The sequence below is a fragment of the Platichthys flesus genome, chromosome 21 (genome assembly GCF_949316205.1).
Source record: "Platichthys flesus chromosome 21, fPlaFle2.1, whole genome shotgun sequence".
Classification (NCBI taxonomy): Eukaryota; Metazoa; Chordata; class Actinopteri; order Pleuronectiformes; family Pleuronectidae; genus Platichthys; species Platichthys flesus.
The window spans coordinates 4,029,978-4,101,095 of record NC_084965.1 but is presented as its reverse complement, the minus strand read 5'-3'; the positions used below and the strand labels follow the sequence as shown (position 1 = coordinate 4,101,095).

The 71,118-nt window shown below is 42.8% G+C and overlaps 4 protein-coding genes across 5 annotated transcripts; 2 read left to right on the top strand and 2 right to left on the bottom strand.

The window, feature by feature from the left end:
- Nucleotides 1-43,362: 43,362 nt before the first annotated feature.
- On the bottom strand, nt 43,363-47,057 carry LOC133932734 (inositol monophosphatase 1-like). The gene is made up of 9 exons (XM_062379547.1): nt 46,966-47,057; nt 45,920-46,006; nt 45,639-45,778; nt 45,433-45,537; nt 45,038-45,083; nt 44,842-44,950; nt 44,648-44,756; nt 43,648-43,799; nt 43,363-43,562 (listed from the first exon to the last, which is right to left on the bottom strand). Exons 2-9 carry the CDS (start codon nt 45,980-45,982, stop codon nt 43,435-43,437), a joined length of 852 nt encoding a protein of 283 aa, XP_062235531.1. The 5' UTR covers nt 45,983-46,006; nt 46,966-47,057; the 3' UTR covers nt 43,363-43,434.
- Nucleotides 46,966-57,380, bottom strand: LOC133932735 (inositol monophosphatase 1-like). 2 transcript variants are annotated; one of them, XM_062379549.1, is made up of 10 exons: nt 57,308-57,380; nt 56,913-57,016; nt 55,757-55,890; nt 54,904-55,008; nt 54,590-54,635; nt 54,349-54,457; nt 54,060-54,168; nt 53,297-53,448; nt 51,288-51,446; nt 46,966-47,057 (listed from the first exon to the last, which is right to left on the bottom strand). In XM_062379549.1, exons 2-9 carry the CDS (start codon nt 56,973-56,975, stop codon nt 51,328-51,330), a joined length of 837 nt encoding a protein of 278 aa, XP_062235533.1. In that variant the 5' UTR covers nt 56,976-57,016; nt 57,308-57,380; the 3' UTR covers nt 46,966-47,057; nt 51,288-51,327. The 2 variants fall into 2 exon arrangements, with proteins under 2 accessions (XP_062235533.1, XP_062235532.1); XM_062379548.1 differs by lacking the exon at nt 46,966-47,057 and having other exon boundaries at nt 50,573-51,446.
- A 3,335-nt stretch (nt 57,381-60,715) lies between these two features.
- On the top strand, nt 60,716-64,768 carry LOC133932964 (ADP-ribosyl cyclase/cyclic ADP-ribose hydrolase 1-like). The gene is made up of 9 exons (XM_062379883.1): nt 60,716-60,811; nt 60,941-61,064; nt 61,712-61,844; nt 62,018-62,219; nt 62,485-62,567; nt 62,677-62,750; nt 62,835-62,927; nt 63,557-63,643; nt 63,929-64,768. Exons 1-9 carry the CDS (start codon nt 60,775-60,777, stop codon nt 64,041-64,043), a joined length of 948 nt encoding a protein of 315 aa, XP_062235867.1. The 5' UTR covers nt 60,716-60,774; the 3' UTR covers nt 64,044-64,768.
- A 794-nt stretch (nt 64,769-65,562) lies between these two features.
- Nucleotides 65,563-70,054, top strand: LOC133932963 (ADP-ribosyl cyclase/cyclic ADP-ribose hydrolase 1-like). The gene is made up of 8 exons (XM_062379882.1): nt 65,563-65,802; nt 66,514-66,640; nt 66,760-66,895; nt 67,775-67,857; nt 68,360-68,433; nt 68,717-68,803; nt 68,948-69,031; nt 69,288-70,054. The coding sequence occupies exons 1-8, from the start codon at nt 65,615-65,617 to the stop codon at nt 69,343-69,345; spliced, it is 837 nt and encodes a 278-aa protein (XP_062235866.1). The 5' UTR covers nt 65,563-65,614; the 3' UTR covers nt 69,346-70,054.
- The last annotated feature ends 1,064 nt before the right edge of the window (nt 70,055-71,118 follow it).

Genomic DNA, 71,118 nt, shown 5'->3' with positions numbered 1-71,118 from the left:
GTGGATTAAAGGGGAGGAGGGCTTCTTTTGGAGGAGGCAGAGGGACAGGCAGCTAAAGAGGAGGCCCTGGTGATATCAAGATAAACGGGAGGAGAGCATGTAAAGCTGGACTGTACCCAAGAAGTCAACTTAAAGGATGTGGTGGAGACAGAGTGGCTGTGTGATGATAGAGGGAGAGGTGAGAGGGAGGAGGAGGGGGCGGTTTATCGAAGGAGAAGAGGGGGAGTGAGGATGGGAGGTGGGGGGGGGGTGAGGGGGGTGGGGAGAGTTATTTAATTGGAGAGTGACATTGGGAGCTCGGCTCGTCAGCTCTTCCCCCCCATCAATCAGGCGCGGTCAGGAGATGCCCGAGGTGATGGGGCCCGCATCCCGCTCCCTCCGGGATCCACCACGGCCCCGGCATTTAACCGCCGGCGCCTCCATTACACCTCCTTACCACCGGCCCCATCAGGAGGCTGTGACCTCCGCTCACCTCAGCCCACAGAGTTATCTGCTCCCCTGCAACACGCCACTCGACGCAGCCTTTTGTTCACAAACACACAAGAAGAAAAATAAATAGTGCGTGGATAGTGGAGCAGCTCATTAATGAAATATGTCCTCCAGGACCAATCGGACTCCTGCCAGCGCCTGCTGCAGCTCAGCTCCTGCTCACGCTCCTCCTGGTCGGGCTCTGCTGCTGGAACAAAAAGACACAGACAAACGTGGACTGATGCTCATAACAGAAACATAAGTGGACGCATTGATCACTGGTGTTAATGGCCGGTCGGTCTCTAACCTGCTACCAGACAGTTGACATTATAATTCCAGTTACTGCCTCTCACTGTAATTGGAAACAGATGATTGTAACATTGACTGGCCAATTTCAGGCCCAAACAAGGTATCGATTTCCCCGGTGGACGTTTAAAGAAAACCCGTTTGCTGTGCTCGCAGCTGAAGAGCCACCAGAACACACGCCAGGGTTTGGGAACATCACGGCTCAGACCGGGCGCTAAGCGGAGTCTGGCACCGCTTCACAACCACACGGCGAGGAGAATGATGATGAAACAGCCACGGCACACGTTCTCCTCATCACGTGCATGCAGAGGAGAACATCCACGGTGAAACACAAGAATATCATCGCACTTTAATTTGCTCTGTTTTTTTTAAGGTTTATGAAAATAGGATTCACTGTACACCGAGTCGGGCTTCGGCTCTTTATTGCTGGTGGAGCAATGACTCAAAGCGAGTGACCTTCTTTACACCCTGGTCTTGATTCATCCTCAAACTGAATTCCATTTGGTGGATGTTCTAACTCTTCTTTGAGTCCTTCTCCACTCCGTAACTCTACAAAGACATTTGCACACGAGTGAAAATGCCTTATGCCATGATTGTCTTATTTAATTTTAATTTTAAACCTTGTTGTTGATTGATTTTTGTTGTGTCCAGACACATCAGACGCAGTGTTTGTGTAAGCCAGGCTCAGCCTGTGTGGGTTTCACATTGCACACAGAGTGTGAACATGCATTTCACTACATGGAGTTCATAGGGCTGCAGAGAGCCGGGGATCAGAGGCAGCGGAGGGGCCTTGATGTTCAAGGGACAAGGCCGGGGAGTTGACGTCACCCCCCCGACTCCGCCACCATGACCAAAATACAAAAGCCCCGGCCTATTTGCATTCGCTGCATCAAAACATTCCCTCTCTTCCACTTTGAGAGCAGGGATTTGGACTAATCATCCGGCAAGTATTGAGTGATTACATTTTCATCAGATGCAATGTAAGAGGGTCGGAAGATCAAGTGAACTAATGGATGACCTAATCACGGTGGATTGGCTGTATCGATTCAGATGGTCATATCCTCATTGTCCACCGGGCCACGGAGGAGGAAACAATCCCTCATCGCTTGGATCCACCATATTCCAGAAACCCCTCGTCCAGATTACACTAATTCCCCCCCGCACCTCCCGTGTTCCCCAGGGGGTTAAATAGATTACAGGGGAGGAAATGCAATGTTGCTGAGTTGCAGCTTAGAACTTGTCTTCCAGAGGGTTCGACTTGCAAATAATTTACTGTAACAGATTTGATCAACTCTACTTCCCTTTTTATTTAGGTATTTAATTTTTTCCCGTTTACGAGGAGATACTGCAGAGCACGGTGCTGCTGCATATTCACCCTCCATACATAAACTGCCTTAATCCTCATTGATATACGGTGTGTTGGGAATGTTGACATGCTTGCGGCTGCAATTTTGCACACAGGCACAAATTATGACTTGGTGGTCGGTGACACCGGCTGCCAACGCTGCAGAGACAGTCATTCTTCAAGGGCAGTCTTCTGCATGCGTGTGAATAATCAATGTTGCTGAGAGTTTATCATGAAGTCGTGGCGTCTTTCAAACACACGTCAGTAATATCACCTCTGCATTCTGCAAGCAGGAGTGAGGCTGTGTTTGTTCCTCCTCAAGAAGGAGGAGACAGAGGAGCCCAGAGAGGAAAAGAGATCTGGGTAAATACTTGAGATGGAGAATAGGTGCGGGTAACCGACAAGTACAGAGGTCACTCTCAGCAATTTCCCTCCAGACGTGTCACAGCAGGTCCTGAAAGAGAAAACGTCTCACTGCAGACAGTCGTGTTCATTCACCTCAGTTTGTGTCGACTGAGACGGCGTCCTGATCCGAATCCTAATGACACACCAACTCGCCAGCATTCAGCGGTCTGTGTGTCACAGAGCAGGAGAGAGGGAGGGAGAGAGAGAGGGAAAGAGAGAGAGAGAGAGGGAAAGAGAGAGAGAGAGACAGAGAGAGAGAGCGGCGACAGCTCGGGCTGAATCACCTACAAAAGGGAAATGAGGCAGCCAGAAGAGTTCCTCCTCGTCAATACAGCCACCATCACGCTGCACGATGCAACACAAACAGCCTGGAGGGGAAGGATCTCCTCTCTCACTCATCCAACATAATATGACATATTTGAAGCATCTAAAACTTGACCTGAGAAGTCATCTTTTAATTTGTTTTAGCTCACTGCCACAAATCCAGCTCTGGTAAACTTGACAACAGCAGACAGACACTGTTAGTAAACTACTGGTGAACACAGTGAAGCATTAAACAGAAGAAGAGTTAGACGGGTTTTATTTGCAAATTTAGGGAATGAAAACATTATATTGGTCTCAGGTGGACGGAGACTGTGAAGTGGATGCTAACGTTGCCGGATGCACAAATAGCCAACTGACTGCTAAGGTTAGCGAAAGTAACTTGAGTTTAAAAAAGTATTTTCAACTTTTCTAAAGCTTTTTACCATGATAATATGATAATATAAGCAATATTTTGCATGACAACGAAGTTATCAAAGTTATTAACTTTGAGTGAACACCTCTGCTTTACGCTACTTTAGACAGATTTTCAGCTTGTTTAGCATTTTGTCCCAAACTTGACAGTTTCAGTAAATTCTCACTCCTCTGATAATGTAGTTTTTTGTTTGGCAGACATCTCTAAAAATCCTCCCTACTTTACCGACTGAGTAAGATAAATTTTTGCATAGGGCAGATGCCTAAAAACAGATTATATTCAAAGTAAATAATAAAAGTATTAGGGTTACATTCATCTGGTGCCTGGTGATAAGAGAACATATCTGCTTCATGTGTGAATAAGAAAAAACTGTTATTAAATGTTATTACATTACTAGGTGTGAACTGTGAGTTTGACCTTATACACTATGTAAGAGCTGTTGGGTTTCTCAATAGCTTTCACTAGATAAATTGCCTTGAGCTGATGTTATGATTTGGCGCCACACAAATGTTGCTACAGCACTGAGCTGCGTTTCTCAATGAAAATGTCTGACCTGGCAAAACGAAGTGCTCGTTGGAAAACGCCGACAGGACAGGAAACATCACGGCTACACCTGTGTAGCTTAATCTGTAAACACTAACAACGCACAAAGACAACTCTCTATTAAAGGTCACAGCCTTTTCCTTGTTGAAAAGAATGTGGCGACAACTTCCTTTGAAAGAGAAAGAAAAATCCCCATTGTCTGTTATAACTGCTGTAGATCCAAGTCGACAAAAAACGCTACACAATCTAGTGTTGAATTTACAAAAGATTAATTGCAATGGAAAATTACAATACAAATTCCGAGTTTGTTCTTCAGTGTTATAAGGAATCTGGTTTCACACGGGATCACATCTGTATTCATGTATTCACCTTTATGTGTTGTACCTGGAGAGTCAGGCTTTTCAATTAGGACTTCCTTGAGAAGGTGGCACATATTCCGAGCCTCGACAGCCATGACAACATATCACCCGGATACTTTTCTTTCCATTTTGAAAAAAAAAAGAGGGGGAAATAATGTCACCTTGTGTTACATACACCGGGAGAGAAATAACGAAAGAGCCGAGCGGAGAGCGAGCACCAACACGACAGAAATGAGGACGGGAGGAGACAGAGACACAGATGAGGAGGGACAGTAAAGAGACAGTGAAAGAAGAAAAGGAGGAGAAGGCACTGGCTTTGTCATGACAGCCCCCCCTGCACCCCCCATGGTGGAGAAGATGTGTGTTCACCTGCTCCAGTAGTCAGGCTGAAAAACACAGGCCTGTTGCATTCACTCCAGCAGAGCAATAGCACTCATGGTTGCCTGGCTGGCAAAGAGCTTGTTATCCGACATCCCTTCATCTGCTTTTCGCTGCTTCTTTCCAACATCCCATTTTCATCCCCACACCACAAGCATCTGCATTCTGTTTGCTCCAACAAGCCCCCGTGTCTCCTGGCCACCGAGTAACAAGGAAACACGAGGCGCATTCTTTATTTTCATTTGCAAGACACAGGTGAACACAAACAGCTCACCCCAGAAAGCCCAGATGGCGTCTGCATCGAGCGAAGCGCCCTGATCCCGAAAATCAAATACGGTCCCGTCGAGCCAACTCGGCTGCGCCCATTGTGCCAGAGCCGTCCTGCTGGTGACAGGAGTGACTTCCCAGTCTCAAGGAAAGGAAATGAACAGAGATAATCTAATGGGCTCAATCAACCGACGAGTGTCAGATGTGGATACACAGGCCCGGGGTGACTGAGTCTATACACTGTGCTGTGAAAGCCCTGAAAAACAGAGCAGGTCTTCTTCTTGTCTCATTAAATCCACGAATTTCTAGCCTCCCCATTAAATCTGCTTTGGGTCTCTATGTGAATGGGATTTGCAGGAGCCAAGAACACTTGCTGAGTCAATGGGTGGAGGGCAAACAGAACAGGACACGTAAAACAAATCATCTCCTGAACACGGGAAGGGAATTTAAAGTCAGGTATTGTTTCAGGAAGACACACAAAGGTAATGGCTCGGTGGGAGCTGTGAAATACTTTGTTAGGATGAGGCTTCTTTTTCTAATGTCATCTCATAACGGGATGAACTTTTCAGAAAAGGAAAAGCAGGAGATGTTGTTTTTGTGTTGCCCGGAAATCGAAGATGAAAATGTCAAAACTTTTCAAACTGTTGGTTTCCCCAGTGGTTACTGGTTTTGAGTGACTGTTTGCTTAACACCTCGACCTAATGGTTTTTGACTAACTGAAATGTGAGAATCCCAGTCATCCCATTCTCATCCCATCTACATTAAACTTTGCCGATGTGTTGCTGTTAAGGTAACTGGTTTTTACCCATTGTAGCATATTTACTGCCGGTCACATTTGCTGTTCAAGAAAGACGCAACCAGCATTACCAGCATCACCACCCACCAGGCAAGTGGCCGACTTCACCAGTAGCCTTAACTTGGGAATCACAACCTTTGGTTATCTCCCAGGGTATTTTCCGAAAATAAACGAAAAAGTGCAAAAGTGTATGAGAAAGAATTAACGTTGTGTTTATCTAACATTAACGTTGGTGGCAAATAAGTGACCAAGTGTTTTATTAATTCAAAGGATGAATTAAGTAATTATGATCTTGTCTATTTTGGAAAGTGAAACCTCACATTCACATTCATCCAATCAAGTTTGATGATTAGCGAGTTTCCTCTCTTTAGCCTCCAGCTAACCTCAACACTCATGTGCTGCAGAATCAAAGGCTTCATATTGTCAGTCTGAGAATGACGACAAATGTCCGCGTCGAAATGAGATTCCACTCGCACAGAGGGAAATAAAAAAATAAAAAGGAGGAGGATGACAAATGGTGATTAAATCCATTGTCTGAAAAATGGCTGCAATCAGTGTGTGAAATAAAGATTAAGCAACAACGAGCTCTGTTGATTATCAATGTGACTGGAGAGAAAGTCTCACAAGTTCCCCGAACAGCTCTGCGTCAGTTCATTGTTTCTCTCTTAAATTTCATTCTCCTCTCCTTCGAACACTTTGATTTCTCATGTGAGGACAAGGCTGCATTCCAAATGAGAAAAGTTCTCCACTGGTGCGGCAGCAGAGCTCCGGACAGAGCGGCACGAGTTGATTGAGCCGGTGGTGTGAGCGTCTGAAGCCCTGTAAGCCCTCTTTCAAGAAGGGTCCCTCAGGGGTTTTCCATGGTTCATGGTGTGCAAGGGCCACACTGGCTGCAGCTGACAGGACCCCCCCCAGGCCCCGGCTGCTGCCAGGATGAAGAGACCGCTCGGTGGACACATGGTGACAGGAGCTGATGTGGTCGTCCGCGTCCGTCACAGCTTTCATTTCCGACTCGGTGCCATCGATCCCCTCGCCGGGTGACATCAGTGACACTGTCTTTTAATCTGTTGCAAAGAGCTTGACCCGCGGAGCACGTCTTCTGAGGACGAGAACAAACCCTCGGCTGCTGGCGCCCAAATGGAAACTATCGCCCCCCCGCCAGTTCCAAGGAGAGCCTCAACGCGGTGACACTTCTGATCTGAAAGTTGTTTTGCAAAGAGAGAAATCCCGAGGGGGGGGGGGGATAAGAAAAGCTGGGGTCCATGGGAAAAGGTGGGAAAAGTGGGAGAGATGGTTTAAAGGGGAGGTTGTGAGGGATGAGTTAGTAACATGAGGAAGAAAGAACATGTTGGAGACCATTAGGCTACAGGGAGGTGTTGACATATCATTTTCTCATGTGGAATCCCAGAATCACGCTCGGCTTCTTCCACGTGTTGTCAAAACGTTTTGACATATTGTCCCAGCGTCGGAGGACGGGGGGAGGGGGGGGGGGTGCCGGTGGAGATACAAGCCTGCATTTGGCACGCGAAAATTAAAGGTCATTTTGAGAAAGTGAAAATTAATGTGAGCAATCAATTTCAGCTTTGAAAAAAAAAAGAAAAGTGACATATTTCAGCCTGACACATTTTAATTAGGCCATCAATAGTATGGCAACAGCAGCTAATGGTGCAGAAGACACAACCAGGATAAGTTGCCTTCCCACTAACTGCTGGGGACACACGTTTCACACTGGATCTGAAGCAGCGGTTTGACACAAATGGTTCGTTTTTCTTTGAAATGAGGGAAAACTCTGATACATGATGAATACCTATAGCCGCCTATAGCAATATCAACAATGGCGACTTGCGCTGTGATCTCCCTTTTGAGATTTTCCGCTCTCTAAGTGATTGTGTGAGCAAATTGGTGCCGTGTGCGCGGGTCTGGCAAAGTGGAGGTGATTTAATTAACTTTTCTCTCCCCGAGAAAAAAGCAAAAACAATCTTCTGCGGGCGAATTTCCGAAAAGAGGAATCTTCTTCATTAGCGGCGCACTCTTTAAACTCTTCCCTGCTTTTGTCACCACCACCACCACCACCAGCGCCCCCCCCCACCCCCCAGCACCGCCGCTCCCCCCCCACACACATACACTCCCTTCCATCCCAGAGAATAAATAAGATAAAGGAGAGCAATGAACGCGTCCATCATTCAAAGTGGAAAAGGGTAATTTAGCTTGGCCCTCCTGACAGCTTTACAACTTTGCACGCTATTCTATTTTAATTGGCAATCATGAATTAACTGAACGAGAGCCCTGTTGCCGATGTCTTTCTCATTGCGGCTTTTAATTGGGTTGACTTGATGAGTTCCTGAGATAAAACCAGACAATATATTCTCATGATTGGCAACTCGTTTGTTGCCACATAATTAGGCTGCAGACAAATCCAGAACATAACCGTTTCCTTCTCAGCCGCCCCCCCCCAACCCCCCCCCCCCCCATCCTTCAATCAGACACATCTCCTCGGAGTGAAGGGGCGCTACCTGCGTTCTGTGTGACATAATGAATGTTTAGTGCGTGTTGCTTTAAACTCGGCTCTGTCATGTTTTCATTTGTCTGGAGCAAAGTATTGATTCTCCCGTCACCCGGTCAAACGATCCGGCTCCTCAGCAGCCTGGACACAATTTTATAAAAAGGTAAAAAAAAAGGGGAAACAGTCGAACGCAGCAACAATCTGATCTGAATGAAATGGCAGCTTGTTCCCGACAGAGCACTGAGCCAGTTCTTGTTTTTTTCTTTCTTCCTGCTGGTTCCTAATGATTAAGACAATCCCCGCGGCGCCTCAGACTCACACCCTACACTTTTACATATAAGGTCAAATGTTCAAAGCTTTTTCCTTCGCTCTCACTCCATTTTAAAAATAGGACGGAGAAAAAAAAAAAGGAATTAAATATTAATGGGCTGATGAATAAATATTTTGTGTCTCCAGGACTCAGCACTTTCGCCCCTTTCCCGCAGCCGCCTTAATTAACTCTTCCTCAAGCCTTTTGTGAATTAACACATCTCTCTCAGTGTCCTTCGACATTGTTTTTCTTTTTTTTAAATCCAGAATTAGGGAGAAGCGTGCACATCGATGTGCCGCGCGGAGGGACGCTTAATTATTCGACCTCAGAGTCACAGTTTTAACTTACAGTGCAGATTTCTCCCTTTAGATGTAAGTCAGACTGTTTGCTGGAGGCGAAGCCGCACTTGGGATGTTTTTGTTCTCACTAAATAGTATGTAAAATCATTTCAAGATACAAAGTAGAAGACTTTCATTTCTGGTATTCAGAAGAAGAAGACTGCAGGCCGGGAACAAAAGCTGCAGTTTTTTGGACAGTTCCGCCTGTCTTCTATCCTGCGACTATTTCTGCTGTTTACTTTTAACCACCTTACACAGCGACACGGACATCATCTTTAGCAGAGCTCTCTAAGATCTATTATTGAATATCTTCTCCTTTACTATTTCTGTAGACAGCAGAGAAGTGGGCTGTTAATACTGTCATGCCTGGTCCTGAGCTGTCAAAACAGTGAAAAACTCATTTTAAAAATGTATAACTTTGACCTGAAATCACCGACCACTAAATACAATCCTTTATTGTTGATTGTTTTTGTCCATCAAAAATAAAGTTATGGTGATGATTGCAGATCTACAGTAGAGAGAAAATGAGACAACGGACACCGAATATTCATTTGACAAAATACAGGTGTCCCTATTACAAATTGACAAATGTTGATTTTGCTGGTTAAACAAATCTGACACATCCCCACTTCCTCCCACTATCCAGATATGAAGCCAAAGTAAAAGGGATACAAACTCCGCCATCTTGTTCATTTGGACATTTTGAGTTTGAGCTGTAGCAAAAACATACGCTGGACCAAACCGATTATTCAAGACATTCACCTCATATACTTTTGCTAAACTATGACTGGACAATTGTCCCTGGGAGGTGTTTGGTGAGAGGTCAATGGATGCTGTGTGTCAGCAGGACACAAATCAATCAATAAAGTCTAACCATAGAGTTTAAGAAATGTTTCCAGTACCTGGCCTTGACCTTTCCCCCATTAAAGGCGACTCCTGCCCGCCCTGGTGGATGTGTCCTGTTTGTGGTGCCTGCAGAAGACATTTCCCCTCAGTCATTTCAGGACTTAATCCTGCATTACTTCCACTGTCAGTCAGAGTGCACTTCCTCTTCCTGGATTACATTGTTTATATATATATTTGCCTCAGCCCATACTTGCCCCTCACATTCCGCCCGTCACATCTGCTGGCAGGTGATAAATGTGACATCACTCCATCAGAGGATCATTAAATGTCGGGTCCTGCTGTGACAGCGGCACGTCATGGCGGTGAGTCGATGGCGTGAGTCGATCTAACCCTAGATCCTGCTGGGGAGGATCAATGGCTCATCTAACACCCGCATGGCCACTGCTGAACCGGGCAGGACCACTCACACCAGTCACACACTCCCTGCCTGGAGATGAGGCGGTCTGGCGGCTCGGAGATGAGTGTGCACAGCCAGTTGCAGCCACTTGTGGGGATTTGTTGATGTATTACGAGAGGGCTGGGGACAGGATGAGGAAAGTTGACTCTCTCACGCTTCGGCACTTGCACCAATCAGCCGCAACAAGAAACAGTTGTTTCCACTTCCTCCAATTGTCCAGAAAGTGACAAGAAAATATACGATGGATATTTGTGTCGCCATTTTGTGCAGTTGATGTTATTTAGTGCCACAGTATCAAGGTCCCACCAATACATGGATCCATCACAGGTCAGTGTAAACTGTCAATCATCATGTTTTGTCTTGTTTGTATAGCATCAAATTGCTAAAAAACTAATTTACAGGTATATTTCCACTTATTGGTTTGCTCCTGTTCCATGTCCCCTCCACTAACAGCCAGGATATCATCCGTCTCCAGATTCAGTCTAAGACTGAGACGTGGCATCAGGTTAAAGTGAAACAGCTGTGTCTGCCTCGTTTGACAGGAAAAACAAATACCAGACTTTAGATTTCCTAAGTCTCCCATTTCTCTTGGATCCTTTCTTACCATGCAATAACGTGTTGACACCAACGCTCATCTACAGAAACTGATGTTCAAGTTTTCACACCATGCCAGCACAAATCAGGTGGCGCTTTATTTATCTCACTGCATCTGACTCACTTAGCACCACAGTGGTGGAATAAACCGTGTGTTTACTTAAAGATGCCGGATTCTTCAAGGGCGGCAGAAGATGCACAGTCTGTCTTATATTTACAAAGAGAAACTGGCAGAAAATGGTTCTCACGGCTTTTCACTGCTCAGGTGTTCAAAGGGCATCGAGGGCGGTGAGAGGCAACGGTTCAACAAGATGCCAAATTACTTTTCAAACAGAATTCAAATCTGTAAGCATGTTGGGTTTGACCTTTCAACGTGGATGTTTAATCATTCTTATCAGCTAATGTTGTTCTGCCACAGGAATCTTTCAAAAACAAGGCCGACGCTTATTTTTCTTTTCCTCCGTCATGCTCCTGTATTCCACACACACACACACACACACACACACACACACACACACACACACAGACACACACACACACACACACACACACACACACACACACACACACACACACTCCCCTCCATACAGCAACTGTGAGGTTGTGCAGATAGTAGAAAAAGACGGGAGATTGAGTAATTACTCGAGGGAACAATTCAACATTTTTGGAGAATACGCTCGCTTGGTGAGTTGGATGAGGAGATCAATACCACTCTCTATGTCTGTGGGGTAAGTATAGAGCTCGCCGGGCCAACAAGAATACATGGAACAAAATGACAGATTCATTTTACATAATTCTGTAATTGAAGAGCTGCTGGTACATGGGTATATTTCTAAAAGCAAGGCTACTTGTTTCCCCTTGCAACTGCTCCTATATTCTAAACTATAGGCTAATTGTAGCTGCGTTAGTATAAAGACTATGGAGCTAACCTAGCATTATACAAAAGTACACAATTAACTGTCGTTTCCAACTCATTTTAGTAGTTTGGAACTAAATTTAGTGGTGAGAGCAGGTTCATCTTTATACGTTTGGAGAGAGCCTGACTATAGCAGAGCTGTTTCCACCAGAAAAATATCTGGACTACACTAAGATAATTGACGGCTGGCTTCGTTCAAAGAACAGAAACAGGTCTAAACCGGCAAAATCTGGATTTTGTACAGTTAACGAGAAAAAATATAATTACTGTGCTGATGCTAAACTAAGCTAGCAATTTCCTGTGTGAAGATTTATGTATGGAAACAGGAATAAGAGTGAAATCTTCTCGTATAAGCACGGAAACAAATAAGCCCTTTTTCATTCATACGGTTTATAAATAGATATGAAGAGAAGATCTGGATATATAATTCAGCTTAATGCATTAAGGTAAAATAATGGAATGATATAATACACTCTTCAGGTTTCTACCTTTAATATGGGGATGGAACACGTGAACACAACTCACTCAGATCTCGAGTGCACACTGTTATTGTTACCATGGAATCCCACACTGGACACAAAGGACCCTGCTCGAGGGGGGGGGGGGGGGGGGGACACAGCAGCAGTTTCTCATGTGGTAATAGTCCACAGGCTATTGAAACAGTGATGTAGCTCGCCTGGGGGAGTGCAAACAGACAAGCAGTGCGGCGATGGGGATTCATCAGGTCTGCTGCCTCTAAAGCCCCCCCCCCCCCCCCCCCCCAATCGGGATAGAGTTAAATGAATTGGTCTATCAGCGCGACACCTGAGAGACAGTTGTTGGGAGTCTGTCAAGATAAACTCTTAAGGATCTTGCGGAGGGCGGGGAGGCGGGGGGGGTGCACCGCAGCAAGGTCATCGTCACATTGCATCAAACAGGGTGCTGGGGGGGGGGGGAGCTTTTTGTTCTCGCGTGTGAAGTCCCGTTTGCCAGAGGTAACAATTAAGCCTCGTCTGTCAGCACCTGCTAATGTGTTCATTTGTGATTCCACACTGGAAGTCCTCACTCGCTCATTTGTGCTTTCATGGCCGTCGTTAAACTCCAGGGTGTTCCAGAGAATGTTGTGGCCAGATTGTCAGAGGTGCTCATGTCCTTACTGCAGCTATGATATTGTTAAAGTTTGCTGCCTTCCAAGGTGTGACATCTTTTTTTTTGTTGTATTTTTCGCCTCCAGAGTGAAAGGTGTATTTCAGTGTCACAGGAGGTCGGCTCAAACCAATCTCCCAGTCTCCCCCCGATGTACCAGGGTCGCCCACTTGGTTACACTGAGCTTTATCAGATGTGACAGCTTTGGTCCAATAAAGTGAGAGGTCTTTAACAAGTGTTCTTTTTAGTTGAGTTTGTGCAGAGGGGCAAATGTAAGATTGTATCTCGCCATCTTGAAGCAATTTCTTTCTCAGATTCCCGAGGCTGTTCCATCACGGCTGAAGGTCAAAGATGTCTGTCAAAGGTTCTCATAAAGTTCAATTTACACGCTCTTTATTGCTGCAGACACAGATTGCCACGGCGCTATGTAAACAGAATTATGATGCAAGAGACACATAAGCAATATATTCTCCAGTCCCAGCATAATTCAGGCGGTAATGAAGTTGCACTTGAACGAGAGGGAGCTGTTTGCGATTCAGGCTTTCGGGGAATAACAGACTGCGAGTGAATTCCAGCAGGTCGGTCGGAGAGTGCGGCGGCGAGATAAAGGCGAGGCGACATTGTTTAAGTCCTGATCCTGATGCAGCGCTCCTCTGCAGGGGGATTGCACTCTAATACATTTACAATGTAGAAATCAGCCTCGTCCATTGTCCTCTTACCCCGCTCAGCAAACGCAGAGAGAATCCAAACATTTTGCCTCCATCTCAAGATTACACGTCGGCTGTTCCCTCGACCTGCCTGTCCTCCCCTCTCCTCGCCTCCTCTCTCCGAAAACTCTTTCCTTTCACAAACATCTGTTGGCAAAGGGGAATCCCTAATCTCTCAAGGGCTTTCTTTCACATTTCATTATTGAGACTAAATGCAGATTTGAGTCACTGCAGATGCTCCCAGTTTTTTTTATTATATATTTATGTTTTCATTTTTCACTCTATTTTAATGGATTTATGAAAAAAAATATAAAACATAAACCAGTGCCCAACATACACTCAATTACTTAGGTTTCGATTCTGCACTCACAAACAAACTCTGATGGCCTCTGTGATAATTTCACATGATTGTTGTCTGCCCGGGCTGCCTGACCCCAAAATCTTTTTCCTTTTTTTTTGGGGGGGGGGGGGGATATGGGATTAGCCAATAGCAACAGCAATGCAAAGCACAGATATCATAAAGTCTTAAAGGATTAGTTAGATATCCTGTGTGTATCCTTGCTTTCTCGCTATAGAAGCTTCGTGGTAGGTTACAAGTTAGCTTAGCATTGAGATAAGAAATCCCATTCCAGCCGGCAACAATGCACGAAATCACAACTTTATCATTTTACATTTCAGTTCTCGTCTGATATATTTGGATGATGTATAATTTGTTAGCATAAGAGTTGCTGGTGTGCAGTTGTTTCACCTTCAGGTAAAGCACAGCTAGCTGTCGCCCCCTGGTTGAGACTATTTGCTGGTTTGAATTATTGTCTCGAGCGACATTAGTCTTTCCATATTGTGAAATGTAAAAAACAACTGAGTGATTTAAACCTGGAATAAGGGATTTGTTGAGCTAATTTGTCTTTAACGAACTAAATAGTAAACTTGAACAAACTGCTGCCTTTATCATGAGCATATGGATTTTTTGAAAGTTGGGTTTATGTCCATCTCACTGAATGTGAGTCCAATATTCTCTGCTCTTAGTTCTGTTTCACTGATTGTTGAGGACTTTCACTACGAACTTCCCCTTTTGTTGATGTACAAATATTGATGAAAATTTTATAACTTTTCTTGCCGCAGCACAATCCTAGAAAACGCCTCAGTATCCTGGAGCAGTTTCATCCAATCGATCGCCTCAATTACAAGAGACTCACTGTTTCAAATGAAAAGTTTAGAGCTTCTGAGTTTGCATTTGGTAAGAAAGACTTAAAGTAAATCTCTGTATAATTATTTTACGGTAATGTATCTATTAATTTCTAAAGGAATCTGCAAAAGGCTTTAAGGCCTTCATGAAATCACTGTTCGGGGTATTAGTAGTTTTATATTCTGTCTTTTGGGATTCTCACTTCATAATAGTGTCCTAGACAATGTGGGAGATATATCTGAATGTTTAAATGTGTGTTAAATCCATGCATAACTATTCCACTTTTGATGAAAAGATAAATAAATAAAGGAGCACGCCTGACTGCCTTAATCAACGGCATCAAGAGAGGCCTGCAGCTGCAGCCCGTGTACAACAGTTTCCCTTTGGGGACTGAACAAAGCTGTGGCCTCTCTCCCATATCAACCACATCACCTGGACTGGGAACACGATCGGGAAGCAGAGGAGAGAGGGATGGAGCCTAAACAGAGGCGGATATCACATTCTTATGACATTTTAAATAAAGAGACGTGACAAGGTAATACATTTAAAACATGCTTTCGCTCGTTCTTCCTCCACAAACAGGATTCTTAATAAAAAAAATGATTAATTCATCAGGATGTTTATTTATCTGAATATGATGGAGCCTCCAGGAATTATAGCCAGGGGACAACATTCTCCAAATCTCCTCCACCCACCTACTCTGAGCTCTAATACCAACAGGGTCAATTTCAAATAAGCTGCGGGGTATTAGTGACACAGATGGAGTCTCCATGACCATGAGCGGGGTTTAAGAAATTGATTTCCCTGATCTACAAATTTTGCATCTCGATTTGTATGGAGGGCAAACACTGTACAACACTAGCGTTTTGTCTCCAACATAAGTGGAAGTGAAGTGTGTTGTTGATTCACTCGAGCGCATCGAGTTCATCACGATAAACATTAGTTTTGGATTTTTAATGTTATTACGTGTCGTCCAGGGACGCTGCACTAGAAGTTTTTAGCTAAATTCGTAAGTTACAGTTTCAAAGTTTGGTGGATTGAACCGTCTGTCAGCTTCGTACGGTGGCCCTGAGGCTCAAAACACATTTCAAGAAACACAACAACATTACAGGAAAACCCTGAACAACTCAAAACCAAACAAGGTAAATTGTGTTTTGACTCTCAGGGCCACCGTAGGCTTGAGTTAAGATTTGAGTTACAACACGATGATTCACTCAACCCATCAAAACAAGCAATGAAGAGAAAATCGGTTATCTTTGCGTTGTAGAAGATCTTTCCAGCTCGTAAGTATTATTCATCTTTAGTCACTAATAACTTGGGTCCGAAAATAGTGTCTGATTGTAAAGGCCAATTGTACAAGCCAGAAAACCTCATTGTTATGTACGACCATGCAAGTCTGAGTCAGAAATATCTGAAATGATCCATTTGTATACTGCATACTTTCATTTTTCTACACTTTGATGTTATTTTATGTTGTGAAGAATTTGAAAACACAGGGCGTCTGTTCATTTGAGATGATTTGTTCCTCTTCCAGCTCTGGCTGCATTTCCAATTGAAATCTTCAAAACTCCAACAACACTCGAGCCAAGATGGTAACACTTGAAATTCTAACATCAGACTTGAATTCATTTGCTTTTTCTCCCCATCTGTCAGGACCCAAATGACTGAGAGTGACAAGCAGAAGCTCTCATCCGAACACAGACAAGAATTAAAAACCAGTAGAAGCCGCCACGGAGGAAACAGCACAACTCCATATAAGGTCAAGTGAAACACAATGAGAACAAAAAAGGAAGATGCTACTTTTTTTTTAAATGTACTTTTTTGTATCAGGGACAAAAAAGGAAATTGAAGAGGGAAACTTTGAATTTGTTGTGTTCACGGAGGCGAAATTCTTCACAGAAACAATAATAAGAAATTCTTTATAGGCCTTTTTGTTTATGTTTATTAGCACTAACTCTACGACATTACACAGTGTAATGAATATTCAACAGTGGATATCAACATTTTAGAATTATTTGCAAAAATAAACATAATTTTATCTATAGAATTCAGGTGCAAATTTGTCATTTGATGCTATAGAAATAGGCGGCACCAGTATCCAGGATATTTGGGATTTATTTTTATACAGTGAGAGGAGGGGGGGACGCGTCGTCCATCTTTACATTGAGTCTATAGTCGTTACATGTTGCTTGTGGTAAAAATCTACATTTTTCATCTGCTAATATGATATTTATGACTTGTTATTGTATAATTATCATACTCTTCTGAAGCCATTATGCTTTATTAGTGGTCAAATAATGTGGTCAACCTCCCCCCTCCCCCCCTTTAATGTAGGTGTACTTAACATAACTCTTATTACTGGAGCTGAAGGCGTCGCTATAATTAAAATAAATCGCTTGTTCTTCAAGATTTAACCTAAACACCATTTTCTGGAGGCAGCCTACGTGAAGCCCCGTTGTGAAAAACAAACACCGGCTCGAGCGACTCTGTGCACTGTTGATTTTTCTATCTCTCAACTCTAAATGGCAAAGAACACAATTTGGTTTGAATTCCCCCCCATTAAAGATAAACATAAATACAAGCGCTGGCTCGTAATTAGCCGCTGTGCAGCCGTGCACAGGGGCACCCACACAGCTGCTCTGCACCCCCCCCCCCCCCCCCCCCCCCCAACACAATGTGTATTTACTGTATTCTTCTGAGCAGCGGACCGTGGCTGGGCTCATTATACAGTGTCATGCTGCTGATACCATCATCGTAACCGGGGGGGGGGGGGGGGGGGGGGGGGGGGGCTGCTGGGCTAATTCCACTTGGGCGAGGGAATGTGCCGCTCGGACATTGCATTGATTTGTGCTGCTCGCGTCTTATGGTCAATTGCGAGGACATCGAGGTAATTGGTGATCATTCAAAAAGAAAACAAGCCAGCTGGGCGGCCTATCACGGTCCAGAGGTAATTTCCTGTAATTTAAATTGGTGGCACACACTTGCCAGAGCTGCAGTGCCGGAGCTATTCTGAACCAGTAAATAAGTTCTGGTTTTGATATGGAAGTGAAACACAAAATGAAAGCAGAAGGGGAGGCAGTGATCTCCGAGGGGCGGGTTTGTGGGCGGAGGGGTGGGGCCAGGGCCGAGGCTGCCAAGCAGTTTAACCCCTCTCTCCAATTAGCTGTGAAAGTCCTTTGATTTTAATGGGGCACCGCAGACCGGCGGTACAGTGCACGTCCCTCAACACTCATTATTCCGAAGCCTAATTTTCTGACATAGCTCGGAGTATCTCTCTCCAGATGTAACGCTGCTGTTCATTACCGCCGCCGAGCCGGGAGACGCTCGGTCTGAAGGACGGACGAGGAGTGACGTGGCCGCGTGGCGCTCGGGGGGGCCGAGGAGTCCGGAGAAGCAACCGGACCCTCGCTTTATTGAATCCAGACGCAAGTGCAATGAATCTGCCGGAAATGTAACGGCGTTCAAATCACCTAAACGCCACCGAAGGGACCTGTGCAGCGGGAGGGGGGGGTATGCAAATCAGCGACGTGTTCCCAAAATAAAAGCACAGAACTTGGAAGATATTTCTTGTTCTACATTAATGGCCGTTGGGGAGAGGGTCTCCTATGACTGCTGCTTAAAGGATGAGTGCCGGCAGTTTCCCTCTGTGTGCACCTGAGGTTCAGGGAATACATTTCTCTTTCTACCACTCAGAAGTCGTATTGTGAACTGACACCTTACACGACGCGCCACATCAAAGCGTTCGACGCACAACGCTGCGACTCCCGGAGAAACCCTGAACCCCCCCCCGCCCGCTCCTGTGAAGCCATCAAGGTGACATTGCTCAAAAAAGATCTCCGCTGTGCAGTAAAGCCCTTTGTGACAGCGGCTGGGGATCCAGGCGCTCTGCGTGTGCGACTGTGCGGTGCACGGGAGCGCGGCCGGGAGGCACTACACAACACTTTCATTATTTAAATCACAGGACTGAGGAGACAAGGTAAAAGGGCAGAGCTGCAGGATGTCTGGCCCTGAAGTTACTGAAGAGCTCATAAAATAGAAAACACCAAGAAAAGCATTCTTTCCCACACTCCCCATCTTATCCATCCCACTTCATAAAAGTGCCAAGTGCTGCTATTCTAGACCTCCGTCAGATACACCATAACTCCGGGCAATTAGAGCCAACTTAAATAGGCGGCACTTTTCCAATAAGTGCATTGTTATGAGTTTATTACAGGATTTTATTCAAAGATTTAACTGAGGAGAAGTTAAAGCCGTTATTTTGCACAAGTTGTCATCCACAGTGCATTCTGGGATGCGTAACGCTTCCCTGTCTGGTGTTTATATTAAACGATTAGCGATGAACAAACATTTTCTCAAAGGGAGAAAAAAAAATTATAATAAACCTGATGGATAAAGTCTGACAAAATGAATTTAAAGCTCCAGTTTGAATTTCCAGTTTAATTCAGTGGGATCTGACCTGTGCTGCTGGTCCCAGTCACGCTGCGTCTCATCTCAGCTCTCTTTACATCCTGGGCTCTGTTTTTCCTGCCTTATGAATCTAAATGGATATTTCTGGCATCAAACAGCTTAATTATTCCCTATTCTCTCTGGTGCATGTGTGTTTAGAATAACTTGCTAATGATATATGACAGTGTTGTGGTTCAGAGGGAACACAAGAAGCCGGCGAGTTATTAAACCAGAGCACATCATCCTCATCAGCGCTGGGTATATTTTAAGAGAAGGCTTCTTGAGAGGTTTTATTACTGAGCTCTAAGGAAGCAAACCTTATATATATAATTACCCAAATGGCTCATACACACTTCCACCAGGGGTCCTGTCTCACAGCGTTAAAGAAAGGAGGGATCAAACTCCCGCCCCCTAGATTTTTATTTGGAGCTGCACCAAATTGAAACACTCACAGATACCGGTCCAAAAAAAAACAGGTGAAAACATAACCACGCGGATGAGATAATACTTTCCAGGACACGGGGTCGAGGGAAGACCGGAACGTTCGCCAACCTCGTGAAATGAATGTGTATGTTCTGCAGACTCTAACGTTTATGACTCGTACGACCTTTTCACTCCTTTATTACCTCAAGTCTTTGCCTCACCTGAACTGAGGGAGTCGCTACACCATGAATGGAGGGGGGGTGTAGGAAAAGCAGAGAAATGGAATGGAATATGTTTTCATTGAGAGTTTTGCAGATACAGTCATTAAAAGTGCTTCCTTGTTCTATTGAAAAACAGTAAATACGTTTCCCTCAAAGTGTATTTGGGACATAAATTGTATTATATCTATAGAAATAAATGTTTATTTCCTCAGACCGTAAAGAATACAGTTGTTAAGGAACCTCTTTCTTGGCTTTTCAATATATCAAAGAAAGAAAAAAGGCTAAGAAAGAAACAATATTAATTTGATATATATAGGAGAAGCCATTTGAGATTCATTCAAAAGCTGGAAGCAACAGTAAAGGACTTTCAAGCGTCTCAGAGGAATATACCATGAAACACACGTTAAATGGGTCAGGCTGGAAGCAGATTAATCAAATGTGAGAAAACCTTGATGTCTATCTATCCTTCTATCTATCTATCTATCTATCTATCTATCTATCTATCTATCTATCTATCTATCTATCTATCTATCTATCTATCTATCTATCTATCTATCTATCTATCTATCTATCTATCTATCTATCTATCCTTCTATCTATCCATCTATCTATCTATCTATCTATCTATCTATCTATCTATCTATCTATCTATCCTTCTATCTATCTATCTATCTATCTATCTATCCACCTATCTATCTATCTATCTATCTATCTATCTATCTATCTATCTATCTATCTATCTATCTATCTATCTATCTATCTATCTATCTATCTATCTATCTATCTATCTATCTATCTATCTATCCATCTATCTATCTATCTATCCACCTATATATCTATCTATCTATCTATCTATCTATCTATCTATCTATCTATCTATCTATCTATCTATCTATCTATCTATCTATCTATCTATCTATCCATCTATCTATCTATCTATCTATCTATTAAACCCTTCATTTTCACAAGACTCATTGAGTTCAGGAGGTCATTGCCTCTCCCTTTTCTTCCTCCTCCTCCTCCTCCTCCTCCTTAAGCTTCTGACCTCCTCAGCCTCCGTGACTCATAACACCAGATAACGCGGTCAGCTACGTGGCAGGAAAAAAACGCAGACGACATTAAATATATATTGTTTTCACTATCTTGTTACCGCGGCTATTACATTTACACATTAATTTAGCCGACGGCCCGTAATGACCGCGCTGCACGTGTAAAGGTTCGAGGGCTGGAGTGGACGTGGAGGAAGGTGCGGCCTGTAAATGTGCGGTGGGCGTGTGAGCAATAGAAAAGGTGAGGCTGCGGTGGCAAGGTTACAAGTTTCCAATATCTATGAGAGGCCTTTTCCATTTATGTGATATTGAGTTTTCAGCGTGAAGCCCATTTGAGTCATGTTCCACTGCTCATTTTGCCTGATTTACTGGGCGGTGTGTGTGCTATGGCATCTATTCATCTGTGTTTAACATCTCCAGGGCCACGGGTTCACCATGCCTCCCCGTGTTCCCACTGGAGCTTATTAACCGTCCTCGCTAACGGGAGCACTCCTAGTTAATTACATAAATGGATATGTACACGCCAAAATGTAGCACATCCCGGTTTCATCTCCTAAATCATCTCAACATAAATCTGGCTCGATGTCCCCGAAGTAACAGCGTCCGACAACGATCGCACATTTCACTCCGGTTTCTTTTTCCTGGTCTCTCCGCTTTCAGAGCTCACACAGTGAGATGGCCTGGAGCCCAACCCCTGACCACTAAAGAGGGGAAAACCTATCAGACAATAAAATAATAATAAAATAAATAAATGAATGCGTTCCGTCTCTCCCACTTCACAGATGAATTCATCAAAAGCCAAGATGTCCCAGTTTTCCACCAGCACTTAAACACAGCGTGTGTTGGTGGAGCTGGAGAAGAGTCTACACGCAAACCTGACCTGAAGTGTTCCTATCAGCTGATCCCGATGGCCGTAGATAAACATGGATGACGTGTCTCCCACTTACTCCCACTATTCAAAAAGTGAAACCAGAATATCCTTCTTTATGGGTTCCTCTCTGGCCCATTCCACAGCCACCAGGTTTCATGCTAATCTGTTCAGGAATCTTTGGGTTACACAAACCCATCGATCACAACATATATAGTTGAGGAAGCCAAAAACTTATCAGGGAGATTTAAAACAAATATTGTATGTGTAATTGACTTTTTATAGTGTTCCACGTCCCATTCGCTAACATGGAGGAGGCCCTGAAGCAGGAAAACACAACAACAAGTGGAGGCCTGAAGTCAATAAGACCAAAATCGAATGAAGGGATTGTAAATTAAATGTCTTCACCGTCTGATACACTTCTTCAACGTGTTTGTACAACTGGGGAGCAACAGTTTTATCATCTGCTGAATACAGAATATTCCACTTTTACAGTAGAGATTAAACAGTGGAGGTTTAAGGTGGATTTAGGTGAAGTGTTTGATTCAAAGGTACTTATGTCATTTAGACTACCGGCTGTACCCCCCCCCCCGCCTCTATTTGAACAGCGGGAGATTTGACGGATGGAGGAGCTTGGATAAAACCAACATTTCATTGATGTGCGCTTGATTGCTTCCTGAAGCCGCCCGACGCCAACCGGCTCCACAGAGCAAACAAAGCGGAGGGGAAAAGACGGATGAGCGGATTCCTACTGAGCCGGCTGCCTCCATCTCGTGTGTGTGAATCATCTGAGTCTTTTTTTACAGGCTGATCCATCACAGAGAATGAAAACTTAAAAGGTAAAAGGTTCCTCACCTGCAGCACTTAGAGGAAGTCTCTCAGTGCAGTAAATTCAGTCGGAAGGGATGTGTTTATCCGCTTACCGCTGCATTTGGCTGAGCTCATTCCTGAAGGGACCCTTTTAAAGCCCATAACAGCATGCAAAGTGACCAATAGTGAGACAGTTATTAATATTCTTCTTTTATGTTTTTCGAGACACGAAAAACTCCCACTTTGCTCTCAGCCCCTCGGAAAATAATTGAAATGCGCAGCCCGACGCGATGATTAAAGTTATTTTAAATAAGCCTTTGATGCTTAATAATATATGTTGCTAAACAGTATAAATAGAAGTCACAGGAGATAACAACTTCCTCGGAGTCGCACTTTGCTTTCGAGGTAACAGACGAGCGAGGCCGATGGAATATCTGTGTTTTGTGCAGTTTTTAAAGGACGTATATATAAATGTTCTGATTGTGTGAAGACTTTCACACAAAGAGGTTGAAGGATTCTGCACGTTGTTTATTTCTTGTGCTCCATAAATCCACAGTGTAAACAAACCTAGACTTTTTTTTACAAATCAAGAGCCTTAATTGGTCGACAGCTGGGCCTCTGTAGGCTTTCAAAGTTCACTCTCTTCAACCTTGTAGGCAAAATAAAAATCGATTATTTCCTTCCAGCCCTGAGGTGCTTAGCACAGAGCGCACCTCCCTGCAATCAGCAGCTGCATCGGACTGGTTTTCACGAAGAACCAAACCCAGCTGTTTGTGACCAGGGATCCATCAGAGGAGCGAGGAAGAAGAAAATATATTGCAAAGGGAATATTTGTTGTTCAAGGTTCGTTTTCTTACTTATCTTGAACCCCAAAAGAAAAAGAATTCCATCTATCAATATGAAGAAATGTTATTAGACAGTCTTCCGCCTCGGCAGCATGAGCGGCTGATGTTTGTGGCCCCGCTCTGTTTCACCACTTATGTCAAACTGCAGCGTCACTCGTGCAGAAGACCGAGCCGTCTCAGTCACTTAAGGCCTCGCCAGCTCAGCCATTAATATAATATAATATTAATTTAACATTAATATTAAAATACACAATAAACTGCATCAGCGGGGGTTTTCATATCAGCCTGTGGTGGTTAAACAAAGTCGCCTCGCTGCACTGCGCTGTCGCTCGCCATCCTGCACGTCAGTCACCAGAATATGGTGCAAACATTCAAGCAGGTGCAAAGGGATTTAGTGAGAGGGGGGGGAGGGCTTAGGGAGCAGAGTGAAATCCAGTTCATGGTGTTGTGGAGGATAAAGAGCATCGAGGACGTTAGAATACGACACGTGTGAAAATCAGCAAAAAATAGCTGCCTTCTCTCAGAGCTGTTATTCAATATTCAGAGTCACTTGACACTTTCCAGCCCGAAGAACGCGTCTGTTTATTATTTCATGTGCACCCGGGGGGGGGGGGGGGGGGGATCGAACCCACAGACGCTCGTGTCCAAGCTCAGCACAATGTAACCACTGGATTTTTCCATGAGGTACACACGCACGTCAAAGTCAAATGGAAAACGCACAGATACAAAAAATTGAAAAAAAAGCAAATCATCCAGCGTGGTACCCGGGGGATGAAATTTCTACATCTTAAATCTTAATTTACAGGTTTGTATCACGTCACAGATTTGACGTCTTCCTCTGTAATTGTAAGTTTGTTGCTGCCGCAGAAAAACCCAGTGATCCCCTAAAGCCCTGGAGCTTTCCTCTCAGCTGTTGATGGGCTGCGTTGTCAGTCTGATGAGATGACTCACAAATGAAGTAATAAAAACCCACGATGGTCGCGAGGTTTTCCAGCTGCAGATTCTCGCTCAATGTCACAACGTATTAATCTCTGAGCACGGATCGATATGGGCTTGATATGAAAGTGACTTCTAAAGGTTCTCTTCCTAAATGTCACCTGGATTGACTCCCTCGTGGAGGCGGGGGATATTTTCCTGTATGAAAGCTTCCAAATCCTCATCTGATCAGGGCTTCATAAGCTCCACGGGACAATATATATACAAATAAAAGTTGCTCCTGACACGGCAGCTGGCCCCTTCACAGTCCGCCCGTCTTCGCTCAGACTTGGTGCGTTTTGGGAGGGTTGGCATTTGCAGTTAACACCTGAAGGAATCTAATTAACAAGGGACCAGAGTATTTAATCACGTCCTACGAGTTCCCACTGCACCCTGTACTTCATTTATTAAAAGCATTATGATTTTAAATAAAAGCCATCATTCACTGTCATGGCTCGGACGCTCTGTGCACGCCAAAGGTCTAATCTTCCCGAGTGAAGCCTTTTCTCAGCAAACGTGTGGAAGAGGAGTTTCAGCTGCTGTTCACGGCCTCAAGCAAGATTCTTTATTACATGAAAAACTGCAGAGCTACTCAGTAAAAAGCAAAGATTTTATGTATAGACAATTTTTTAATCAATCAATCCTCCCGATTGATAAAAACAAAAACAAAAAAACGGATGTAGTGAGAAGGAGTCTCAATACATTTTGCATCGTGAGTTGGAAATGTTAGTTGTTTATAGTCACAGCTGTACAAGTACACAACATTGTGTATATACGATAGAAGGAGGAGGCTCAGACTCACTTGTTGGTTTTAAGATTAGTTTGATAATAATAATAAAATCAGAAATGGAAGGAGAATGAGGAAGAAAAAGGAGAGAGACAATGACCTCCTGAACTCGATGTGCCTCGTGAAAGTGAAAGGTTTTATAGATAGATAGATAGATTGATAGATAGATAGATAGATAGATAGATAGATAGATAGATAGATAGATAGATAGATAGATAGATAGATAGATAGATAGATAGATAGATAGATAGATAGATAGATAGATAGATAGACAAACATCAAGGTCTTCTCATATTCAATTAATCTGCTTCCAGTCTGACCCATTTTGTAAACGTTGTTTACATTGTGTTGTTTACTAAACTGAAGGATGTAGTACTTGTGTATTTTGTTAATCAGTCTTGGTGCATGGTTTCTACATATCTGTACGAGACAAGTGTTGCACATAATTAAATTTATGGTGTACAATTGGCAGCAGATTGAAGTAGACACATAGTATATGCCGCGTCCATTAATTATATCCAGTACGCTGGTTATGTCGTTATATTTGATTAGTCAGAGTGGCTCCTGATTTATTCTCTCCAGCACTCGGACCAGATGTCTAATAATCGCAGTGACGTTGCTTCTAAAGTTGTTGTGAAACAACCAGGCGCACATCTACTGTTCCTGGATCTGCCGCACAGATGCACGATTCACCTCCGGAATGAATCTGATCTGCGACGCATCGGAATTTAATGCGACACATAGCTGCCGAGACAATTCGTGGAGTCGTGGTCCATATACAAAGCCTGCGTCTGTAGCCTGCGGTTTGTGAACATGGTAATTGAAATTTATAGGGGCAGTAACTAAATGCACCAAAACAGCATTTGATGGGGAACGAGTGTGACTGGTGCAGATGCAGATTCTGTTATTCGGGGAAATGCATTAGGAAGAGGAGTAATATATAAGAAATATATAAGAGAGGTGGCATGTTTTGTTACATTTTGTCCTTATTTTCTCACCAGATGTGCACAAATTGAAATGAGATTGTGTCAACATGTTGTACACAATGTACCATTCGGTGGATTATATGATCCAAATGTCATTTTAATAGGTGCTCGAACGAGAGGGAGACAAAACAAGGAAACACATGGTTATCTGGTGATTTCTTTGATTATTTGTGACTGGATTTTTTTTTTTTGTCGCCAGTGTTTGTACAATAGATCCCCACCACCGAGGAATACATGAAAGACAGCATACCCTGAGCGAAAAGGCTGTGTGTGGTAATGGGAGAACAGAGGGAGTGGATTTGCTGCAGCTGGATGTTCTGCAATGGTTGGTCTGAAAAAACAAAAGACAAAAACTAATCAAAACAAATGCCATGCATTAGTTACAAGTGCCCAGGCCTTGGCGGGCATGCAGGATGTTACAGGCCAGTGGCTTCCTCATTTAAATTATGACCAGGCAAAACAACAGCAAACCCAAGACAGGACCAGAACCAAGACGAATCAGGCCACAGTCCAGGGCTCTGCAGAAACATGGTATTTCAGGATACACGGCTTTTAACTCTGCCACACCACATTATTCCTGTTTTCCAGCTAACACGACTAATATGGGTGCAGATTTGTAGGTTAGATAGAATTTATAGTGCTTATCCAAAGTAATACTTCTGCCCATAAGAAGATCTTCTACCCAGAGATTCTACGGTCGTTGCATTAAATGTGAAAGTGTTATATTCTTCTTAAAAATCGGACTCGAAGCAAAGTGCTACAACTCCACACAAATTCTGAGGCTAAGCGATTTAGCGACTTTCAGCCCCGTCTCGCTTTAATCACTTTAAAAATGAAGCTGATTAACCAGCGGTGGTAGGAGGCACGTCGAGCCGCAGATCTCTCTCCGTGCTCAGCCTATTCTTTGATGTTGTTGTTTTTGTGTGTTGCACCGCCCCGTCATTTGAATATCACACAGAGAGGGGGCTCCTCCTCGGCCACTCGCTGTGCCTTTGTTGCCGTGATTAAAGCAGGTGTCGCGCAGGGTTGTGTTTGTTAATGACAGTTTGCATTTAAATAGCTGTCACTCGCCTGTCAAGGGGAGGGGAGGACGGGGGAAATGTTTGTTTCCGGGGCCTCCAACGTACTCGGGATGCATCTCGTTTACATAAGCTTAACCTAGCTTTGCAAATGAGCAGGCAAAGTTCTTTTTGCAGGCGTGTACCTGGGACGACTCTCGGCTGATGTCGGAAAGTGATGAAAGTCCAAACTTTAGAGGGAGGGAAAGTGCAAAGTTAACCCAGTTGAGAGTGTTGACTCGTAAGTATTTGTTTACAGCAGGAAGATCTGAATATATTTTATTAACTTCCCTTTTTTCCTTTGCAAAGTGAAGAAGAGCGGAGCAAAGATTTGATTTGAAGCGTATGGATTCCTACTTGTTTATAAAGATGGATGAGATGACAGCTCCATGAAAAGTGAAGCCAGAGGATCTTGATCGCCCCTGGTGGCTGGCGGCAGAATAACTCATTTACCTCGCCTCCTCCATGTTAGTGGAAGGAAAATGGGCGAAACCAAAAAGTCATAGTAGAATTCACGTTATATATTTTTACAAAAAGTCTTTCTGATAGGTTTGGTTTAATTATTCATTTTATGCTTTAGAAACATCTTGATTGACAGCTCAGACTGACTTGCAATAGGTATAGTGTGTGTTTTGGCGAGGCCTCGATATAAAGGCTCTAATCTACAATCACTACTCCCAGACTCTCTCCTCAAGGAAACATGGTAACAACTTATACATTGTCTTTGTTTTCATACAATAGGTAGAGCTGAAGATGAGTGTTTTAATGCCTATATAAAAATATATTTAAAGCTGCTTTGATTAACCACTTTTGGACAGAGCAACAACTTAAAAACACAACAGTGACCTGATCACAGGTTTAGCAAAGAGAGACATGAAGCAACAATAGCATCTCTCTCCTCTTAGTTCTGAGCATAGAACTGACTCTGAAGCTGCTAAAAGCTGCAGCGTGTTCAGCAGCTACGAGCTTGATGAGAGCCGTGTGGAACCAGAACAGCAGAGTCGCAGGCCGTAAAATTAAAGAAGCTCTGTGGAGCTGAGAGGCTTTGCAGAGGCGGGTGATAATTCTCTGTGAACATGTCACTACTAGTGACATCTCTTCTCATAACACAGTCGTTTGATCACGAGTTATAAAATCGTGTAGAGTGCAGTTTCAAGGAAAACATATATTTCAATATGGCGAACTATATTTACGCTTTCCCGCAATTTATTGTGCACTCTGGGTTTTATTATTAATCTGGTTTGGTGAATAAAAAACCAAAGTAGATTCTAATGTTCTAATTTGATTATTTTAAACATTTAACAGCTCAGCCATGATGCACTATCTTTCCTTTGTTTATCATTAGACCAACTGAGGATAACTTTTATATTTGCAACTGCCACACAATCCTGTATTTCATAATAAATCTAGCAGTGTTGGGTTATGAGCCATGTTTCCTAAAGTTTCCCTGCATTTTAATATTGTGCCTGAAAACAGAACATGGCCCACAGAGACTGCATCATGGAGCAGTGTAGCATCTTCTCACAGGGAAGTGACAACCAGGAGGAAAACATGACATTTTCCTCTGCATTAAAACAGGTGATGTTCACTGGGTTGCATATGAAGTGTGTTTCACAGGACACAGCCAGGGCATGGTGTGAAGGCATGAAGACAAAGCAGCAAATAAAAACAGCAAGAGATGCCTCAATTAAGAATTAACTCCAATCAAGATGAGAATGGACCAGAATGTCAAGAACAATTGAATTGTCCTTGAGAAGCAAATTCAGGGTTTGACTCTAACGGAGCTAAAATGGCTCTGTGTGATTGTTTAACTGCCCTTGATGGGTCAGCAGCAAACCCCCATGAGCTACTTTCATCAGAAACTTGGCAAAACAAAGTGGAGGGGAGCAAATTGCCTTCTGGAAGTAATTAGACATAATCATGCTGTTCTGCAGCGATCGGTGGCGTCAGCTTACCTTCGTTGTTAATCACAGCTTGTTTAGAAGCACCCGAGGGTTTTGAAAATTTAAATATAAGCACAGGACTGAACCTTAAGAGGTGGCTTGATGGATATGTATGGAATATTTTAAGGCAACACAACAGAGAGCTGTGAAAACGGCTTTCGGCAGAAATAAGTGCACTTTTACCTTCATTAGCAAACGGCTTAAACTTTTTCTGTGTCATTGACAAAAAAAATGAAGGCCTTGGTTCTCTCCTGTGCTTCCCCTGGAACTCCAGTTTCATGAAACAAAAGAATACTTTGATATTTTGCACCTCAAAGCCCCCGAACCATTGTTTTACAAACATGCTCCACGTCCAAATCCAATTCTATTTATCAGAACTGAGAAAGTGGGCTGCTCATTATACTCACCTATCGATCGCCCCGTCCTGGGAGAAGGGAGATTAGCGGTCAACTTTCAACACCTCAATCAATAATCATCTCCCTAATTGGGTATTAGCAACAAGAAAGTGGACTCACTTGTCACACAAACAAGGGAAGAAAAGCTCAAATTCAGCGTTTTGAGGCGGCTGGGTCTCGGCTCTTATCCCTCCGAAGCCTGCTCTCATACCTTTAATCTGAAAACAGAGTTATGCCGGTTGAGGATTTGGTATTTGAGCTGAAATAGAGCCCTCTTAAAATCATTCTCTGTACACTGAAGATATTTGGGTTCAAGATCAAATTATAAACATGCGACGAGACTGTTGGAATTCATTGGTACGATGATTTCCTGGTATGAGCATCTCAAGTCTTTCAGTCGTTCTTCTCTTCGCCATTCAAGGTCGAAGGCTCGACACCATCTCCCCCGAGCTTCACGGATGAGCTTGTATGTTCTGGATCACGAGCGCACCTTTTTATTTCCATCACCTTGGTGTCATCACTCCATAAAAATCAAGTTCCAGAGCTCCTGATGATTTCGTCCAGCACTGGATTGTGATACCTTCATCCCTGGCCTGGGTTAACGCAGATGTCATTGTCTGGTGTTTTGGGGGGGCGTGGGGGTTTCAGTTCTCAGTACTCTTAAAATGTCTGTCCTTAACTGTTGTCTGTTATCCTTAGTCAATATCTATTGCTCAGTACACCAGTAGTTTATTTCATTTTCAAGATGTATCCCAAATTGCTGTATTGGTTAAACCTGATTTTCCCTTTTCTTAGTTTAAAGATGTCTGTTTCTCTCCCATTGACAGACTTCATGTTGGTTTATGCTTTTGAAAAAATGCAGTCTCCAAAGGCCAAGAGTGGAAATTCAGAGCTGTTGAAATGTTTAAACAATAGATCCAACATCAAGTTTCAGACAGGACATTTTGTAAAAGGTGAAATCCCGAACTCTTGCTATAACTATAATCCAAATTTCACCACATAATCTCAATATCATGCAGACTTTCTTCTGGGGAGTTGTTTTTAAGGACGGATTTAGCATTGACTGTATATTTGCCAATTTTGGAGCTAGAATTGACCACGGTAGAAAAAAAAAACTTCATCTCGTGACCCAGAATGATATCGGAGTGTAAACACGAAATTCAACAATGAGCCTTGTTTGGTGCTTTTCAGATATTTACCCAGAACAAGGTCACTGAGACACGATGGCTCTTCAGTTGACTCCAAAGTGACTGAAAACCCTTTTGCATTCTTTTGGTGCACATGGCATTTATGTGTAATTGATTTGTCTCAACCGCTCTGAATGCCATACACCACGAGCACATTTGTCAACTCTCCCTCTCTCCCTCCCTCCCTCCCTCTCTCTCTCTCTCTCTCTGCTTGCCGTGCTTCCCATCTGGCCTCCCGTCCAATCAGAGAGGATTCAAGGAAAGCACAGAGTCGCACAGAGCTTCTCGCTGCATCTAGATAATTGAAACAAATGCCCGTTTGAAACCGAGTGTCTGCTTAATTCACAGACAGCGCGACTCTAAAGCAACGACTCTCCCTCGGTGTGTCCCATTCATAACCGCTAACAATGTAGCTGCACTCAGAGGCGGTTTGAGAAGAGACGGGAGAACAGAGGAACAGATGGAGGTTTCTTCTCCCTTCTTGAGAAGTTGACAAATAAACAGAGAAACACTGATCAGACTGCGTTGGCTTTAATTGGACTCCGGTCGACTGGAATGTTGTGAAACGAGCACTTGTGTCAAAATAGAAGAGAATTTAATATAATGGGGAGTCGTCTGTAAATTATAGGGGAAAGTCGATTTTCCTGCAAAAGCTTGTGAAATAAACAAGCTGTGATTTGACATTGAGGGTCGGTGGTATTGTTGTGATTGTGGTTCGCAAGTTATTTTCTAACGTGAGCTGAGTTTGAATTTGTTAAAATTGTTTAACTGTGACTAAAAATTTTGTCCAACAATGATCTCTGCATAAGAAATTGAGCTAAATATGGCAAATCTGAAATGCTATTTAAAATTCTGCAGTGTAACCTTATTACATCTGCAGAGGAAGATATGTTTTGTTTGTTGGTTTGTTTGTGAGCAAGAAAAAACAAACGAACAGATTACCGAAAGATATTTGGTGGAAGGATGTGGAATCGTTCGAACAAGAATCCATTCCACTAAGATGCAGATCAGGGAAGTCTTTATTTTCTTTACTTTCTGTTCCATCGTGACAAAGGATGTTTTTCACCATTTTTGGGTTTCAAATAAGTATAAATAAAATTGTACTAGTTCGAAGTACAATCCTTCATCCTTGAGTTGTGTGTGTGTGCAAAATAAAACAGATGTCTGCTAACCGTTCAAGGTTCTGCTCCTTAATCTCTTTATTGTTCTCACTCACAAAAACTCAAGGTGCTTCCACAATCAAAAAACTTTATCAACAAATATATCTCATCTAAATTCTTTAAAAGCATCTGAATGTACTTCAGGGTTCAATCTTGAAGGGGCTGACCTGGAGATAACTTGGACCTTGAACATGAACCGCCCACTGCCGGAGAGAAAACTGCTTCCTGAACAGAGCATCGTTTCCAGACAGAAATTATCTGAATACATTTCTTGAATAGATTTAATTTCTGCTCCTTTCACCCTTTAGCTACCGATAGCTTTGCTCTCTAGTTCAGGCAACGAGTCTCCATGATGCCTTGTTTTTATGAAGAACTCCTTTTAATTGCTCTCGCGTTTGAAATGTGTTTTTACAATTTGCTTTGGCTTTTCTTCTTAATTGCAAGTAACCGCCTGTTCCCGAACCTTGAAGCGTATTCGATGTGTTTGTCCTCCTCTCCACACTCGGCGCGTTTCTCATGACTCTACAATCACACACAAAGAAACACAATTTTCACATAATTCATTTTCAGAGGTCTGCAATCAGTGGTTCAGAGTTTCTGCTTGTTTACTTCAATTTTCTCGGCGCACTGTTGTTCTGGTAACCTAGCATGAACCCAGAAGTATCTCTAGTTTCTGGAAGGTTAGAGCCCGGGTCCTGACCAGACGCTGCTGGGGGGACATTAATAAGGACTAGCGGTCCATGCCGTGAGCCGGGGCTGATGGTAGGGGCACCAAAGAACCCCTTCCCCTCTGCCGGTTCATCCAGCTCCCAGTGGATCGCTGGTAAACACTGCACATCAACCCAGAGGCCAATTAGCCTGCAGGATCAGCCCAGTGTGAGGCCTGGTGGGGAGGGGAGGGGGACTTAATTCAAAGAGAAGACTCTGGTGGAGTTCAGCTCTCCTAATTGCTAAAAGAGCTCAGGTCCCAGAGGTGCCATTCAGGCTTTCAGGAAATATAAAGGAGTTTTATTGTTTGTAAAAAAATAAAAATAAATAAAAAAGTGGTCGGATAATGCACCGTGGTGATTTGATATAATCATGTGGTGCCATCATTTGAAAAATAACAAGCAGGAGATCTGTATTTTCTACAGAGAGGTTGTGAGTCCATGACCCTTAAACGCAGATCCACCCACAAACTAAGCTTCGCTCCACAAGCAGAGCAGGTTCAAGGCGCTGATTTGAGGAAGTGAGTCTTATCAGTCGTGTCCATCACTGCACAGAATGTGGCTGGCGAACTGAAAATAGCGTAGAAAGTGTGAGAAAGCGAGGTTAACAGGAGCGCATATGTATCACAACTCCTAATTAGAACCACACAGTATCCAAGCAACTGTAACAGGCCACTGAGAGGAATTAGTTATTTATTGGGGAAGCGTCCTGCTCCGTGTTGGCTCCGTGTTCGACCTCTGACCTCAACGTTTACTCTGCACCCGTCAGGTTCTAACGGCTGCGATTCTTTTCTGTTTGCTGCACAGAGATGTGTTGTGTGGGCGAAGTGTGTGAACAGCTTTACAAGATATGACAACACAGTTTTATTCTCTCTCTCTCTCTCTCTCTCTCTCTCTCTCTCTCTCTCTCTCTTTCTCTCTCTCAGCTCTTTTTCACACTCGTTTTAAATTATTTCATTTCTCTGTAAGTTTGTATTATTTCCGCAGGAGGAGAAGTACAAGTGGAAAAAAATATATGTAAATGTTAAATAAACAGAACCAATTGGGACGTTAATATACTACACATTTTTCACATGGTTATTTGAACTTGTGTGGCAGAGATACACATCTTCATGTGACATCCACATCTTCTTCTATTTAAGCAATACCACATTTAAGAGTATACAAAATACTGAACCTCATCACTTACACATTTATGAGTCTAAATTAATCAGAATCTGGTTTTATTGCCAAGTAGGTTTTTAAACATACAAGGAATATGCTGTGGTGTATTTGTGCAAGTACAAATCTAAAGATAGTACAATACGCACCAGGGGAGGGGATGTGCAATACTCTAATTTAAACTGTTCAATGTGAACACGCCTGAATAATGTTTTGAGTCACATGATACAACCCTTATCACAAGAAGTCAAAGCCATGGCTGAGTATCTCCTCCTGATCTAAACTGCTTAGTAGGAACAATTGTCTCAAAACACGTTGATTCAGAGAACCGGGGATTCATATGTCACGAGAAACCAATCCCGTCAACACGTGGGGCCGTTTCCTAAAGAGAACTAATATTCTCAATGTCTCTTTTTTTTTTACATTATTCTCTTTTCCTCTGTTCCTTCTCCTCTGATAATCCTTCAGGAAAACACAATGTGCAGCCCTGTCCCATCTGCCCGATTTGTCTCGTCTTGTCCGTCTTGTCTCATCACGTCTTGTTATGTCTTGTAAAGCGAGGGAGGAGAAAAAAGAGGAAATTACCCAACGATATCATTTCCATCTCCTTCTCTTCCCGTCTTTGACAAACCAGATGCTTTGTTGTTGTATTGTTGGATTATTTTCTCTTTTTACCCATTTCCCCTCAGTTTGAATTTTTATCTGTATTGACAGGTATCAGCCGTGTGTGTGTGGTTGTGTGTGTGTGTGTGTGTGTGTGAGTGAGGAAGTGAATATTTGCTCAACAGAGACGGAAGAGTGTGGGAGGTGATGAAGAGGAGGAAGAGGGAAGTAGGGGAAAGTGAGAAAAAAACACATTCTCACCCATTTATTAGCGTGTCTGTTTGTTTATATATATTTCCCTCTTTTCCTCTAGTTCCTCTTTTAAAGTGTAAATATATGAATCTAGACAAACGAATAAATAAAATGAATAAAAGATGTCCCTGCGTATATACTGTATATTTATGTGTTTTGGTCCAGGGCAGTTTAATGTTTCTAAGACAAAACTGCTTCCAACTTCTTCACGCCAACAGTTTGAGGAACATCTTCTTATTCCCACTGTGATAAAAACCTTTGTGCTTAAAGCCGAGACGATAAAGAAACAGATTCCCCCGGCTGGTGTGGAAGAGCGAGTCTGACCCGGAGTCCTGACCTCAAACCCATCCGACACCTCTGGGATGAACTGGACCGCCGACTCTAAACCCGGCCTCATCAACCACCTCTGACCTCAGCGGTCGACCTCACAAGTGCTGTTGTGTGCGAACGGGAGCAAATCCCTGCAGCGAGGTTCTTAAACGATGAGTAGCCTGAAGCCTGACGAGTGGAGGCTGATGTACAATCATCAGAGAAGAAGACATTGGACGATGCTGTGCGTTTACATCCTTTGCCGACTGTTCGTTTTCTGGGATATGTCTTTTCCCTTTTTCCTACTGACATCTCGCTCCAGTGGAGGAAAATAAAAAATGCAAAAACAAGAAGAAGAGACTCAAACAGAAAAGTTTGACTTGTTTCCTGCAGAAGGTCTCGTCTTTACCAACAGTCTCCCTCCAGGAGCCATTTCCATGCAAGCTCATTATTTAGAGGTCACACAGATTTGTGTAGCGGCGGACCTCTTCTCACACTCTTGCCTCCAGCTCGTCCATGTTGCGAAAGCCACGCAAGAACAGTCCAATAAAAGTTGGAAGGCGCAAAACCAGTGGAGAGACGCTGCATGCTCGAGGAAAAGACGTCATTTCTGACTCGACGTGCAAAGACGGGAACAGCCTGCGTAAGACGAGCTTCAGGTTCCACAGAGATGTTTGCTAATCTCACGTATGTGCAGGTGGAGTCTTTATACTCATGTTCACACCTCCTGACTCTTTCCTCCGGGTCATTATGCTAAAGTTTCGAGCGGCTCCTCAAACACACTCAGACGCCACTGAGTGGATCCATCCAATGAAACCTTCTCTTGTTATCCTCTGTGTCATGAAAGTTGATTGTGGACTCTCTGCTCCACACAGGCCTTACACCTTCAGGGACACAAGCAGCCTAACAAGACTCAACCAGATCTGCTCCGAGACGCCGAAACCAGCTCTCTCTCTCTCCGTCGGCTCAGGAAAATGAGAGGAGCTCCAAAAATAAATAAAAAAGCGACTGTATGACAGTAGCCTGTGTTCCCAAGGATACTGAGCGAGCACGCTCTGCCAGTCTATCACACTGGTGCACGCTGCTTTTGTGACAAACTGGCAGACTAACATCTTTCATTCCTGCAGCTCCTCTGTGCTCCTCTTCCTCGACAATCCTCACATTAACCTCACTGGTGAGTGCACGGCTACACAGTGGTTCTGTTGGTTCAGAGCAGAGCACTGGTGGGAATCGGCGCTCGACACACTCCACTTTCATTAAAGACAATGTGTTGAACACGCGGCGGAGAGCTGCAGTCAAAACACTCACAAAAGGTGAATACAGATTTAATTACTCTTTTTTTTTATTTGTGCGCCGTGCACCGGTGGTATGGCAACAACAAAAAAAACAGAGATCCTTTACTTGCAGCCGAAACAACCGCACAATGTCAAAGTTTTCCGGTGGATAGACTTACATCCAAGCTCTGCTTTAACAGGTGAGTAGCTGGATATCCTGTGAACCCTTCAGAGGCTGTATCCATTACAGGATCCATGAGAGGTGGGTGAGAGGCAGCAAGGGATGGAGGGGCTGCTTCACTGCACAGCACACCGCCTCTCTATACACTCTAACTGGCAATTGTTGAATTCACAGTCGTGTCAGTCTTCCTCACAATTTAGAGCCGGGCCAGGTAACTCCTTGTGGACGAAAACTTCCCAGCAGCCCTCAGTCGTCTCGGAATGAAACGGCAAAGTAATTCCGCAGTCTGGCGGCGTCGCTTTCTGTTTCTCTATCACGCGGAGGCCTTCAAGATTCATGGGGGACCTCGGATTCAAACAAGCTTAATACCCATCCTGCTTCATACTGGTAACAACACAGTCTGGCACCGGGAAGTGAATCACCGTGCCCCTGTGACTTGGAAGTGCAGCCTGGATATGTAAATGTGTGAGTTGGTGCTGTAGATTATTCAAAATGCATGAATGCTTTGCCCCCGGGGGTCGCCCCGCTGCCGAGCCGCGGTCACTCCCCGTGCGTAATAACCCCCCCGTGCTGCGTTTCCTCTCGGGAGTCGGGGGGGAGTGGGGACTGTCGGGTGACACATGGGTGACACGGTGTCGCCGGCGGCCCTGCAGAAGACCACCCACCACACTCAGAGGCCAACGGATGAGCGGCTGCTCCCTGCTTCTCCTGTGTTCAAGGCTTTCACCACAATGGATTGGAAATTAAACTGTGCAGCGTTATTTTGACATGAAATAATTAGTGTCTGTCCCCGAGTATATGTCGTGGTTTGTCACGGCGTGTTGACTTGGTTTTAAATAACAAATCTAAAATCCGACCCTGACCCTGTGAACGCACCGTCACACTGTTTATTATTCCAAATATATGAATTATCTCTGGGTGACCGACTGGTTTTGAAATTCAAAGACAGATTCAGTGAAGAGAAGAGGATTCAGAAAATCTGGACTGTGTAAAAGTTTGGAGCAATCGTGCTTTTCCCCTTGAGCTTTTCAAAAATCAATTATAATAAACCCCCCAAAAAACATGTGTCCCCTATTTATTCTTAAATATGTATAACTTAACACTAACTAAGAGTGTTTGTCAATCATAGTGTTTCACTCCATTATTATAACATCAATAACAAATTTAAATCCAATTTAGAAGAAAAGTGAACACTGGAAGGTCAGTGTGATAAAAACATGAAAATACACAAATCATCTTTCATAAAACTAAATATTTGACGAATAAAAACATTTTGTTTTGTCCATTTACCTAATGCCATCATGGAGGAGTTGGGGATTCTGACCAATCCTGCATTCAGTCACCAGGGGGCGATCTAGCTCCTTCAGCTTCTCTATGGTGGTGCTGTCCTGTCGAACTCAAAAACAGTTATTACACAGTAATTACCAGCCATTTTATTTCATTGTAGCTTTTCAGTAACAAACATGAGAAAGTAACTTACCCCTTTAACTCCTCGACAGCCTTTAATTAGTCCAGATCTTTTGGTGTCAATTAAAAAGTTTCAAAGTGCAAACGTGAGGTTGGTTCATCTTTGCATATTATTTGTCAAATTAGCAACTAATATGAACCCCCCCTCACTGGTGTTTGATCCATCTGTCACTGGTCTACAGCAGTAAGTGCTAATTGCTGATGGCTTCACAGGCGGCAGGCAGTGCCATTGATTCCTCGTCCTCGCATCTCAAACATCTCGAACGACACGAGGAGCCAGCGACCTGCACATCACAAGGGGGGGGGGGGGGTTACACAGCTGGAGGAGGGTGATGTACTGAGAGGAAGCATGTACATGAGACGCACAAACTGCTGCACTCGCACTTCAGTAGAGAGAACTCCCGGGGCGGTAACACGTGTGGACAGGTGACAAGTTGTTCAAGACGCCTGAGAGGGCGAGAAAATGCGCCTCGGGGAAAAACCCCTGGTGTCAGCAGATGTAATTAAATCTGTGGTTTTAAAAAAGCAAAGATTAAGTGTGTGTTTAACGGATCGATAATGATGGACAGGGAAGACAAAGAAGATTAATCAAAGTGCTCAGAAAAAGGGAGCACTTAGCCGAGCAATTAATACGTCAGGGGAAACCTCGCAGGGGCCGAAAAAAATCTGTTGGAATAAATGTAAGAACGGCTTTGGAGAGTGCCATTGATTTTGTCTATATCTGTGTGCGGGTTTGACGTTAACATCCATATTGATTAAGTGCTTTTGAGCAGCTTCTGATAGACACCCACTCACACCCTGCGCCTCGTAAAACTTTCAGCTCCGGGTTTCATTACAGTGTCCGGACTGTTCCCTCGTTTCCTCGAGGAGGGTTGTGGACATCGATCGGCTCCGGGTGCAAACGCATAAGTTCAGCGCTGATGAAACGTGACACAACTTTTTTTAATATTGCATCAAAAACAACTGGGACTGGGAGTCAATATGGCCGCCGGCCAGGACGAGCTAATTTCTTTTGCTTTGCTTCAGATGTTTTGCACAACGTGACTCGAGCTGACAAAGAGCAGTCGGAGGGAAGAGCACAGACAGGGGAGGTAATGGAAGTGGAGCTCTTTGGTAATAATCCCTGCAAACCACTGAGCGGGTGAAGAGCTGCTTTCAAACGTTCTCTGAACTCCAGACATTGTCCTGGAAATTTCTGGAGGAGCCGGAAGTGAAATGTTAGAATCAGTTGCTATCGATGATCGATGATGTCACCAAAGTCAATGTGCATATATAAACACACCAGACTTTAGACACAGGCCCCCCCCCACACCTGAACGTTCCAGTCTCACCTGGAAATGTTCTCACCTGGACATTTTCTGCAGAAACATTCTCCACAGTTCACGTCTAATGTAACTGTACATAGTGTTTGTCCTGAGTTGAAATCACCCTCTGGCTCCTGTTGCCTCATGATGGTAACAACTACAAATGAAAGGCTTCCTGCTTTCTCCGTTTTGATTATGGGCGATGGCCGTTTGCTGTGGTTTTGTGCCGTAACCCACTGGATCTGCCGACTCGATCTTCTGCCTCGTGCTTTGTTTCTGGCTCTAGTGAAGCAGAAAAGGGGGACTCTTAGTGGTTATCCTGGGGGGGGTTAGGGGGGGGGGGGGGGTTGATGCTTTCTCTCTTTTCTCTGTGTTCAATTAGGAAATCAAGCAGCAACTCTTTCTTAAACCATCGCTCTGCTCTGTTCTCCTCGCAGCACTATTGATTTAAGAGTACATATATATACTCTGCACTATTGATTGCTCCATATATACAGGTTATACTTATATATACATGTATATTATAATCATGTGGCATCATGTCGCATTTTTACAGATTGAATGATTGAATAATAGACTAAAGCTCTCAGAGCAGCTTTCCCCCAAAAGAAATCTATAGAATCGTCTGTAATGGCTGTTCTACCACCATGAATGAGATAATGATACTTTCTGCACTTTCAATGTGAATGAAATTATTTCCCTTTTCTCATATTTTTGCATCCACGAATGACATCTTCCTCCATCCTCTATATATTATTTAAAATGATTCATCCCTGTAGAATAACTGCAGAATGGCACATATAAGGATTGATTAGAAAATAAGCAAAGCCCAATTGTTATTTGGGTCGTACACAGAAAGATGGACGACATGACGGCTCCTCAAAAAGTGAAGCCAAAGGATCTTGAGGAGCCCCTGGTTCATTCTTTACATCGGTCGAGCCGCTCCTCCATCACTCTGGTTCCAAACGGCGTCAAAACACATAATTCTTTTAAACTTGAGTAAGTGGAGACTCATCCATCTTTAAGTTAAGTTTATGACAAAGATGGACGACTTGAAAGCTCCCTTGAGTGAAGCCAAAACATGGGACATCGGTGAAATTAGAGGTGTTTTATTTTTTGTCGTCTTCATGCTACAGCCTGATTTTTGACCAATGGCGAGCTCCTTCCTCTGCCACCACCCCTCTACCTCTTAAATGTTTTGCCACGTCACCCTCTTTAAAAAAAACACCGGCACACTACCCACGACCACTGAGGTGATAATGATGGAGGAGGCTCCACAAACTGAGTCGCTCCTTATTTGTCACCAGCCTCCACGCAGAGACAACTGCAACACTGATGCATGGAGAGTCGAGCTGAACTGCTCGGTCAATTAATGAATCGGTCACACGCTGCACTATTAATCATTCATGCCTCTCAAAATGGCAGAATGCGCTGCTGAGTGAGTTGCATTTATTTGGTGGGCCTGCTGCGGGTCTGGGAGTCCTCCAAGATGCTGATTGGATCTGACGGGACCTGAAAATCACCTGCACTCAAACTGCAGCTTCAGTCGGGCAATCAAAACACCAACAAATGACTGACTCGGCCTAATGGCGGAGGAGACAGTGCCCGTTACAGCATCTGCGTTGGGAGGCAGCCACACTCGATATTGATTTTTTACCTTTTTCTGAGTAAAACTCAGTAAATATCACTTTAGAAACTCTGAAAGACATTTAGGCTGTAGAGAGAAGTTCATTTAAACTCTGAAAATACTTGCAATAAAAGTGAACTTGTCAGGTGGAGTTATTGCAATGAATCAAAGACGGTGAAATGGATTTGGACTTTGAACCAGAACCGGCTCATGATGTCAAATCCCTGCTGCAGCGTACAAACTGGACAGATCACTAGTCACTGGGCCGACGCAGAGACAAACAACCATGAATGCTCACAAATATAGAACCTTATGCTGGGATGCAACTATGCTAAATAAAGTTATAAAATGATAAAGCCGAGAAAATAGCCAGAAGTTTGCGAGCGAGTCACAGAAAGTTTTCCTGCGTTTTCGGGGCGTGGCTGTGATGAGAGGTCTGATGGGAGGAGTCGGATGCATCAGCTGCATTTTGACCTTTTCCAGGATCACCAACCTGAGCTTTAACAAAACAGTCCGGACACAAGAAGTCATAAAAGCTGTCACTTCAATCTGACTTCTTGTTGCCGTACTGTCAGTTCCTACATGACCTTCCTGTTGAGAATTACAACAACATATAATTCAGTGAAACTTCAACATTTTCAAAGTTACACAATATGGTCAAGCTGCATTTTGTTCAGGGCGACTCAAGGCAGAGCTGTTAATCAATTCTTAAAATGTCCTTGAATTATGAAAAGTTATATTTAGCTTCTACAAAATATGCTAAATTGACTTTTTACCAAGTTGCGTGTGCCGCTCTGACCTCGGTGACATTTACGGTATCATCCTTTGAGGCAAATACCAGTCAACCGGCACTTCGGGCAAGTTCAAGCAAATGTTAAAGATGTAGTGGATGTAGATGTTGTGACTATTATTACAATGTGCCGCTGCAGCACCTCCTCTGTCCCCTACGTAATAAAACCAGCTTCATGTCCCTCATCTGATCCAGAAAAGTATATTTTGTTATTAAGAAAGACGGACGAGCAGCATGTGTAACATCCCACGCCTCTCCCGTGCCGTAGTTTAATCATATGCAGAAATTACACTTCTTTATTTTTCAAAGGCATCGGTTCAAACACGTTTATAGACTCCTCAGCCCCGGCACCGAGCCCCCTGCTGCTGGTGCTGCCACGGTCGCTGCTGTTCCTGCTGTTTGTGCGGCTGCTGCTCAGTTCTTTGTTGCACTCTCAGCCTTATCTTCTCTCTGTGTGTGTTTTTTTCATTCCCGATCTGATCCCGAAGCCACTGGTTAATTCACAGATCAGAAATATAAAACAGCAAAACAAGAAAAATCCTTGTTTGGGATCATTTTCCTCTCGCGTGGAGACGAGAAAAGGTGTTTACAGAGCGCGGATCTATTCAGAGCGCCTCCTCCTTAAGCAGGCATGAATGTATATTTGAATAAATGTAGGAAATTCTACAAAACTTCAATCATCTGAGTAGAATAAAAGCATCTCGACAACCCCATGCGTCTGCTGAGGCATTACTGACCTCTAGTGGTGAACGCTGCCGAGTGTCATAAATTGTGTAAACAGCAATAACCCTGAAATCGAGGCTCTGAGGCAACATGGTGACGTTAACAGTTAGTAGATTATCAGACACTCGACAGGGCCGGTGTTTATCAAGTGACTTCAGAGCCAACTTCCCTCAGAGTTAAGGACTGTTGCCTCTAATGAGGGTAATCACCGCGGCAGAGCTTCACTGGCTCCCATCAGATGATTACACATTAGAGTCACACGAGGAGAAATAAATCCACTGATTGGAAACCCAGGCAGAATGAGCATCAGACTGGTTCTGCTGCAATCTGTTGGGAAAGTGAAATCCCAGTTCGCTGAGGTGACATCACACCGCCACGGTCAGGGGAGTGGGATGATGTCACCAGGTCCTCGCATGATGTCACTACCCTAGAAGATGCCCAGACACAGGTGTTGTAAAACAAATCCATAGAATGCAGAAGAAGCTGAATATTTGGAAAAGAATGAGGAGTTGAAAAAAGAGAAATGAAAAGACAGACATGTTCTGAACGAGCTGAAAGTTTTTGTTGAAATTGTTGAAATCAAATATTGTAGAAATAATAAAGGAATGAAAGAGGAAACTTAACAGGAGAGAAGTTGTGAAAGAGCTGAAGGTTTTTAGAATTTGAACAGAAAGAGAGCACATCCCTCCTCCAAGGCCCAACAGTCTCTTTACAAAACCACTTCCAAATTCCCTTCATCCACTTTTTAGTTTGGATCGGCAACAATTTGCACACACTCAAAAAAATACCAGTCCCCTGAATATGCTGAATTTTTTCATCAAGCCCTGGATCCAAGCTCTTCTCCGAATACAAAGTTTATCGAGTTCTTCCTTCTTAGTTTTTGGGTATTGCTGCTAAATAAGAAAGCAGACATGACTTGAGCGAGCTGAAGGTTCAAATCTGTCGCAGTCTGCCGGAGTTTAAATATTTATATTTAAATATAAGAAGAAAAAGCTAAATTATAAGAAAATAGGAAAAGTAAAGTGATGATCCCTCAAACCGCCACAGAGAAAAGACACGTGAGCACTTTGCGCTGATATAAAAGTGCGACGTGCAAAAACTGCAGCTGCTCCTCCGCGTCAATAACAGACGAATCACACAAGTCTAATAACGTTTTACACGGAGGTCGATTCAGTCGAGCTGAAATCGTTTTCCTTTGAGTGAGAAATCCACAGCCTGCAAATTGGGATGATCAGCAGAGTAACTTTATTTAGAGACACACACACACACACACACACACAGGGGTTTAAGGAACGTTCTCATTTCTTCTGCACCGGAGCGTCGTCCCTCACCACCGGGAAAGGTTCGATTTCCTTGATGATCCTCGTGGCGATCACGTCGTTGTTGGCTGAGACCATCCTTCGAGACATCAGATCGAACGGCCCCCCTTTAAGATAATCAAACAAAGCCTTCGTTAAGGGGATACTCAAAAAGAGGAATCTACTTCGAACCACAGTGGGACGCATACACACCGTCCACATCCAGTAAGACCCCTCCGGCCTCTTTCACGATGACGGCCCCGGCAGCGATGTCCCAGCAGTGGATCCCGATCTCGAAGAAGGCCTCGACCGCCCCCGACGCCACCAGACACATGTTGGTGGCAGCTGTGCCGGATCCGCGTATCCTGTCGGGACAGATCAGCCAGAGATCAGTGAATCTGAATCGGCTACGGTGAGAGACACTGACAGCGAGCGGCAGCCGCCGGAGCAGCGAAGGACGGGAGCCGAGGTTTAAGGTTCATCGGGGGGGGGGCGGAGAAAACTGCTGTAAAGCTATCGTTGTATAACCAAGGATGAAATGGACATGACACCAACATGATAGAGAAACTCCAGAGGAATAAAGCAGAACTGATTCACATTTACAGATCAGACACATGGAGACAGAAACGTCCATTTTAACTAGTTACCTTCAACAAGGAGGTTATGTTTTCACCCCGTCTGTTTGTTACTGAACGGATTTCCACAAACGTTGGTGGAGGGATGGGACGTTGGTCGAGGAATTTGATCTGGTCTTAGTTTCTAATTCAGGAATGTTTTTTGTCACCATCGGAATATACCAGTAATTATTAATTGATTGTGATATTTTCATCTATTTCACAGGGAATAAGCCCGTTTGAGGGACTGTGATCTCTGAGTGTGTGTTTGGTGCAGATTGATGGAATGGAAGGCGACTGCGGGGCCTTCGGGGGGGCGCTTGCTCTACTGACTGTCACTCTGCTTTGTTTAAGAGAATAAACTCTTTGATTAGAACTAATTCACACCAGAGACCGTTCAGAGTCACGTATCTACATCACGTGGGTTCCTCCCCTTGAACCAGCTTTAGACTTAATCCACTGAATTAACCCACAAATCTTTACTTAATAATACTTTTCCTGCAGAAGACACTGATATGATTGCGCACTGTGTTCATGTCAGATATAAAATTGTGCAGTTTCACAGGAACTACACTTCTCTATGGCCGGTGCCCACTCACCCGTGCACGGGGATGCAGAGGATCTTCCGCATGGTGGAGAAGATCTTGGTCACACTCGCCGGCGTCCTGTCGTATCCATGCTCAGAGATGATGATGGACTTTTTGATATCTGTGTGTGACAGACGCGTGTCAACCCGTCAGTGAACGTGGTTTGGACACATCAGCTCTCAACATGAAGACATCACAAGCGTTACCTTTGACGTCAGACACCTGGATGGGCTCGTCGTTGCAGAAAGCTCCCTTCCCGTTCTGAGCCTTGTACATCTTGTCTTCCAAGCAGCTGTACACCACACCGAACTCCAACTGGAAGACACATCAGCTCATGTTGTAGCTACGAGTTCACTTCCTTCTTTAAACGTGTGAAATGATCTGTTCTTATACGTCACATACCTGCTTGTTGACAGCGAAGGCGATGGACACGGCCACAAACGGGAATCTGTGAAGAAGCATCAGGGTTTATTATCAAGTAGCTGCAAACAAGAGGATTAATAAGTAAAGTAAGGTGAAACAAGCAGCACAGGAGTCGTGCATCCGTTTATATAGACGTATATTAAGATCTTGATATTCACTCTTAAAAGTGAAATGCAACCCCAATTGTAGAATTAAGGTTTTTCTGACACCAATTTGAAAGGTTCATATGGTTGGGTTTAAGAAACGATAAAAGGTTAGACTAATATTTGGATTAAATTGTTAACAACCCAAAAAACTACAGCTCAAAAAAGTGAGAGGTAAAAGTTGTTAAACCTAATTTATGATGAGCAGATACTCTACATCTCTCATCTTACCCATGTACGAAGTTAGTGGTTCCATCCACTGGGTCGATGATCCACGTGGGCTTGTCAGTCAGGATGCACGGTTCGCCCTTCGCCACCGACTCCTCCCCGATGAAGCTGGAGGCACAGACGGACCAGAGGACCAATGAGCATGAGAGGAATGTTCAACAATAAAAAAACATGTTGACTCATATCATGAATGTGTGTGTGTGTCTCACCAGTGTGTTCCCTCTCCAAATTCCTCCTTCAGGGACCCGATGATGATCTTCTCCACCCTCTCATCAGTTTTAGTGACAAGATCAACGGTGCAGCTTTTTGTCATAATTCGGATTTCACTGTCTCCAGCTTTTCTGATTTCCTAAAACAGAAACAGTGGATTGTTAACAAAGTGCGAACCTGCTTCATAGGAGTGTTAATATTATCTGAATGTAAAATGTACATAAACCATATTTATGCTGCAAACACCAGAGACAAAATGCTTCCAGATGCTCAGACTTACCGCTCCGGCTTTTCTCGCCACTTCTACAGCAAACTCAAATTCCCTCTTCCATGGTTCCCCCATTGTTCCTTTTTTAGTTTAGGAGAGCTGCAAAAAAGTAAAAGTATAAAAGTGTAAACCTGTTGTGTGTCTTTCATACAGCATGTAAGAGGAAGAAGCTCAAATTGGTGGCATGTCAGTCATCGGCGGTGTTAACGCCCCCTGATCTGAGCCAACCTGAGATTAACACATCTCTTACGACACAATGAGTTATGTGACACTTCCGGCCGCCGCTCCTGCTTCACTCCACGTCACAACCACATCGTGATCTTCTAAAGTCAGACACAGTGACGGTGCAGAACAAATATGTGTTTAAACTGCACTTAGTCATTCAGTCTTTGTCAACAGGCCTCAGACTTAAACCTGGTGTGAGCATTTTTCTTTCTTACTGGAGGCTGCAGGTCAACAGCCTGAGAGGTAAAACCCAGGGCACAGCAGGAGAGCCAATATATCACTGATGCTTGTAATGAACTTACAGCAGAAGGTGCTAATTAACGGCCACTCAAACGAGTTAATCAACAGGTTTGGTAACTGGAGAGCGAGAGGAAACAGTTTGGAAAGATTCCAGAGAGTGATGATAACTGACGGGGACAGAAAACATGATAATGGGACGAATAGCTCAGCATATCTGCAGGTTGCTGGTGTCTCAGACTGGTTTTATGAAACTGAGCCAGCGAACCACTTCTTTAAAACTCACTTCACAGATTTTTTTCATCATATTAAATAACACTCAGGACAAACCAGTTTCTCTCCATATAGACGGCATGAGTTCATCTGCAGCAGCAGCGTTATTACTTCAGGACAAGACTCAGCCCCTGAACCTGCTGAACTCAAAGTCTGTGCTTCACTGCCCCATGGGTTGTACAGTGAAATAATATTTATGAGTTTTTAGAGATAAATGAAAGATTTTTAATATATAATATCGATTATATAATATAGTCTCTATTATGTACACCTGGTCACCTTAAATACACATCATCAATGCAAAAGTGAAGAGAGAAACTCACCTTCTGAAGTCGGGACGTGTTGTCAGGCTCCTTGATGCAAGTGCTTTTGAGAAACCTCACTTTTAAGTTGCCCCCATTTAAAGATGAGGAACCTGACAGAAAAAAAAAAAGCTGCTCAACCACGGTGGGAAAAGTACTAGCACCGCCCTCCCCAAACATTCTGCCCTGCGCAGCCCGGCCTGCAATGACATGCAGCAATTTAAGATGCAGTGTCGCACAAGTGAGTGGAAAGTTTCGGAGCATCTTCTTAATGCTTGTCCGATGACTTGGTTGTGGAGCTGTCTGGAGAGGACACGCCCGGCTGTGTGTGTCTCCCTGAAAACATCCAGTGGAAATTCAAAACTGGGAAAGACGTGTCAGCCGTCCACGCAGCAGATGAAATGACCTTCATTAAAACGCTGCCTCTCTGTGTCAGTTTTACGTTGAGCTAAATCAGATTCCCTGAGTTGAAACTAAAACATTTTTCTTTGTCTCGGAGAAAGCAAAGCGAACATTTGAGTTCCTGACTTTAGTTCTCACATGAGATTTGGCACGATGAACAAAGCTCCTGCCAGTTTTATATTTCCTGACAGTTTCACCGCTACTGAGCCTTCCCCTTAAGTTCTGTTATTGTATTCCACCGTCGGAAAAAGGCTCGAGGAAAAAACAGGGTCCCCTGGTGAGCCGGTGTGGATCATGCCCATTCTCTCACCGTGCCGCCTAAAAGTTGGATCAAGTCTTCACAACAGCAGTGAAAGAATATATCAGATCTAAAAGCATGTGGATCTAGATTTGAACGTCCAAAATGCACATCTATCTTAACTGCTTTCCTGTAGCAGGTATTGTTTTGTAACTTCGATGCATCTAATATGTAAGATTATATTTATTTATGGCTTAAAAGGTGATGACGGTGTTCAAGTTATATTTACACAATTGCTTATTTTAAGTTGAACAGATTCATTTTTTGTGCTACCAATTGAAGTTTTGTTTTTAACGAACTTGACAGAAGTACAAGTAACTGAAGCAATGCTCATTACAACAGAACTCCAGATGGTGTATTAGGTTCTATGTGGATTGATTCTTGTCCGGAGCTCGTCCAGACACGAAGTTCCTCCACAGCCGCACCTTGCATAACTCGTGTTTAAGTGTGTTGAAACACCCTGAGCCTGTTTCCTGTGCGGCAGTAAAGTGTGTTAAGAATCGTATCAGATCCTCTCCGTCACGGTCAGGCATCTTCACGTGGGAACACTTTGTTCGGACAGCAATAACAATGGCAGAAGACGGCGTCATCCTATTAGCTAATTCCCTGGATTTGCTGAAGGATGCAAACGCTGCGAGGCTGAAATAAAGAAGCAGCTCTGTTGAATCGAAGGGATCAGTGCAGGTTGCATGGAGGAGGGGGGGAGATTTGTTGAAAGTTTTGTTTGACTGGGAGCAGCAGGAGAGCAGTTGTCGCCCTGTTGTCCCGGCTGTGCACTAAATATAAGCAGCACTCTCAAATGTGGGGAGACAGACAGAGAGAAGTAATAGAACGAGCAAAACAAATACATCAGTGCTGCCGTCTCCCCGGCAGGTCCACTATGAATAATTTATCCCGGGGATGATGGATGTTTTGGATGTTTGGTTCTCTGGAGTCGCAGCCGTGACTGAGGCCTGCAAAGAGGCTGGAGCTGCTGAAGGTCACTGGTGCCACCTCAAAGACGAGCAGGAGCAACAAGAGGCCACGGCTACACAACCAGTGTTAGCACAGTTCATCCAAAGAGGAACATGAATGTCTGCACTGAATATCACGGCAATAGTTGTTGAGACCACGAAGGTCTGTCCGAACTTTCATGACAAATCCTAAAAAATTGACTGATTGAGCCACTGAAGTCTCCATCTGTAGATCCATGAGGCTCCTGTGGCTCTAATGATCCAAGTTGATCATGAGGAATAGGTGATTCAAACTTGGGTGTTATATTAGATGTTGACTTTGCTGTGCTGTATTTCTTTAAATTGTGAGTCACTGTGTGTAAGTCGTAACACATTGTTGAATGCAATTACTAGCAAAAGAACAATTAAAACATTTATAATAGGACAATGTTCCAGATTTTATGTGTGTTGAATGCAGAACGCTGGACGTATAAATATTTCTACCAATCCTTCAAAACACATGTTGACATATTTTTTAACAAACAAGGGAAACTTGGTCCTGCAGGTGGCGCTAAATAACAAATCAGTCACCAACAACATCAGGATCCATCCTGTGAGGACCAAGAACGTTTAAACCAGATGTCGGAGCAGCACATGTCCTATGAGAGCGTTCACCAAAGAGCAGGAGAGCAAATCAGAGGGTTTCATCCTCTGGGGACCAGAGTTTGGACAAAAGTTGATATAATCCCAAACACCAAATCAACAGCACAGCTAGAAATATAATGAAAGGGATGTGCCAGGAAATCGAGACCAAAGAGCGAGAACGTATGAAGACGTATTGGGATATGAAACCAAGAATGAAATTGGAGCTGAAAAAGAAAGTGGAGAAATCTTAATGGAGGCCAAACAAAAGCTGTTCAGAAATATCTACAGAGCTGCACTCAAATCTCCGGGGGCCAATTCTGAGATGTGGCAGGAAAACACAGCCCCTGCCGGCTTTCAAAAGCACAATGCGCTGAGGGTTTGGTTCTCGGTAGCACCATCGAGTCTGTCAACAAGTGAAAGAGAACATGAAGAAACAGACGCATGTGGATGATGAAAAGATTCGCCGAGCAGCTGACGATATTAAAAAAGGTGGTGTTGACAGAGGAGGACTCGTCTTCACTCGGCCGACTCCGGAAATCAATCCCAACGCCCCCCCCACCCCAGACTAACATGGACCATTGATTTCTGTGGAGCGGGCTGCAACATAGAAGAGCCTGGTTTGCTCAAGTAAAGTGTTTTAAAACCATTTGTTAGCCATCAGCAAACACGAGCTGTGGAGTCAGAGAGAGAGAGAGAACGGTCCGTGGAGAGCAGTACTCGCGGTGGAGGGGCAGCGTCTGCAGCTCTGACTGAAAGGGCAGGGGAACTGCAGCAGAGATTTAACATGGTATAACGGCTGCGAATGCTTTTATCTACCACTAAATCACCACAGGAGCAGTGTGGGGCTGTTTTCCTCCTGGTGTTATATGGAGTGTCAGAGGCCTGCTGTCTGTTTATTTGGTTTCCTGTTTGTCGCAGGAGGCATATCTCACTCCACGGTTTATCATTTTTCTAGGTCAGAGCGAATACGGACATTTATTAGTGTCTGGAGCACTTGTCAGGCGCCGGTATGAGGACGTCAATGAGACGTTTAGGAGCAGGGATGAATGAAGGAGGCAGGGATTCCATTCTCTAAACAGAGCTGTAGATTATATCAAGCTGGAGAACACGGGGAGTGAGTTTTATAGGAACATCGTCCAATAGAGAAGAAGTTATGACACCGAGGGAACGTGAGAGATTCCTTTTGTCTGCACCACTGTTCATACTCTTCAGTTACTTTGCCAGTTATTATCCTCAACCCACTGTTACAGCTGACATGTGCATGCATGCTGACACCCGTCTCTGCAGGGCTTCAATAAGAACTCATCCATTCACGAGTGGCGTGTTAAAGAGAAGCAGGAAACAAGCAGGATATATTCAAAAGGGCCTTTTTTTTATTTGCTGCTATCTTTAAATTCCCCTTTAAAAAACACCTTAGAACATACTGCACAGATTATTAGGAAGAACATCAGTGCATTTCTGTTTGGACGCGATAGAGAAGCAGTTCTACAGAATATATACACACAATGTTTCTTATAGTGCAAACTCGTGATGGCAATGAAACTAAAGAGTATAATCACTATGACAAAATCTATAAACACATACAAATACAATCACCTAAGAATAGAAACAATATCATTGGTCAAAAGTTCTGAATTAAAAACATTTCCTTGTAGTGCTGTGACAAGACATGACATGACAGCTCCCTAAAGTGAAGCCAAATCACTTTGATCGCCCCCTTGTGGCGGATTGTAATATGGGTCATAAACCCATCGTCCTCCATGTTAGCAGATGGGACAGGGACCAAATAAAAAAGTCCCAAGATGCTCTGTGTCATTTTAGTTAGTTCACATCACAGAGTGTTTATTTTTGGTTGGTTTGGTTTTAATTAGTTATTTGATTGTACAAATAATAAATAATGAAAATGTCCGAGGTGATTACAAACGTGAGTCTCCCAATAAGTCCCGATAGAATAGTCAATCTGTGAATGTCTGTGATTTTACAAACGAGTCGAAAGAAGAATGAAACACTCGTCTTCAGAGGTAAGTTCATCGTTTTGACTCTCATGGCCGAGACAGAATCCTGACCTGAGGAGTACAACACAGCTGATGAGATTGTTGAAGTTTACTACTGGTCCGTGTCGTCCCGGCCAACTGGGAACTCGGTGATCTCCTTCACGAGGCGCTCTGCTATCGCCCTGCTGCTCGCCACGATCAGCCTCCGGGACATCAGGTCGAACGGTCCACCTGGGGAAAAGAGAAAAGGACAGTCAGTCAGGATGACAAGTTTGTGCAGCATTCATGTTGTATTGGTAATAACCTGAATAAACCACCACAAGACTTGCTTCATTTCAAGTTCTGGGTTTAGAAATTTGGTTGAAATAAAACAAGGATAGATTCAACATTTGTAATTACAAAAAAAATGAAACACATAAATAAAGTCCTGTGGCCTTGAGAGCATGAAATATGCTAAAATAATTAAATTTGTGCAAAATCTTTCAAGCTGAAACTTGTTTCCCTGAGTTCTTGCTTCCTGATGGAATAAAACCCAGTTTTATAGTATTCCATTGTTTACTTCGGACGTTGTATAAATATTATCCTTTTCTGCTCAGGCAAAGACGATCAGAGCCCACAGGGTTCACCAAGTTAAACTTAAGACTTGTTACAACCTTTTCAAAACCAGTTTAATGCCCGTTTCATGATCGTTTTCCAAAGTATGAAAGTATTGTATGATAGAAAACCAATACTTATAGCATTTTAATTAACAAGTGTGTAATGGCAGCACAAAATAACATTCAAAAGGAATTAATAACTCTGATAAAAAAAAAATAATCTGATTTTTGAATCCCCTCTAAGGTCATTTTTTGTATACAAATATGTGGATGTTCTGACAAGGTATCAACTGTCTTTGTAATGTGAGGCCAAATATATTATTTTGTGCAAAGTCAAAGTGAATTCAGAATTATATTTGCGAGTCATCACAGGTCGAATTTAACAATATTAATCATAATGTCGACAATTCAGTGTCTACTGTGCAGAATGAAGTTTCCATGCAAGCAGAAAATATTCAATCTGGGACGTTTGTCTGTATAGAAGCAGATTTCATGAGGTCACGGTCAGTCTCAAATTTTTGAATTTCTCAATAAATTTTTCTTCACAGCTCGTTCACTTCACATCAACCCTCTGACATCACAATGTTTTTGTTTGACTCTCAAACGTTCATGAGCAGAGAACAATACCAACTTCTTAGCTTTCTGAATCTCAGGACAGCTGTAACATAAGTGGCAGTGTTGCTCAAAATGAACATCACATTTCTCAAATCCTTCTGCTTCTGATCTAAAGCAACCCTTTGTCACGTTTACTGAGCAACAGCGCCCTCTGCAGTCAAACGTGATGTTTATTTCTGATAGGGCGCCATTTACAAGCGAGTGGTTTTCATTTACAGAAAAAGTGGCGCTCTGACTGCATGGTGGATATTACCCATGATCCCCTTATTCCTCAACTGGAAGAACTGCTTCTCCAAAGAATCCACCAAACTCTGTTCAGAATTCTTCACATATTAAAAGTTTCCTGCTGAATACTGGAGATAAACGCTGGTTTTCAATTACTTCTGAGTCTATTTAACTGATCTCCGGTTCAGCTTTACTCTTTAACTTGTGGGACTCAGAGGAGAGAGTACCTGCTCCCCAAAGTGACTGAGAGGAGGAACAGAAGAGGAAACATTCTCCATATTCCAAGTCAGTGAACAATCAAACTCCTTTTCAAGCTGATATATATATATATATATATAGATATATATATATATATAGATATATATATATATATATATATATATATATAAATATATATGAGGTAAAAACTTGCATAAGGTTGCTTTAAAGTAGCAGCAGCTGCCCTCACCTCCTGCCTGACTCTGCCTCTCAGGCATTTGTGAGCAGAAAAAGGGATAAAAATCAATAACGAGAATTGTTAACAATGAATAATTCATAAAAGCTGCAGGTGTTTTTTTTCTACAAGTTTTTCACCCTGCCAGCCATCATCATTTCATCCAGTGACTCAGAGGCCTTGAGTTTAGCCACATTCTCTCAGTGACTCACCTGAGATGTCCATGATCACTCCTCCAGCCTCGGTGACCACGGCCGCCCCTCCGGCCATGTCCCAGCAATGGATGCCCATGTGGTAGTAAGCGTCAGCCGAGCCACACGCCACCAAACACATGTTGACAGCTGCGCTGCCCGGGGAACGCATTCTGTGGATGGAAATGGGATGTTTGCTCTGCAGTGGACAGCACGTGGATTTCCAGGTGGGTTAGTGGAAGTTGAGTGCGTTCTTGTGGATGTTTAATGTTAGAATCTTTCTGGCTTTCATGAAATTCAACTTATTTTTGTGAAAGCAGTCAAGGTTAGTATTTACAAAGCATTTCAAATCGCCTGTATTTGGTGATGGCAGGCAGACAAGAAATATGGGCTCAGACAGAGGGGCACGACATGCAACAATGGTTCACTGGCCAGGAATTGAACATGGACACTGGAGCCATCTGGTATTTCCTGTGTTGGATTCAACCCGGGATTCACAGGAAATGATGCGTGCAAGTTAACCAGCGTTTGTGTTTTTGTCTCATTGAGAGGAGCCTGTTATGTTTACTCTCACTCTCCTACAGTCATGTCAGAGAGCTAAATGAGTAAAAACACAAAAGGAGCAGAAATTGATAGACACTGATAGCTGACAGACATAAAGTAAATGTTTCATTCTGCTGCTGCTTCACATTAAAATAATTCAAGACAAAGGGGGAGTCTTTTATTGTACTAAGCAACTGCAACTATAAGAAAACAAGTACTGAGATGTTGGTGATATATTTACCCGTGTACAGGGATGGAGAGGATGGTCCTGACGTTGGCCAGCATGGTTTTAAATTTCTCTGGATCGCTCTTGAAGTTCATTTCAGTCAGTACCAGAGACTGTTTAATATCTTGGAGGGAAAACAGAATAAAATATTAGCTTGTGGAAAGAAAAAATCCCAGTGTGTGATGCAGAAATAAAGCCTCTGAGATTTGAGCTGTTTGCAGAAGTACAAACTCTTCCTGTGATTTTGCCTCCACCTGGTGGATTTCTTACAAACTGCAACATCACAGCATGATTCAATATTTACCTTCTTGTCCGGACACTTTGATTGGTTCTCCGTTGCAAAACGCTCCTTTTCCTTTCCTTGCCGTGTACATTTTGTCCTCGATGCAGCTGTAGACAATACCAAACTCTATCTGAAGGAAACAGTGGTGATTAATGTTGCGTGGGAGGACGGCTAAGAATAGAACAGCCGTTTAAATAGAGGACACCACTGTGCCGGCGCTACAGTCTCATTTCCATGTGATTCACAAACGAAGAACTCCTACCTCTTTCTTCACAGTGAAGCCTATTGATACAGACACAAATGGGAACCTGCACAAAAGAAATAAATGTACAATATAAAACATCAGTTTAATGAACTCCCTTTAGGTTAAAGCTCAGAGGAATCACTTTCTATCAGCGGTTCAGTTTCATCTGCATTGTCTAATTATCCCAGACAGAGAGGACAATCCTAGAGAGAACCTAATTAAAAGATTAAAATAGTTAAGCAGCAACAAAGATAAAAAAAACTTCAGAGCAGAATCAGTATTGAGTTTCTCAGTGGTTCGTTTTCAGGGTATTTAAGCATAGGCAGTGATACCTGTGAACAAAGTTGGTGGTACCATCAATGGGGTCGATGATCCAAGTGGGATTGTCGGTCAGAACACTTTGTGCTCCTGCCGCTACAGACTCCTCACCTATAAAGCTTCAAAATCAAAAACAACAGAAAAGGGTTAGTAATTTCACAACAGATTAATCAAATTAATGATAGTGTTGACCAATTGTATCTATGGCCTGACATTAAAGTTTGTCCTGTGACGACTTCTAATCAGATTTCACTTCCCTTCTCTACATAAATAATTATAAATGTTGTTTCTGTAATAAGTGGTAATACTTTAAAAACGACCCGTTGCCTCGCAGCAGCGACCAAGGACGTCACTGAGGTCATGAATTCAGTATTTTTAGGTCACTTTGGGGCATTTGAATTTCCTGGGGATAGTTTACAACTTGCAATTACACTAAGTGCACATCTAGTATTTAAGACTTTAAGTTAAGACTACAAAATAAATCAACAAGTAAATAAAAGACCCAGAATCTTTACAATAGTCGTTTCTCCTAGAAGCATTTGTGTATCTTTTATTGCTTCGTATTTTAAATCAGCAATTAAGTGAAGAATACAAATTATTACATTTTATATTTAGCATGTTATTATTTTGGTTTACTTGTTTGTTTAATCTACAGTGTGTGTGGATGAATTAGTAACAGGACCAAGCATGAAGTTGATACATCCACATGATAAAAAACTGTAATTCAGATTGCAAAAAAAGAGAAATAAATAAATTTAATATTTAATAAATACAAGAAACAGCTGGTTTGTGGTGAATTCTGGGCTTTTCCGTGAATGACCTACATTCAATAACGGGATGTAGTACTTCTCCCTGTCAGTCACGTACCTGTGTGTGGGGTACTTTTTCTTGATGGAGGATATAATAAGCTGCTCCACTTTCTGGTCCGTTTCAGTCACCAGGTCAACTGGTGAGCTCTTCTGCATGACGGCTATGTCCTTTTGCAGTGCCTCATGGATCATCTGGCAGGAGACACGACATGAACACAATCAGCAGGGGGATTATTCTTTTGCTTGACTGCCTACATCTGCCGTTACATGTTCTTCAGGCGGAGAAAGACAGATGTAAAGCTCCAAAGCCCAAGTGGATACAATCAATAAGTTGACTGTATTCAAAAACACAAGTCCTAGAAGTTGCATTAGTTGTTAAATAATCATCTTCATCCTGTACATGAATGCACCACAATATCATTTTGACTGCTAGTTAGGGTTATACAAACATCTTTAAAGCTATTGTGAGTAGAGCCCGACCAATAAGGGTCTGATTCTGACACCGATATTAGGGAGTTAAGAACTTATAATAACTATACACTGGGCAGTTATGACAAATAAATGCAATTGAGGCTTGATACTTTACAGTTTAACCATGAACATCATCACAAATAACTATATATTGAAAAGAAAAAACAAATATATAGACTTATCAACATAAATGCACGTATTATGGCATTGTTGATTCTGTCAAATAAAAACTTTCACATTGGCATACAAAGGCAGATACCAGTTTGTCTGTTAATGTGACAATAAACTTTGATTTGATTTGATTTATTTAAAGGCTCATATCATCCAAGGGCTCAACTGTGGCTCAGGAGGTCAGTGGTTCAAACCCCGGCTCCTCTTGGTAAACTCCTTCTCTACCCACATAAAATGCTTTCTCTGTGGTCAAAGAGCTATGAGAACAAATCCCAGCATCCCAGTCTGTGGTGAACATGACAACAGATGCACCCCTAACTGGGAAATGATTAACAAGATGAACTTCCTTTGCAGACACTAACGTTGGGGACGTAATGGTGCAGGAAGCTGTGTGTGGATGAATGGGACTAGACAATGGTTTCATTGAGATTTCTCTCTCTGGTAAAGGAGACCGTGAATGGAAGCAAACTGGGGAGACATCGACAGGACCCGAAGAGACACTGGGATCAATGAATGCACCTGGTAGATGTTGCTCAACGAGTCCAGTTTAATAACACACGTCTCCAGCTTACCTGCCCTGCCTGCTTGGTGACCTCCACACAGTGGTCCATGCACTCCTGCCACGGGTCGCTCATGTTGATGCGGACGAGGAGCAGCGATGATGAAGCACAGAAACCTGAAGACACGAGACAACAGTTGAGACTCTCTGTAAACACGTGGCTCGGTAACAGTTTCAAAACAAACGAGAGCATAGCACAGAGTAATCAGGAAGTTAGCTAAGTTAGCTCCCCTATGCTAACTAGCTTTCCAAGTGAAGACGCGGATATGAACGGACCCGGAGCGTAAAGACAACCCGCGGCTACAACCGTGAAAGTAAAGGTTTATTCAAAATGCGTTTTAATGTCACTTATTTAAGGTTATAACAAGTTATAATACAGAATAACCGCTGAGCTACATGCTAACGTACCTAGCTCCTGAGAAGCTAACTGCTCAATGTTGATGTTAGACAGCGGAAGGGGGTGCACCTAAAGGTACCGCTCGCTCTCATTGGACAAGTACTGTCATGTGATTTGAAGTCCCGGCCCTTATTGGCTGGAACGCTGTCATTGATTTTTCTCATGATGATCAGTAATTTTTACAAAAAGAAGAAAGAAAACAAGTAACTGGATAAATTCTTATTATTTTTAATATGATAATAGTAATAGATAGATAGATAGATAGATTGATTGATTGATAGTCTGGACAGGATCCAGTGTAAAAAGTCAAGGCCCCCTGAAAAAAACATGTGACATATGACACATTGTCCTCCCATTAAGTTTGAACTGATGACTTCTCCCTATTCACTATCACATTAAATTAAATAGTCAGGGGTCTTACTGCTCCTAACATGAAAACATGGTGATTCAAGTGCTATGACATCTCGGAAAACTAGAATAAATTCTGCTCTCCGGTGTGAAAACCGTTAGGGTTAGGGTTAGGCAGGAAGTGGCTGCAAGGAAGTAGAGCTTCAATTATTAAAGTCAAGCTTCCCTTAACTTATGTTAATTATGCATAAACTTCCCCTGATGGCAGAGAGTTAGCTCTGCACACACACACAGAACATTATAAGGAAGTTATTATTATAGGACAGCTTGTATAAGCATAATTTAGTTTGTCAATAGGGCATTTAGGAGCACTGCATGTGGAATAAATGTGTTTACATCTTTAGTCTTCTGCTCCTCCTTGCTTTTGTTCCACATTCTTTTCTTTCAGTTGTTTTTTTCTACTTACTCTCAGAGATTTTTTCTGTCAATAAACTCTCGCGGCTCGACGGGAGACTCAAATAGCTTTAAAAGCACCAGGTTCTATCTCATCCATTTACTGTATCAGAGATTTCACCCCAGAAGGCCTTTATCTCACAGAGAGGAGGCAGAAACTCAAAATGAATTTCCTTGAGCAGTTAATGAGATGCCTGGCAAGTTCGGTGATTAATAATAGAGTGTTTTTTGTGTTTTATGGTTGGAGATAAGACAGCCTTATGAGAATCACTCACAGTCAGATGAGCAGTTTTCTGTGTATTTGTAGAAAAGCCGTGTTAGTTATAGATTAGTCGATTCTGGATTTTCTTAAACACTCTTGTTGTTAATTCAAATAAAATTGAATTTGCCAAAGTGGGAAGTTAAATCCCAGTAAGAATGAAGAAAGGTCACTTGTCTAGTCTAGTGGGAAACAGATGAGAAATGTTATTCACCCTTTTCGTCATGGGAATCACTCAAAACTACTTCACAGCTGTTTTCAAACGTAAATTCCCAGGGGAAGAAATTGGGTCTGGACATTTTTGGACGTTTGTCTGTCTCTCACGAAGCAGCTTACGTAACCTGGTTTGACAGTTTAATGCATCAAGCGTCATCGGCAAATTGGAGATATTATGAAAACAGAAGAGGTTGGTAATGAAATGTTTCGTTTCCTCATTTGTTTTATCACACCACCGCAAAAGTAGTTCCATAGCAACGTGGGAACAGGACTGAGTTTGGGCGGAACACGTGTGATGTTTGTGTAATCGTACTTTGAGCATGCTCACATCTGCTAATTAGCATTAAATACAAAAACTTTCAACAGCTGCCAAGAGGATTCACCCTCATTCACAAACTTAAACCTCATGGTGGCGCTACAAGAGAAGGCAGTGGAATGTCACAGGGGAACATGGATGACTGAATTTCTTGGTAACGCAAATCATATTTGTTGAGATATTTCAGTCTGGACCATCCACAGCTTCGTGGTAAATGGTTAAATGACAACTTGACACACAGGAGCATTAATAATTCACTGGTCCTGTGTTCAAAAAATTGTGTTTAAAAATGTGAAATGTTCATTGCATTAACCTGTGGGAAATAACCAACGTTAATGTTGTTACTGCAGTTTAACTGCATGATGCTGATTCTCATCACTCAAAACACATGATAGCAGCCTCTTGTTAGTTAGGCGGTGGTCTAGTGGCAGAAACTTGGACTATGGGCAGAGAAGGTCTCTGGTTCGTCTCTGGTTCGACTCCACGGAGAGACAACAAAAGATGAACCTGGATTGATCTGTCCAAAAATCCAAGAGTCTCCCTACCCTGTCTAGTGCCCCTGAGCAAGGCACCTTACTCCACCAACATCTGCTCCCCGAGCACCGTACATGGTCGCTCACTGCTCTGTGTGTCCTGCACCAGATGGGTCAAAAGCAGAGATTAAATTTCCCTACCTGCATGAGTGTGCCTTTGCTTGTCTGTGAATGTGTTTGGGACTAATAAATGCATCATCATCTAATAAATGCATCTTTTGTGGGCATCTGAGGTATAACAGCTGACAACTTTAACATGCAATACTGTCTTTTACCAGCTTAACTATGTTTATATATCATCTTATTACCTGTCTATTTGTTATATATTACAATGCTTTGGGGATGCACAGCAAATTTTCTTTGTACAATGCACAATGACAATGGTATTCTATTATATTCTATTCTTTCATCGATTCTACACACTGAACACTGAAATACAATCATAGCACTTTTAAAGACATGTTGATAGAAACAAAAGAAAGCAAATATTTCTCTAAGATGAAAAATAACTTTGAACCTACAGATGTTTTTGTTGCCAGTTTAACTTTTAGATACTTCTCATCCCTGCTGAATAAAAAAAAAGCACATCTACTTTCTTCAATACGTCACTGGAGTTGTGTTAAATGTGTGCAGCAACACAAACAGTGATGTGCATTGAATTTCTTCCTCCTGCGCATGAACCAGTGTCTCAGGGAACAGCCTGAACACTGTGTGTGGACGGAGGCAACATGGCACCCTAATGAGAGTCATGTGGATCTGCTTGTTGAGGGGGGAGGCTGAAAAAGATCTCCTCTTGTCCATTACGGGTGTGTCTTTGGTTTGGTGTGTAGCTGAATGTCGAGACATGACAATGACCCTCAGGTCGGGACAGAAACGGTTTCTCAACACATTCGCTGGAATCTAACCATCTGCAAAGAGACATGGTGAGTGCTGACAAAAGCTGGCGTGTGGTTACCCGTTTAATCAAATATTTAATGATTGCTTTGACTATCAATTTTGAAGTGAAAAAACATTTATCTTTTGTGTATCTCCTCCAAATGTTAGGTTTATTGTGCTCTAAAGGTCAGCCACCCTCACGTGTTGGCATCCGCTGCAGGCCGTTGGGGAATGTGTTTGAGAATTTGCCAGAGGGAAAAAACGTGGGAGGAAGTTTTTGTAACACGATAAAAGAAAAAATCAATTTCACAAGAAGACACACACCTTGGGAGCTCCCAGGAAAATACCTGCTGGCCAGGATTCAAATCCAAACTCTGATGGAGTGGTTATCTTTGTAATCATTTACAGTGAGAAGGATTAAGGCGTGCACAGACAGTTTTCCTGAGTAGCGCTGAGGCCGCCCAGACTCTCACCATCATGACCACCTGGAAACCAGTCCAGAACCTGACCATATGTAAATAACCCCTCCTCACATCCACATTCATCTCTTTCTTTCCTTCTTCCTTCCTTTCTTCTGATGAACTCTTCGCCCCTGTGGAAGGTAACGTTTTCTGTCCTCTGTCTTTGTGTCCATTTTTAAAAGGGTTGACGATGCTTCTGCTCTGCTCCAATCAGCTGAGAGCACAGCTCGGGACGACCGCCAACATCAGACACATCGTGGTGGGACGGTGTTATAGCTACATCACCCTCGTCAACCCCAGTCTGAGGTAACGTGCAGCTGACGCTCACAACTTGACGTTTTCTGTCCCGTGTAGGAATGAGTTTGTAAATCTGGTGACTTCAGATGAGAATTTCAAACTTTGACTTCATCCCCAGTGCAGATTTGATTTTCCTCGTAACATCCAAAACAAAATGATCATAGCAGAAACAAGCCGCTTGTTATCAGGTCAGAGCTGAAGCCAACATGAGGGACGGATGTTTTGATGTTGACTCAGAGAAAGAAGAAAGAAAATAAAAAACCTGTGCAGAGATGGAAAAGATTGAAGCTTATAAAACTTGATTAAGTTCAATGCTTTGAAAATGTCACTTGTGGCTCAGACTTTGAAATCGAAAATCTAGATACAGTTTGATAATCTGGAAAATAATGACTTGGGCGTCAAACACATGAAGGCTGCAGCTTACAATCATTTTCATTACTGATTTCCCGATGAATCGATTAAATATTTAATTAATAAAACATCTGAAAATGTTCAATAGGAAAAGTCCATTCCTTTTCTCTCTGAGCCCCATGTGACATCTGTAAATATATAGATTTATCCAATCAACTGTCTCAAATCCAAACCAGCAAATATTCACACAAAGTGCCTTAAAATGGTAAATTCAAAAAAGTGACAAGAGATCATCTTTTGTGTAGGTTTGACTGTGAGGAGATGTGGAGACGGTTTGAGGAGGCGGTGCTCCGTCAGTCTTCTTGTAATGTGACGGTGGAGAATTATCAGCAGATGTTTTATTCCATCCCACAAACTAGGCCGTGTGACAGGGTGAGTACGATTTGACTTCCAGGGAAAGGCAACACAAGCTCGCCATAGACATCAGGGGAGGAGAAAGTCTGAACATCTTCTATAGCACTTTGTAGTTTGGCTTTATTGAAGAAAATTGTATTCTATTGATTCTTGTTGTTCTGGGTTTGTACCCTCATGGCTGAATGCACCTTTTGTAAATCACTTTCACCAAAGAACTTTCATCCTTTTTTAATTCATACCTCGATTCTTCTACTGCTGCCAAGTTTCTCTTCTGGAGTAAAACCAGGACTCTGATGCAGAGCTACAAAGCTGTTGTCCGTGACTCCTGGACGCTGGAGGACACGCTGGTGGGCTTCTTGTTCAACGACCTCATTTGGTGCAGACAAGAGGAACAAGCAGGTGAATCAGTTTGTTCAGCACGGAAAACAAACGTTTAGAAAAGAAAAACAGTTTGGAATCACGGCCATAACTCAATTATGATGTGTACATTTTGCTTGGTAAGCCAAAGGGACACATTTCAATAACTGGTTTACACAAACTATCAAAAAGTAAACATATATGTAACAAGCTCATTAATGAACTATGAGCTTTGGCTTCTGTTCTTGTTATTCATCCATTCTTATCTGTGTGTCTTTGAGCTGATGGTTGTGAATGTGACTCACAGGTTTTGATTTCAGCTCTTGTCCAGCCTGGTCAGCGTGCAGGAACCATGCTGTGTATTCTCTGTGGCTTCAAGCCTCTCAGTCTGTGAGTTTAACGTCCAACCTGGGAAAAATTCATGTTCATCATGTACGTTAGACATACTGTCCCCAAAATTAACAGTAGAAAAGTTCAACTTTCCTCATTCATTTGTTAGTTTGCAGAAATGGCTTGTGGTAACATCACTGTGTTACTGAACGGCTCCATCATCAACGCCTTCGACGGGAAAAGGTTTGAAAAAAGCAGGGAATGAAGCGAATATGTTGCTGTTGATCGGGTTTAGAATAAAATAATACATATTTTTTTATTTCCCAGCATGTTGGGAAGTGTTGAACTGGACCACCTGAATCCACAAAGGGTGAACTATGTCAACATTAAGGTGGTGGCCGATCTACAGGGACCATTTATGTGAGGACAAAGAAATGTGCTTTTACTGGGCTTGATGTCTTACCTTCATTTTCATCTGTCTACCCGAAATACATTATTATCATTAGTAGTATTAGTATCATTATTATTTTTTTATTATTATTAATTTCATACAAACTTACAGAACTGTATAATTTCCTGATATATAACATGAATAGTTTATAAGTCATACCTGCTGTCATTACATAACACATTAATTATTAACCGTTAATAACAGCATCATTACAGGTCCAGTTTGTTCTATTACCTGTAATGTTCATCATGAAGAACCACCAATGGTTCATGGAGAACCAATTGAGAATCAGGGCTGAAGTCCATTTATTAACTTATTAACAATCATAACTGTAAAATATATGGCTTGCTATAAAGATTGACACCCCCCCCCCCCCCAATTATCTATCCATAGTTTACCAGACAGATAAGACAGGACAATATGGAATAATAAAGATGAATTGAGGTATTACTAAGTATACAGGACAAGTTGTCACAGCCAAAACATGTATTCTCTTTTGTAAACACAGCTAATATTAATATTGTGATCAGTTTCAGCTCATAAGAACTTTACCAGGAAGTTGTATGAATAATATAATTATTTCTGTCCTCTTCTACAGAGAATCATGTAGTCAAGGATCCATCGTGGACCTGATCCACATCCTCCAGTCCAGAGGTTTCCGCTGGACGTGCTCAGACAACGATCAGTGAGTAACCTCCAGCAGCTCCTCCACAATAAAAGATCACACACAGTGTTTCATGGAGAACTCGAGGACGACACATTTCTGACCTGAATCCCCAGTTATGATAAACAGGTGAAGGGACTCACTGTCACGACATCCCTGACATGTCGTGACAACGCCGTGGTTGTTTCATCATGTTAACATGATTAATGTCTGTCTGTTAAAATCTGGTGGACAGGTGCAGATGTTGTTTGTGACTTCAAAATAATAGCATCGTGGAATAACAGAAACTCTAACTTTTGTCCACAGGACCCTGATGATTCTTCAGTGCCTCCGGGACCCGAAACAATCCGTCTGCCAGACATACGCCAACAGCCTGTCACACAGACAGTCTCACATCCAACTGAATCACACACAAGTTTAACATCTAGTGTGTAGTCTTGTTGACTGTGCAGGTGTTTGGATGAGTTGTTGTATAAAGTATCAAAGAACTGTTGGTGAGAGTCGGTTCATTTGGCTCCAGCCGCTCATGTTTGGGCCCACTGCAGGTAAAACCAGTTACGCGTTTACTTTCTACTGTTTGTGATGTGGAATTAATGGCTCCACATTGTTCACACAGTAACTGGTCGAGCAAGTTTTAAGTTTTGCATCCTGCTGCTCAAAAGCATTTCTCAACACGTTCACTGCTGTCTGACCTTTGAATACAGCCCATGTGCATCTTTCAGCAGCTGATTAGACTCTAATTGCATGAAACCTGTTACTTCTTGCATGAATAAATTGTGCAGCCAAGTGACAGTCCCAAAATGTTATAACAGTTTCATGACACAGATTGATTTTAACTAACTTAACAAACGACAAACCAGTGTTGATTCACCTCAGTTTATTTGTAAAGAAACAGTTGAAACTGTATTTTTTATACCTGCTGGTTACTTTGCAGATTCGAATCAACCATAAAAAATATAATCATCAAGTTAATGATATGGTCTTTGGAGATTAAGGTAGGAACAGTAACACTGATCCCTTCACAAACTAAACACATCCCAACTACTGCAAAGGAAATAAGCATATTAATGCAGTAATAATATTTGAACTACAGCATAAATCACTGTCCAGTGTTAAAGTACAAGTTGACATGTCTTTTGTTTTGGAGTCCCTTTCTCTCAAGCGTGTGTGTGTGTGTGTGTGTGTGTGTTTGTGTGTGTGTGTTTGTGTGCACGTGTATAGTTATAAATAGCATTGCTGTAAAAGAGCATGTGTCATGTGTACATGGGGTTCTAACCTTTGAGCTCAGAAGGAAACTGCTCAGTCACAGCATTGAAATGTGTGTCTCCCCCCCTCAAGGCTGTTCAGTGGCCCTGACGTGCAAATATCCAAAACACAACGGCAAATATCCAAAACAACAGCAAGTAAAGCAATGCAATGACAAATAATAAAACGCAGCCGCAAATTCTACAATGCCAATTAAAAAAACACAACGGAACATAGGAAAGATCTCACCAAATATCACTATAACACAACAGCAAAAGACTAATGTGAAAACCAGATGCAAAGAAAACGAAACAATAGATAATAAAACAAATCACAATCATCATTGTTGTGTTTGGCAGCTCACAGCCACCGTACTGATATAAAGTCCAACAGGTTCTACTGACTTTACCGTTTGAATTAGGCTGAATCTTGACTCCCTGCTGTGACCTTGACCTATTTGAATGAACATTGACATGGAGAGTTACAAGCCTATAACCAACCCACCTGCCAACTTCCATCTGAATCTGATGCAAACTGCCTGAGTTCAACCACAGTTAGAGTCAAACCACTGATCACAACACACCCTCCACCTCCTCTCCCTCCCAAGATGCGTGGAACTTTGCCAACGTTGCCTCGTGCCCGCGCACGGACGCGCACGGGGTCTCTCCATAAATAGACGAGCGAGCACGAGCGAAGTTCACTTGTCAACAAACCTGCAGTGGATCTGCGGAGCTTCTGGAACCCACGATGGATTCTCTGGAGTCACTGGATGCCGGAGGCGGGAAGAGACGCAGCCGGAGAACATGGGTGATTCTCGGCGTCGTCGCCGGCGTCCTGCTGCTGTGCGTCACCGTGGCTGTGGTGATGGTGACAGTCCCTCACAAACCAGAGCGATTCAAAGGAACTTTCATCAGCAGGTGTGAGCTGTTCCAGGGGTGAGTGTTTCATTTTCTACTTCATTTTCCTTGTATGTCATGTGGAAAAACAAGTGTGTGACAAATATATGGTTTAACACATAATGAGGAGCCAAGGTAAACAAATTAAGTAATGATCTAGTTCCTACTTATAATACTACTAATAATAATAATGATAATAATAATACAATTATTATTATAATTATTATAATTATCATCAGACAAACACATATTTCCTCAGGTGACCTACCTTTTTAGAAAACAATGTGTCTCTGAGATAGCCAACATGCGATATATGACAAAATAAAGAGTATTTAAGTAAATCATACAAACTTATGCAAACGAGACATGGGAATAATGATAAAGAAACTTTAATTTCATCTCATGATATTTGACTATAAACTCTTCATTGCAGATAAACAGACACAAACTTTTCTAACTTCAAATAGTGGAAGACAATCAATACCTAAATAAATAAAGGAAACTCAATGTAAATCTCTGCACAGTTTCAGATTTCCTATTTGTGCCATTCTGACACTGCAGCTCTCTGAGTCATGGCTTCAACTTTGTCTCTAACATCCTGAGGGTTACTTCTATCAATAATTGATTGCTTCTGCAAGTGTTCCCTGGACATGCAGAGTCCTAGTTACACATATGATGCACTAAAACAGAAGGTGAGGTCGTACTCTTGACCCACGTCCCTGAGCCAAAGCGCTGTCATTTCATTTTTAGGTACGACTGTGAAAAGTTATGGTCTGCGTTCCAACAAGCCTACGTAGGCAAGGACCCGTGTAACGTTCCCTGGGAAGCCTACGACCCTCTCATCACCGAAGCCCCCTTCAGACCAGCATGCAACAGAGTAAACATCCATCCTCACCTCACCCAGTCTGAGCAGACGTCTTCTTTCATAATGAAAAATAATCTGTTTCACCGTTGGATGTTAATATTCTTCTTTTTCTGGGGGGGTTGGGAGTTTAGATGATGTTCTGGAGCAAAACAAAAGACTTGGTCCAGGATTTCACTGAGAAGCGTGACTGTTTCCTCACCCTGGAGGAGACGGTGCTAGGATTTGTCCTGGACGGTCTGACATGGTGCGGGGAGGAGGGCAGCAGCGGTGAGAACCTTCTGAAAAACTCACAACTGTTCACTTTAGGTTTTTAGAAAGAAAATGTATAAATCTTTGTAAATTTCTCCTATTTGAAGAGCAGTAGATGTTGGTTTTTTCACCATTTAGGCAAAACACATTGCACCTCCTTTGTGTGTGTGTGTGTGTGTGTGTATGTGTGCTACATAAGAACATGGTGATAACACTGACATCTGTCTGACACCTACAGTAATTTTCACATAATTTTAAAGCGTGCCAAGTCACGTCAAGTTTTTGATGTCTACGATTGCTTAAGGGGCCCTGCAACGGAAAAATGCATGTTCTGCTCAGGGTGTTTTTTTTTTTTAAGTATATATCTCATAGGAAGCTTTAATATAGCTTCTTTTGTAATAATTGCAGAGTACGACACACACTCATTATGTTAGATTCACGCCTACAGAGCCGGTTATAGAAGTTGGGCCTTTTGTCATGTAGCAGGTGTAAATAACTCTTTTAGCCATTTAACTCCATTCACTCCAATTCATTGAAGATGACCTCATGACTGCCCTCTAGTGGAATTGCGGCACCTTCAGTACAACAGTATAAACAGCAAGTGAACGGGACGTGAGGGGAAATGTTGCTGTATTCGATTGGTTTCATCAGACACAATCTGTGGAAGGGCGGGTTGAGCTCAGAGTAACCATAAAGCAAACTTTCAGCCAGACAGAGAGAATAATCCCGAAGCCTCTCAAGTATCTGAGAGTAAACGTACAAATCACATTTCATTCATTTCCTTTCATGCACAAAGGTTTTAACATTTACAACTTTTTCTCTGTTTCAATGTGAGAATGCAACGTCTCTGCTCTACCAGCAACACAAATAAAGATTTGAACGTCTGTGTTTTTGTAGAAACGTTCACGAGCGGCTGCCCCGGTTGGGGGGACTGCGAGAACAACCCCGTCGGCTCGTTCTGGAGAAGAGCCTCGGCTGCTGTAAGTTACCGACAGGAGTTCACCCACAGTCTTAACTACACGTGTGCAGCATGAGGTGAATCTCTCCCGTGTGGTTATGATGGAGAGGAGAAAAGAAAAAGTTTGCTCGGCCCGGTTCCCTCATCAATGGGGCTTTGTGTCTGTCTCCATGGAGCCACATTGTGGAGCTCTCTCCTGAGCGAGCAGCAGAAACCCACACAGTCACAGGAGCCCTGACAGACTCACATTAGCAGTCGCACAGCGGCCGAACAGATGACGTGAGAATAATCTGACCTTACACAGCTTTTTAAACTTTCGGGGGGGGGGGGGTAGTCCTACTGATGAAAATTCACTCATTAACTACTCACCACTATGATGGAGGGGTTTCAGTCTCAGGGTTAAACAGTGTTTCAGCCAAATCCAAGGAGGTTGTGTTTTCACAGTTATGCATGTAGATTGATATCGGTTTGCAGCAGCATCCGACTGCAGGACGGTGGTTTTAACGTGTTGGTCGTTTGTGTAGTTCGCAGATGTTGCCTGTGGTGACGTCAGCGCGGTGCTAAACGGATCCATCGAGACGCCATTCAGCACCACGAGGTAAAACTCTGCTCGTCTGCTCGTCCCGTGTTCACGCCTCCTCTGTAATGTTCATGAAGCATTTTGACATCTATGATGGAAGCAATATTATTCAAGTCTGGCACAGTGGCAGCAACGAGATCTCAATAGTCTTGAAGCTAAAACTATCTTTTTCCAAAAATCAAGTTTGAATGAATCTGAAACGTACTTCATTAATGGATTAGAATCAGGCATTCTGTATGATATTTTGAATTCTTACACGTTTCTCCTCCCCCTTATTGTGCTCTGTTGTTTTTACTGTCAGTATCTTTGGCAGCATCGAACTCAAGATGTTCAAGTCCCCTAGAGTGAGAAGCCTGAAGATCGTTCTGGTCTCACAGGAGAACGCTGTGTAAGACTAAGACGAGTTCTTTGTTCATTCTTGATGAAATAATTATATTAGATATATTAGATATGTATTAGAACACAAACACGCAGATGTACTTGAACTGATACTTTGAAAACTGACCCTGTTTTCTGTTTCATTTATCTTCAGGTCAAACTGTACGAATGCTTCTTTTAAGGATTTACAGAAAGAGCTGGGTGCGGGAATTAAATACAACTGTACAGACATGACTGAGTAAGTAATAGTGATAATAATAATAAACACAAAACAACACAAAGTGCCTCACATTAAAGCAGTTAAAACATTACTAAACAAGAAAAACAAGAAAATGAATCAGTCAGCAGGTCAAATACTTCACTGTATTTAATAAATTAAACAGATTTAGAACAGAGGACGTGGAGCTTGTGTGCAGGAGACAAGGTGATCACATCTTTTCTTTTCTTTTCTCACACTGTATCTTGACTTTGTTTCTTCTGCCTCTTGTTTTTAGATCTAAGTTCAACGAGTGCAGCTCTGATCCAGAGAAACCTTGCGGCCCCTGCTGGTGAAAATGTCCAATGACAAGAGAAAACTTAAACCTGCTGTAAATCTAGTTTGTTTTTCATGAATCAAAATGTGCCTTAAAAATGTATTTTGTAGATTTTAGGCCAGTTTGACATAATGTGAAATTATGTGTTAAAACTTTTTGTATTTTGAAATGGAAAGATTCAGGGTGTGATGAGGAGTTTTGTAACAAGTTTAAACGCCTTGTCATCGAGGGGAAAGTACCACTGCTTAATGGTAAATTAATGTTTTTATATTTAGCGCTTTGCTTGTGATTGATAACCACAAGCTACTCCGTCCTCATTATCTTTGACTGACAACCTCAGGTGCTTTCGTCATTTCCTGTAACTGTTTTATAGTAGAACCCATCCGAGGGATGATGCACAGCCTGCACTCGCACTGTATTTACCCCGCTTAACGTTTTCATTATTGTAATGATGCTATTTCACAATAATGTCATCATGGCGATACGATGAAGAACGATTGGTTAATGTAAATAAAAGTATAGATTGTATCTCTAATCTTATTGGTTGCAAAATGTAACCAGTAATAAACTATATGATGTCATTGCAGACGTTATAGAAACCAAGTGCCAGTAAAACATTTTTTTTATCTGAATGCTTTTTTTAACTATACATGATATTTTCTGACGTGACTGATCACATGATACGGAATCATTCTCTCATCAATAAAAATCATATTGTTCTTCATGAAAAAAGCTCTAATCTCTGATTGTGAGATATTTGACTGTTGGGCAGGGGTATGTTTACTCTTTCTAAGCTATTAGGCTGCAGCTATATGTTTAACTCCCTTTTCACTCCCAAGATGGGACCCGAAGTCTTTGGAAATTAAGTCACCTTCTGATCCTCCACTGACAGGAAGAGGTAACAGCTTCCTAACCACCCATCTTTCTGACTCTGAGACTGACATTGATGACATATGTAGTTTAACTTCAAGAACACATCGTGCCTCATACACTTCTCATCCACTGATGCATGACACATTTCTTCGTGCTCAACTCTCGAAAGGGGGGACTTCAACATTCAAAAATGTTTTAGCACCTCCCCCTCAACCAGAGAGACCTGTAGCAGGAGATGCAGGCAGCCGGACCTCACAGTGAGCACCTGGAGATTTCAGTCTTTTGAGTGGGCGGATAGAAAGGTGCTATAGGGATGGATGGATGAATGAATGACTGAATGGATGGATGGAGACAGGGGTCACCTGGACGTAAAGCCTCAGCATGAACATACTCATTTGTCCAATATTGTTCGGTTGTAGACTTATCCAATGTTTTTGTTGTTTTTTGGGGACAACAGGGAAGAACACAACTGTGTTGTCCAGTGTTCACCACGACCTGACCTTTCTGAAGAATCTCTTTCTGACTCTGACTTGACGCTGTATGTAAATGGGTCCTCTTCACGTGACCTTGTCTCTGGTACTAACTTTGTTGGTTTTTCTGTTGATCAGATAACAATGTTCTCCTCTCGAGTTCTCTTCCTCATCACCTCTCAGCCAAGACAGCACTGCAGTATGCAAATTGGCTACTGGTAAAACACTCACAACTCTCCACACTGACTCCAGATATGCATTCTGTGTAACTCTGCCCTTTGACAAAATAGAAACTTTCTCTTTCAAAAAACAGGCTGTCACACTCACATCTGACGTGTCACTTCCTGTTGTTCATACACAGGCAGAATGTATTGAGATGTCCTCCTCTCCCTCTGCAGTACAGTCCACTGTTACTCCTCCTGAGATCTCCCTATGGAAGACCTCTGGTG

What these genes read in the sequence shown, in the direction of transcription:
- LOC133932963 (XM_062379882.1), top strand. Translation starts at nt 65,615, where the DNA reads ATGGATTCTCTGGAGTCACTGGATGCCGGAGGCGGGAAGAGACGCAGC. An exon ending in GTCTCACAGGAGAACGCTGT is followed by an intron (nt 68,804 to 68,947) that starts GTAAGACTAAGA and finishes ATTTATCTTCAG; the next exon opens with GTCAAACTGTACGAATGCTT. An exon ending in AACTGTACAGACATGACTGA is followed by an intron (nt 69,032 to 69,287) that starts GTAAGTAATAGT and finishes TCTTGTTTTTAG; the next exon opens with ATCTAAGTTCAACGAGTGCA.
- LOC133932735 (XM_062379549.1), bottom strand. Translation starts at nt 56,975, where the DNA reads ATGAGCGACCCGTGGCAGGAGTGCATGGACCACTGTGTGGAGGTCACC. An exon ending in TCACCAAGCAGGCAGGGCAG is followed by an intron (nt 55,891 to 56,912) that starts GTAAGCTGGAGA and finishes GTCTCCTGCCAG; the next exon opens with ATGATCCATGAGGCACTGCA. An exon ending in AAAAAGTACCCCACACACAG is followed by an intron (nt 55,009 to 55,756) that starts GTACGTGACTGA and finishes TTGATTTTGAAG; the next exon opens with CTTTATAGGTGAGGAGTCTG.
- LOC133932964 (XM_062379883.1), top strand. Translation starts at nt 60,775, where the DNA reads ATGACCACCTGGAAACCAGTCCAGAACCTGACCATAT. An exon ending in GGCCGTGTGACAGGGTGAGT is followed by an intron (nt 61,845 to 62,017) that starts ACGATTTGACTT and finishes CACCTTTTGTAA; the next exon opens with ATCACTTTCACCAAAGAACT. An exon ending in GGCTTCAAGCCTCTCAGTCT is followed by an intron (nt 62,568 to 62,676) that starts GTGAGTTTAACG and finishes TTCATTTGTTAG; the next exon opens with TTTGCAGAAATGGCTTGTGG.
- LOC133932734 (XM_062379547.1), bottom strand. Translation starts at nt 45,982, where the DNA reads ATGGGGGAACCATGGAAGAGGGAATTTGAGTTTGCTGTAGAAGTGGCG. An exon ending in CCAGGTGTCTGACGTCAAAG is followed by an intron (nt 44,757 to 44,841) that starts GTAACGCTTGTG and finishes TGTCACACACAG; the next exon opens with ATATCAAAAAGTCCATCATC. An exon ending in CTCTGCATCCCCGTGCACGG is followed by an intron (nt 43,800 to 44,647) that starts GTGAGTGGGCAC and finishes CTGTCCCGACAG; the next exon opens with GATACGCGGATCCGGCACAG.